At 44.0% G+C, this 72,089-nt stretch overlaps 2 protein-coding genes and 1 pseudogene across 2 annotated transcripts; 2 read left to right on the plus strand and 1 right to left on the minus strand.

Annotated features, from left to right (window-relative positions):
• Positions 1 to 35,068: 35,068 nt before the first annotated feature.
• LOC125516967 lies at positions 35,069 to 42,829 on the minus strand (annotated as a pseudogene).
• Positions 42,830 to 45,581: 2,752 nt separating this feature from the next.
• Positions 45,582 to 55,234, plus strand: LOC125516978 (DUF21 domain-containing protein At4g14240-like). Its single transcript, XM_048682226.1, has 13 exons — positions 45,582 to 46,150; positions 46,990 to 47,066; positions 47,945 to 48,028; positions 48,120 to 48,233; positions 49,675 to 49,761; positions 49,846 to 49,917; positions 50,680 to 50,747; positions 51,385 to 51,472; positions 51,556 to 51,629; positions 51,796 to 52,159; positions 53,378 to 53,424; positions 53,524 to 53,605; positions 54,772 to 55,234. The coding sequence occupies exons 1-13, from the start codon at positions 45,838 to 45,840 to the stop codon at positions 54,898 to 54,900; spliced, it is 1,599 nt and encodes a 532-aa protein (XP_048538183.1). The 5' UTR covers positions 45,582 to 45,837; the 3' UTR covers positions 54,901 to 55,234.
• Positions 55,235 to 55,386: 152 nt separating this feature from the next.
• Positions 55,387 to 56,346, plus strand: LOC125516988. The gene has a single exon (XM_048682233.1). The coding sequence runs from the start codon at positions 55,771 to 55,773 to the stop codon at positions 56,080 to 56,082; it is 312 nt and encodes a 103-aa protein (XP_048538190.1). The 5' UTR covers positions 55,387 to 55,770; the 3' UTR covers positions 56,083 to 56,346.
• Positions 56,347 to 72,089: the final 15,743 nt, after the last annotated feature.

The following is a 72,089-nucleotide window of genomic DNA, read 5'->3' on the forward strand; positions in this document are numbered from 1 at the left end:
ATCAGCTCCTTAATAGTCATATTAAATAAAAAATAGTAAAGATATGTAATCTTTGAAAGGGAAAAAGACCGAGGTCCTGCTTTATTACTTATCATAGTATATACAACGTCAAAGTATGTACATGATGAGAGCCGGTGGCTCAGGTGTAGTATGGCCGAAGTTGAGCAATGTTCCACGGCCGGCGGGTCTCCTCCTCTGACTTACGTGAGTCTTTGTGCTCTCGAACGTCAATTAGGTAATATGACCCGTTGTTCAAGTTCTTGCTAACCACAAAGGATCCTTCCCAAGGCGGGGATAGCTTGTGTGCATCTGACAGATCCTGGATAAGCCGGAGCACCAGGTCACCTTCTTGAAAAGTTCTGGACTTAACCCGGCGGCTGTGATAACAGCGCAGGTCCTGTTGATAAATTGATGATCGAGCCGCTGCTAAGTCTCTTTCCTCATCCAACAAGTCAAGTGCATCCTATCTGGCTTGCTCGTTATTAGCTTCAACATAAGCCGCCACACGGGGCGAGTCATGACGGATGTCACTAGGCAACACTGCTTCCGCTCCATAAACCATGAAGATAGGTGTATAACCTGTAGACCTGTTAGGAGTGTTGTTGATACTCCACAGCACCGAGGGTAACTCCTCTACCCAACAACCCGGCGTCTGCTGCAAAGGAACCATAAGCCGGGGTTTGAGACCTCTTAAGATTTCCTGATTTTCTCCCTCAGCTTGACCATTGGATTGAGGATGGGCTACAGAAGAAACATCAAGCCGGATATGCTCACATTGACAAAACTCCTCCATAGCCCCTTGGGATAGATTAGTGCCATTGTTAGTGATAATGCTGTGTGGAAAACCAAAACGAAAAATCACCTTTTTCATGAACTGAACCGTCGTGGCTGCATCACACTTACTCACTGGCTCTCCCTCAACCCACTTTGTGAATTTGTCAATTGTCACTAAAAGATGTGTCTTTTTATCCATAGACCTTTTGAAAGGTCCAACCATGTCAAGCCCCCGGACCGCAAACGGCCAGGTGATTGGAATCATCCGCAAACTCTTGAGCTGGCACATGTGCTCGTCGTGCGAATTTTTGACATCCATCACGCCTACTGACCAGATCTTCTGCATCGGCATGAGCCGTTAATCAGTAAAAACCGTGATGAAAAGCTTTGGCCACAAGAGATTTTGACCCGGCGTGATGCCCACAATCGCCTTCATGGATCTCACGAAGTATTTCTTGGCCTTCTTCAGGAGAAACACACCGCTGAAACGCTCCGGAGACGCTGCGATGGTATAATTCTCCGTCTGAAATCGTCATTGACTTAGACCGTCGGGTTATCTGTCGGGCCAGGGTCTCATCCGCTGGCAAGTCGCCCCGGGTCATTGATACGTCTCCAACGTACCTATAATTTTTAATTGCTCCATGCTATATTATCTACTATTTTAGACATTATTGGGCTTTATTATCCACTTTTATATTATTTTTGGGACTAACCTATTAACCGGAGGCCCATCCCAAAATTGCTGTTTTTTGCCTGTTTTAGGGTTTCAAAGAAAATGAATATCAAACGGAGTCCAAACGGAATGAAACCTTTGGGAACGTGATTTTCTCAACAGATAAGACCCGTGAGACTTGGACCCTACGCCAAGGCACGTAACAGGAGGCCACGAGGTAGGTGTTGGGGAACGTAGCATAAATTCAAAATTTTCCTACGTGTCACCAAGATCAATCTATGGAGTCATCTAGCAACGAGGGAGGATTGGATCTACATACCCTTGTAGATCGCGCGCGGAAGCCTTCAAGAGAACGGGGTTGATGGAGTCGTACTCGTCGTGATTCAAATCACCGATGATCCTAGCGCCGAACGGACGGCACCTCCGCGTTCAACACACGTACGGAACGGAGACGTCTCCCATGCCTGGATCCAGCAAGGAGGAGGGAGAGGTTGATGGAGATCCAGCAGCACGACGGCGTGGTGGAAGTAGCGGGATTCCAACAGGGCTTCGCTAAGCGCTGGGGAGGAGGAAGATGTGTCACGGGAGGGAGAGGGAGGCGCCAGGCCTTAGATTGGTTTGATCCTCCTTTTCCCCACTATATATAGGGCCAAGGGAGAGGGGGGAGGCGCAGCCCTTGCCCCTTCCTCCAAGGAAGGGTGCGGCCAAGGGTGGGGAGGAGTCTATCCTCCCTAAGGCACCTCGGAGGTGCCTTCCCCTTTTAGGACTCTCCCCTTTTTCTCTTCTCTTGGCGCATGGGCCCCTAGGGGCTGGTGCCCTTGGCTCATATAGGCCAAGGCACACCCCCTACAGCCCATGTGGCCCCCCGGGGCAGGTGGCCCCACCCGGTGGACCCCCGGGACCCTTCCGGTGGTCCCGGTACAATACCGGTGACCCCGAAACTTGTCCCGATGGCCGAAATAGCACTTCCTATATATAATTCTTTACCTCCGGACCATTCCGGAACTCCTCGTGACGTCCGGGATCTCATCCGGGACTCCGAACAACTTTCGGGTTACCGCATACTAATATCTCTATAACCCTAGCGTCACCGAACCTTAAGTGTGTAGACCCTACGGGTTCGGGAAGCATGCAGACATGACCGAGACGTTCTCCGGTCAATAACCAACAGCGGGATCTGGATACCCATGTTGGCTCCCACATGTTCCGCGATGATCTCATCGGATGAACCACGATGTCATGGACTTAATCAATCCCATATACAATTCCCTTTGTCTAGCGGTATTATACTTGCCCGAGATTCGATCGTCGGTATACCGATGCCTTGTTCAATCTCGTTACCGGCAAGTCTCTTTACTCGTTCCGTAACACATCATCCCGTGATCAACTCCTTGATCACATTGTGCACATTATGATGATGTCCTACCGAGTGGGCCCAGAGATACCTCTCCGTTTACACGGAGTGACAAATCCCAGTCTCGATTCGTGCCAACCCAACAGACACTTTCGGAGATACCTGTAGTGCACCTTTATAGTCACCCAGTTACCTTGTGACGTTTGATACACCCAAAGCATTCCTACGGTATCCGGGAGTTGCACAATCTCATGGTCTAAGGAAAAGATACTTGACATTAGAAAAGCTTTAGCATACGAACTACACGATCTTTGTGCTAGGCTTAGGATTGGGTCTTGTCCATCACATCATTCTCCTAATGATGTGATCCCGTTATCAATGACATCCAATGTCCATGGTCAGGAAACCGTAACCATCTATTGATCAACGAGCTAGTCAACTAGAGGCTTACTAGGGACATGGTGTTGTCTATGTATCCACACATGTATCTGAGTTTCCTATCAATACAATTATAGCATGGATAATAAACGATTATCATGAACAAGGAAATATAATAATAACTAATTTATTATTGCCTCTAGGGCATATTTCCAACAGTCTCCCACTTGCACTAGAGTCAATAATCTAGTTCACATCGCCATGTGATTAACACTCACAGGTCACATCGCCATGTAACCAACATCCAAAGAGTTTACTAGAGTCAATAATCTAGTTCACATCACTATGTGATCAACACTCAATGAGTTCTGGGTTTGATCATGTTGCTTGTGAGAGAGGTTTTAGTCAACGGGTCTGAACCTTTCAGATCCGTGTGTGCTTTACAAATCTTTATGTCATCTCCTAGATGCAGCTACCACGCTCTATTTGGAGCTATTCCAAATAACTGTTCTACTTGGAGCTATTCCACATTGTTGCTCCATTATACGTATCCGGCATCTCTACTCAGAGCTATCCGGATAGGTGTTAAGCTTGCATCGACGTAACCCTTTACGACGAACTCTTTTACCACCTCCATAATCGAGAAAATTCCTTAGTCCACTAGTTACTAAGGATAACTTTGACCGCTGTCCTGTGATCCATTCTTGGATCACTCTTGTACCCCTTGACTGACTCATGGCAAGGCACACTTCAGGTGCGGTACACAGCATAGCATACTGTAGAGCCTATGTCTTAAGCATAGGGGACGACCTTCGTCCTTTCTCTCTATTCTGCCGTGGTCGAGCTTTAAGTCTTAACTTCATACCTTACAACTCAGGCAAGAACTCCTTCTTTGACTGATCCATCTTGAACACCTTCAAGATCATGTCAAGGTATGTGCTCATTCGAAAGTACTATTAAGCGTTTTGATCTATCCTTATAGATCTTGATGCTCAATGCTCAAGTAGCTTAATCTAGGCTTTCCATTGAAAAAATACTTTCCAAATAACCCTATATGCTTTCCAGAAATTCTACGTCATTTCTGATCAACAATATGTCAACAACATATACTCATCAGAAATTCTATAGTGCTCCCACTCACTTCTTTGGAAATACAAGTTTCTCATAAACTTTGTATACACCCAAAATCTTTTATCATCTCATCAAAGCATACATTCCAACTCCGAGATGCCTACTCCAGTCCTTAGAAGGATTGCTGGAGCTTTGCATACTTATTAGCATCTCTCAGGATTGACAAAACCTTCCGGTTGTATCACATACAACCTTTCCTCAAGAAAATCGTCGAGGAAACAATGTTTTGACATCCTATCTGCAAGATTTCATAAATAATGCAGTAATCGCTAATATAATTCCAACAAACTCTTAGCATCGCTACGAGTGAGAAAGTCTCATCGTAGTCAACTCCTTGAACTTGTCGGGAAACATCTTAACGACAAGTCGAGCTTTCTTAATGGTGACATTTACCATCATTGTCCGTCTTCCTTTTAAAATCCATCTGTACTCAACAGCCTTACGACCATCAAGTAGTTCTTCCAAAGTCTACACTTTGTTTTCATACATGGATCCTCTCTCGGATTTTATGGCCTCGAGCCATTTATCGGAATCCGGGCCCACCATCGCTTCTCCATAGCTCGTAGGTTCATTGTTGTCTAGCAACATGACTTCCAAGACAGGGTTACGTACCACTCTGAAGTAGTACGCATCCTTGTCATCCTACGATGTTTGGTAGTGACTTGATCTGAAGTTTCATGATCACTATCATAAGCTTCCACTTCAATTGGTGTAGGTGCCACAGGAACAACTTCCTGTGCCCTGCCACACACTAGTTGAAGAGACGGTTCAATAACCTCATCAAGTCTCCACCGTCCTCCCACTCAATTCTTTCGAGAGAAACTTTTCCTCGAGAAAGGACCCGATTCCAGAAACAATCCCTTATTGCTTTCGGATCTGAGACAGGAGGTATACCCAACTGTTTTGGGTGTCCTATGAAGATGCATTTATCCGCTTTGGGTTCGAGCTTATCAACCTGAAACTTTTTCACATAAGCGTCGCAGCCCCAAACTTTTAAGAAATGACAGCTTAGGTTTCTCTAAACCATAGTTCATACGGTGTCATCTCATCGGAATTACGTGGTGCCCATTTTAAAGTGAATGTGGTTGTCTCTAATGCCTAACCCATAAACTATCGTGGTAATTCGATAAGAGGCATCATGGTATGCATCATATCCAATAGGGTGCAGTTATGATGTTCGGACACACCATCACACTATGGTGTTCTAGGCTGTATTAGTTGTGAAACAATTTCCACAATGTCTTAATTTTGTGCCAAACTCGTAATTCAGATATTCATCTCTATGATAATATCATAGATCTTTTATCCTATTGTCACGACGATCTTTCAACTTCACCCTGAAATTACTTGAACCTTTCAATAATTCAGACTCGTGATTCATCAAGTAACTATACTCAACATCTACTCAAATCATCTGTGAAGTAAGAACATAACGATATCCACTACATGCCTCAGCACTCATTGGACTGCACACATCAAAATGTATTACTTCCAACAAGTTGCTTTCTAGTTCCATTTTACTGAAAACGAGGCTTTCAGTCATCTTGCCCATGTGGTATGATTTGCATGTCTCAAGTGATTGAAAATCAAGCGAGTACAAAACGGTCCATTTGCATGGAGTTTCTTCATGCATATATACCAATAGACATGGTTCGCATGTCCCAAACTTTTCAAAAACGAGTGAGCCCAAAGATCCATCAACATGGAGCTTCTTCATGCGTTTTATACGATATGACTTACGTGGCAGTGCCACAAGTAGGTGGTACTATCATTACTATCTTTTGGCATGAACATGTGTATCACTACGATCGAGATTCAATAAACCATTCATTTTAGGTGTAAGACCATTGAAGGTATTATTCAAATAAACAGAGTAACCATTATTCTCCTTAAATGAATAACCGTATTGCGATAGACATAATCCAATCATGTCTATGCTCAACGCAAACACCAATCTCGATGGTAGGGGGAGCATACGATATTTGATCAACCTTGGAAATACTTCCAACACATATCGTCAGCTCACCTTTAGCTAGTCTCCGTTTATTCCGTAGCTTTTATTTCGAGTTACTAACACTTAGCAACCGAACCGATATCTAATACCCTGGTGCTACAAGGAGTACTAGTAAAGTACACATCAACACAATGTATATCCAATATACTTCTATCGACCTTGCCAGCCTTCTAATCTACCAAGTATCTAGGGTAATTCTGCTCCAGTGGCTGTTCCCTTTATTACAGAAGCACTTAGTCTCGGGTTTGGGTTCAACCTTGGGTTTCTTCACTAGAGCAGCAGCTGAATTGCCGTTTTATGAAGTATCCCTTCGTGCCCTTGCCCTTCTTGAAACTAGTGGTTTCACCAACCATCAACAATTGATGCTCCTTCTTGATTTCTACTTTTGTGGTGTCAAACATCACGAACATCTCAAGGATCATCATACATGTCCCCGATATATTATAGTTCATCACGAAGCTCTAGCAGCTTGGTGGTAATGACTTCGGAGAAACATCACTATCTTATCTGGAAGATCAACTCCCACTTGATTCAAATGATTGTTGTACTCAGACAATCCGAGCACAAGCTCAACAATTGAGCTTTTCTCCTTAGTTTGCAGGTTAAGAAAATCGTCGGAGGTCTTATACCTCTTGACGTGGGCACGAGCCTAAAATTCCAATTTCAGCCCTCAAAACATCTCATATGTTTCGTGACGTTTCAAAACGTCTTTGGTGCCTCAACTCTAAACCGTTTAACTGAACTATCATGTAGTTATCAAAATGTGTATGTCAGATGTTCGCAACATCCACAAACAACGTTCGAGATTCAGCACACTGAGCGGTGCATTAAGGACATAAGCCTTCTGAGAAGCAATGAGGGCAATCCTCAGTTTACGGACCTAGTCCGCATAATTGCTACTATCAACTTTCAACTAAATTTTCTCTAGGAACATATCTAAACAGTAGAACTAAAGCGCGAGCTACGACATAATTTGCAAAAACCTTTTGACTATGTTCAGGATAATTAAGTTCATCTTATGAACTCCCACTCAGATAGACATCCCTCTAGTCATCTAAGTGATTACATGATCCGAGTCAACTAGCCCGTGTCCGATCATCACGTGAGACGGACTAGTTAACGTCGGTGAACATCTTCATGTTGATCATATCTTCTATACGACTCATGCTCGACCTTTCGGTCTTCTGTGTTCCGAGGCCATGTCTGTACATGCTAGGCTCGTCAAGTTAACCCTAAGTGTTTTGCATGTGTAAAACTGTCTTACACCCGTTGTATGTGAACGTAAGGATCTATCACACCCGATCATCACGGCGTGCTTCGAAACGACGAACTGTAGCAACGGTGCACAGTTAGGGGAGAACACTTCTTGAAATTGTTGTAAGGGATCATCTTATTTACTACCGTCATTCTAAGTAAACAAGATGCATAAACATAATAAACATCACATGCAATTATATAATAGTGACATGATATGGCCAATATCATATAGCTCCTTTGATCTCCATCTTGGGGCTCCATGATCATCTATTACAAGAACATGATCAATCTCATACATCACATATATCATTCATCACATCCTTTTGGCCATATCACATCACATAGCATACCCTGCAAAAACAAGTTAGACGTCCTCTAATTGTTGTTTGCATGTTTTACGTGGCTGCTATGGGTTTCTAGCAAGAACGTTTCTTACCTACGCAAACCACAACGTGATATGCCAATGCTATTTACCCTTCATAAGGACCCTTTTCATCGAATCCGATCCGACTAAAAGTGGGGAGAGACAGACACCCGCTAGCCACCTTATGCAACTAGTGCATGTCAGTCGGTGGAACCGAGTCTCACGTAAGAGAACGTGTAAGGTCGGCCGGGCCGCTTCATCCACAATGCCACCGAATCAGATTAAGACTAGTAACGAAAGCATATTGAACAAAATCAACGCCCACACTACTTTGTGTTCTACTCGTGCATAGAAACTACGCATAGACCTAGCTCATGATGCCACTGTTGGGAACGTAGCATAAATTCAAAATTTTCCTACGTGTCACCAAGATCAATCTATGGAGTCATCTAGCAACGAGGGAGGATGGATCTACATACCCTTGTAGATCGCGCGCGGAAGCGTTCAAGAGAACGGGGTTGATGGAGTCGTACTCGTCGTGATTCAAATCACCGATGATCCTAGCGCCGAACGGACGGCACCTCCGCGTTCAACACACGTACGGAACGGAGACGTCTCCCATGCCTTGATCCAGCAAGGAGGAGGGAGAGGTTGATGGAGATCCAGCAGCACGACGGCGTGGTGGAAGTAGCGGGATTCCAACAGGGCTTCGCTAAGCGCTGCGGGAGGAGGAAGATGTGTCACGGGAGGGAGAGGGAGGCGCCAGGCCTTAGATTGGTTTGCTCCTCCTTTTCCCCACTATATATAGGGCCAAGGGAGAGGGGGAGGCGCAGCCCTTGCCCCTTCCTCCAAGGAAGGGTGCGGCCAAGGGTGGGGAGGAGTCCATCCTCCCCAAGGCACCTCGGAGGTGCCTTCCCCCTTTTAGGACTCTCCCTTTTTCTCTATCTCTTGGCGCATGGGCCTCTTGGGGCTGGTCCCTTGGCCCATACAGGCCAAGGCGCACACCCCTACAGCCCATGTGGCCCCCCGGGGTAGGTGGCCCCACCCGGTGGACCCCGGACCCTTCCGGTGGTCCCGGTACAATACGGTGACCCCGAAACTTGTCCCGATGGCCGAAATAGCACTTCCTATATATAATTCTTTACCTCCGGACCATTCCGGAACTCCTCGTGACGTCCGGGATCTCATCCGGGACTCCGAACAACTTTCGGGTTACCGCATACTAATATCTCTATAACCCTAGCGTCACCGAACCTTAAGTGTGTAGACCCTACGGGTTCGGGAGACATGCAGACATGACCGAGATGACTCTCGGTCAATAACCAACCAGCGGGATCTGGATACCCATGTTGGCTCCCACATGTTCCACTATGATCTCATCGGATGAACCACGATGTCATGGACTTAATCAATCCCATATACAATTCCCTTTGTCTAGCGGTATTATACTTGCCCGAGATTCGATCGTCGGTATACCGATACCTTGTTCAATCTCGTTACCGGCAAGTCTCTTTACTCGTTCCGTAACACATCATCCCGTGATCAACTCCTTGATCACATTGTGCACATTATGATGATGTCCTACCGAGTGGGCCCAGAGATACCTCTCCGTTTACACGGAGTGACAAATCCCAGTCTCGATTCGTGCCAACCCAACAGACACTTTCGGAGATACCTGTAGTGCACCTTTATAGTCACCCAGTTACGTTGTGACGTTTGATACACCCAAACCATTCCTACGGTATCCGGGAGTTGCACAATCTCATGGTCTAAGGAAAAGATACTTGACATTAGAAAAGCTTTAGCATACGAACTACACGATCTTTGTGCTAGGCTTAGGATTGGGTCTTGTCCATCACATCATTCTCCTAATGATGTGATCCCGTTATCAATGACATCCAATGTCCATGGTCAGGAAACCGTAACCATCTATTGATCAACGAGCTAGTCAAGTAGAGGCTTACTAGGGACATGGTGTTGTCTATGTATCCACACATGTATCTGAGTTTCCTATCAATACAATTATAGCATGGATAATAAACGATTATCATGAACAAGGAAATATAATAATAACTAATTTATTATTGCCTCTAGGGCATATTTCCAATAGTAGGGGGCGCGCCCTACCCTACCAGGCGTGCCCCCACCCTCGTGGGCCCCCTGTTGCTCCACCGACGTACTTCTTCCTCCTATATATATCCACGTACCCCCAAACGATCAGAACAGGAGCAAAAACCCTAATTCCACCGTCGTAACTTTCTGTATCAATGAGATCCCATCTTGGGGCCTATTCCGGAGCTCCATCGGAGGGGGCATCGATCACGGAGGGCTTCTACATCAACACCATAGCCCCTCCAATGAAGTGTGAGTAGTTCATCTCAGACCTATGGGTCCATAGTTAGTAGCTAGATGGCTTCTTCTCTCTTTTTGGATCTCAATAAAATGTTCTCCCCCTCTCTTGTGGAGATCTATTCGATGTAATCTTCTTTTTGCGGTGTGTTTGTTGCGACCGATGAATTGTGGGTTTATGATCAAGTCTATCTATGAACAATATTTGAATCTTCTCTGAATTCTTTTATGTATGATTGGTTATCTTTGCAAGTCTCTTTGAATTATCAGTTTGGTTTGGCCTACTAGATTGATCTTTCTTGCAATGGGAGAAGTTCTTAGCTTTGGGTTCAATCTTGCGATGTCCTTTCCCGGTGACAGTAAGGGCAGCGAGGCACGTATTGTATTGTTGCCATCGAGGATAACAAGATGGGGTTTTCTTCATATTGCATGAGTCTATCCCTCTACATCATGTCATCTTGCTTAAGGCGTTACTCTGTTTTTAACTTAATACTCTAGATGTATGCTGGATAGCGGTCGATGAGTGGAGTAATAGTAGTAGATGCAGGCAGGAGTCGGTCTACTTGTCTCGGACGTGATGCCTATATACATGATCATGCCTAGATATTCTCATAATTATGCTCAATTATGTCAATTGCTCAACAGTAATTTGTTCACCCACCGTAGAATACTTATGCTCTTGAGAGAAGCCACTAGTGAAACCTATGGCCCTCGGGTCTATCTTTATCATATTGTTCTCCTACTACTTTGCTATTTACTTTGCCTTTATTTTACTTTGCATCTTTATCATAAAAATACCAAAAATATTATCTTTATCATATCTATCAGATCTCACTCTCGTAAGTGGCCTCATAGGGATTGACAACCCCTATTTGCGTTGGTTGCGAGGATTTATTTGTTTTGTGCAGGTACGAGGGACTTGCGCATAGCCTCCTACTAGATTGATACCTTGGTTCTCAAAAACTGAGGGAAATACTTACGCTACTCTGCTGCATCATCCCTTCCTCTTCAGGGAAAACCAACGCAGTGCTCAAGAGGTAGCAACAAGGATTTCTGGCGCCGTTGCCGGGGAGGTCTTTGCAAAAGTCAACATACCAAGTACCCATCACATACCCTTATCTCCCGCATTACATTATTTGCCATTTGCCTCTCGTTTTCCTCACCCCCACTTCACCCTTGCCATTTTATTCGCCCTCTCTCTCTATCCTTCCTCTCTATTTGCCTCTTTTGCCCGTTTGCCTCTTTGTTTGCTTGTGTGTTAGTTTATTTGCTTGTCGTTATGGCTAGTCCCTTATCTTCTTTGTTGTCTCCCGAGAATGAAATTCTAAATTTTAAGCAAAGGGATGGTGAAAATATAAAAGATGCTTGGTATAGAATTTGCAATGCTCAAAATAGATCTACTAGGAAGCAATCTACTACCATTCTCCTTCACAATTTTTATGTAGGCATTACTCCTTGACACCGTTATGTTCTTGATACTATTACCGGAGGGAACTTTTTGGGTAGCCATACTTTTGATTCTTATAATGCTATGTTAGATCTATTTGGCTCACCTCCTCTCTTGGTTAATGGAACTATATTAACTTTGGAGCATGTAATGCAAAGGCTTGAGATTATTGAAAATAAGGTTGCTACCGTAGAGTTAATTGAAAATTTGGATAAAAAGATCCACAGTCGAATCTCTCAATATGGATCTAAAGTAGGAGTTACTTTGAAAGATATTAAAGAAAAGGAACCCATAGTTAATGAGAAAATAAATCATGATTCCGTTAGGATCGATAAACTTGAGAATATTATTACCAACAGGGGAACCGCTTTTTATTCCATAAATAATACTCCAAGTCCTTCCGCTAAAGTTTCCAAGCTTATGTACATTCCTAAAAATAAGGGTGAATCTTCTAGTAAGGAAAATGCGGATCTCAAATCTATAAGTGTTCATCCCAATCTTTTTGCTATCATTAAGGAACCATTTGCTACAAATGAATATTTCGATCTTGTGCCTAAAAGTTTGATAATCAATAAAAATAAAGAAATTCCTAAAGATGGTAGATGCCTCATTGAAGAATTGGCAACCAAAGATGGCAATACCTAGATCTATTCTTGCTTGTTATGCCTAGCTAGGGGCGTTAAACGACAGCGCTTGTTGGGAGGCAACCCAATTTTATTTTTATTCCTTGATTTTTTCTACTTTTTAGTAATAAATAAATTATCTAGCCTCTGTTTTGGTTGTGTTTTTTGTGTTTAATTAGTGTTTGTGCCAAGTAGAACCGTTGGGAAGACTTGGGGAAAGTCTTGTTGAACTTGCTGTAAAAAACAGAAACTTTAGCGCTCACGAGAACTGCTGTCATTTTTATTTGGAGAGTTCTATTTATTTAATTGTTTTTTAAGATGATTAATAGATAAATTCCTCACGTACAGCAATTTATTTTAGAATTTTTGGGGTTCCAGATCTTGCGCTAGCTACATATTACTACAGACTGTTCTGTTTTTGACAGATTCTGTTTTCCGTGTGGTGTTTGCTTATTTTGATGAATCTATGGCTAGTAAAATAGTTTATAAACCATAGAGAAGTTGGAATACAGTAGGTATAACACAAATATAAATAAATAATGAGTTCATTACAGTACCTTGAAGTGGTCTTTTGTTTTCTTTCGCTAACGGAGCTCACGAGATTTTCTACTTTAAGTTTTGTGTTGTGAAGTTTTCAAGTTTTGGGTAAAGATTTGATGGATTATGGAACAAGGAGTGGCAAGAGCCTAAGCTTGGGGATGCCCATGGCACCCCCAAGATAATCTAAGTACACCTAAAAGCCAAAGCTTGGGGATGCCCCGGAAGGCATCCCCTCTTTTGTCTACTTCTATCGGTAACTTTACTTGGAGCTATATTTTTTATTCGCCACATGATATGTGTTTTGCTTGGAGCATCTTGTATGATTTGAGTCTTTGCTTGTTAGTTTACCACAATCATCCTTGTTTTACACACCTTTTGAGAGAGCCATACATAATTTGGAATTTGTTAGAATACTCTATGTGCTTCGCTTATATATTTTGAGTTATATAGATTTGCTCTAGTACTTCACTTATATCTTTTAGAGAATGGTGGTGGATTTGTTTTACAGAAACTATTGATCTCTCATGCTTCACTTAGATTATTTTTAGAGTATTAATAGCATGGTAATTTGCTTAAAATCCTAATATGCTAGGTATTCAAGATTAGTAAAATTTTCTTAAGAGTGTTTTCAATACTAAGAGAAGTTTGATGCTTGATAATTGTTTTGAGATATGGAGGTAATAATATCAAAGTCGTGCTAGTTGAGTAGTTGTGAAATTGAGAAATACTTGTGTTGAGGTTTGCAAGTCCCGTAGCATGCACTTATGGTAAACGTTATGCAACAAATTTGAAAAATGAGGTGTTATTTGATTGTCTTCCTTATGAGTGGCGGTCGGGGACGAGCGATGGTCTTTTACTACCAATCTATCCCCCTAGGAGCATGCGCGTAGTACCGAGGTTTTTGATGACTTGTAGATTTTTGCAATAAGTATGTGAGTTCTTTATGACTAATGTTGAGTCCATGGATTATACGCACTCTCACCCTTCCATCCTTGCTAGCCTCTTTGGTACCGTGCATTGCCCTTTCTCACATTGAGAGTTGGCGCAAACTTCGCTGGTGCATCCAAACCCCGTGATATGATACGCTCTTTCACACATAAACTTCCTTATATCTTCCTCAAAATAGCCACCATACCTACCTATTATGGCATTTCCATAGCCATTCCGAGATATATTGACATGCAACTTTCCATCATCCCGTTCATCATGACACATTCATCATTGTCATATTGCTTAGCGTGATCATGTAGTTGACATAGTATTTGTGGCAAAGCCACCGTTCATAATTCTTTCATACATGTCACTCTTGGTCCATTGCATATCCCGGTACACCGCCGGAGGCATTCATATAGAGTTATCTTTTGTTCTAGTATCGAGTTGTAAATAAATAGAAGTGTGATGATCATCATTTTCTAGAGCATTGTCCAAAGTGAGGAATATAAAAAAAGGAGAAAGGCTATAAAAAAGAAAAAAAAGAAAAGGCCATAAAAAGAAAAGGTCATAAAAATGAGAGAAAAAGACAGAAGGGACAATGTTACTATCCTTTGCCACACTTGTGCTTCAAAGTAGCATCATAATCTTCATGATAGAGAGTCTCTTGTTTTGTCACTTTAATATACTAGTGGGAATTTTCATTATAGAACTTGGCTTGTATATTCCAACAATGGTCCTCCTCAAGTGCCCTAGGTCTTCGTGAGCAAGCAAGTTGTATGCACACCCACTAGTTTCTTTTGTTGAGCTTTCATACATTTATAGCTATAGTGCATCCGTTGCATGGCAAATTGGCAATCCCTATTCCTTGCATTAACATCAATCCATGGGCATCTCCATAGCCCATTGATTAGCCTCGTTGATGTGAGACTTTCTCCTCTTTTGTCTTCTCCACATAACCCCCCTCATTATATTCTATTCCACCTACAGTGCTATGTCCATGGCTCACGCTCATATATTGCTTGAAAGTTTATAGGTTTGAGATTACTAAAGTATGAAACAATTGCTTGGCTTGTCATCAGGGTTGTGCATGATGAGAGCATTCTTGTGTGACGAAAATGAAACATGACTAAACCATATGATTTTGTCGGGACGAACTTTCTTTGGCCATGTTATTTTGAGAAGACATAATTGCTTAGTTAGTATGCTTGAAGTATTATTAGTTTTATGTCAATATGAACTTTTGTCTTGAATCTTTCGGATCTGAATATTCATACCACAATTAAGAAGAATTACATTATGCCAAGTAGCACTCTGCATCAAAAATTCTGTTTTTATCATTTACCTACTCGAGGACGAGCAGGAATTAAGCTTGGGGATGCTTGATACGTCTCCAACATATCTATAATTTTTTATTGCTCCATGCTATATTATCTACTGTTTTAGACATTATTGGGCTTTATTATCCACTTTTATATTATTTTTGAGACTAACCTATTAACCGGAGGCCCAGCCTAGAATTGCTGTTTTTTTGCCTGTTTAGGGTTTCGAAGAAAAGGAATATCAAACGGAGTCCAAATGGAATGAAACCTTCGGGAACGTGATTTTCTCAACAGATAAGACCCGGGAGACTTGGACCCTACGCCAAGGCACGTAACAGGAGGCCACGAGGTAGGGGGGCGCCCCCTACCCTACCAGGCGCGCCCCCCACCCTCGTGGGCCCCTTGTTGCTCCACCGACGTACTTCTTCCTCCTATATATATATATATATATATATCCATGTACCCCCAAACGATCAGAACAGGAGCAAAAACCCTAATTCCACCGCCGTAACTTTCTGTATCCACGAGATCCCATCTTGGGGCCTGTTCCGGAGCTCCACCGGAGGGGGCATCGATCACGGAGGGCTTCTACATCAACATCATAGCCCCTCCAATGAAGTGTGAGTAGTTCATCTCAGACCTACGGGTCCATAGTTAGTAGCTAGATGGCTTCTTCTCTCTTTTTGGATCTCAATAAAATGTTCTCCCCCTCTCTTGTGGAGATCTATTCGATGTAATCTTCTTTTTGCGGTGTGTTTGTTGAGACCGATGAATTGTGGGTTTATGATCAAGTCTATCTATGAACAATATTTGAATCTTCTCTGGATTCTTTTATGTATGATTGGTTATCTTTGCAAGTCTCTTCGAATTATCAGTTTGGTTTGGCCTACTAGATTGATCTTTCTTGCAATGGGAGAAGTGCTTAGCTTTGGGTTCAATCTTGCGGTGTCCTTTCCCGGTGACAGTAAGGGCAGCAAGGGGTTTTCTTCATATTGCATGAGTCTATCCCTCTACATCATGTCATCTTGCTTAAGGTGTTACTCTGTTTTTAACTTAATACTCTAGATGCATGCTGGATAGCGGTCGATGAGTGGAGTAATAGTAGTAGATGCAGGCAGGAGTCGGTCTACTTGTCTTGGACGTGATGCCTATATACATGATCATGCCTAGATATTCTCATAATTATGCTCAATTATGTCAATTGCTCAACAGTAATTTGTTCACCCACCGTAGAATACTTCTGCTCTCGAGAGAAGCCACTAGTGAAACCTATGGCCCCCGGGTCTATCTTTATCATATTGTTCTCCTACTACTTTGCTATTTACTTTGCCTTTATTTTACTTTGCATCTTTATCATAAAAATACCAAAAATATTATCTTTATCATATCTATCATATCTCACTCTCGTAAGTGGCCTCATAGGGATTGACAACCCCTATTTGCATTGGTTGCGAGGATTTATTTGTTTTGTGCAGGTACGAGGGATTTGCGCGTGGCCTCCTACTGGATTGATACATTGGTTCTCAAAAACTGAGAGAAATACTTAGGCTACTCTGCTGCATCATCCTTTCCTCTTTGGAGAAAACCAACACAGTGCTCAAGAGGTAGCAGCCATGTAAGCCAAGAACGGGATTGTCCAATCTAGGATGACATGAAGAGCCGCCACCAACCGTGCCTCCGGGTCAGGAACGGCCAGATCTTCTTCTGTAGGTAACTTAACAGACGGGTTATGCAAAACATCCAAAAAGGTGTTAGGGGCACCGGCTTACGCTGAGATCCCAACCGGCTTAAAGCATCAGCCGCTTCGTTCCTCCTACGGTCAATGTGTTCCACCTAATAACCTTTAAAATGTCCTACCACAGCATCAACTTCACGGTGATAAGCCGCCATGAGAGAGTCCTTGGAATCCCACTTTCCTGACACGTGTTGAGCCACCAAATCTGAGTCGCCAAGGCATCGGACCCGGCTTAGGCTCATTTCTTTCGCCATTCGGAGACCATGGAGCAAAGCTTCATATTCTGCTGCGTTGTTAGTACAAGGAAACATCAAACGCAACACATAACAAAACTTGTCACCTCAAGGGGAGGTTAAAACAACTCCAGCCCCCGAGCCTTCCAATTGTCTGGACCCATCAAAGTGAATCGTCCAATAAGTGTTGTCCGGTTTCTCTTCTGGCATCTGCATCTCTGTACAGTCATTAATAAAGTCAACCAGCGCTTGAGACTTGATCGCAGTACGTGGCACATACTTCAACCCATGAGACCCAAGTTCAATGGCCCACTTGGTGACTCGTCCAGTAGCCTCTCTATTCTGGATGATGTCTCCCAAAGGCGCAGAGCTAACCATAGTGATTGGGTGACCCTGAAAGTAATGTTTGAGTTTCCGGCTTGCCATGAATACCCCATACACGAGCTACCGCCAATGTGGATATGTTTGTTTAGATTCAATCAGCACCTCACTGACGTAATAAACCAGCCGTTGAACCGGATGTTCCTTGCCAACCTCCTTGCGCTCCACCACAATTGCCACACTAACAGCTCGTGAGTTAGCAGCTACGTATAACAATAGCGGCTCTTTCTCAACCAGAGCAACAAGAACCGGCGGCTCAGCAAGCTGTTTCTTTAGATCCTCAAAAGCAGAGTTCACAACATCGCTCCAAACGAAATCATCTGTTTTCTTCATCATCTGATACAAAGGCGTCGCCTTCTCCCCTAACCGGCTTATGAACCGGCTCAAAGTAGCAACACAACCCGCCAGCCGTTGAACGTCATTGATGTGTGTTGGTTTGGCCAGGGATGTGATTGCCTTAATTTTCTCCGGGTTAGCTTCAATACCTTGGTTGGACACAAAAAAACCCAAGAGTTTGCCAGTGGGGACTCCAAAAACACACTTGGCCGGGTTAAGCATCATTTTGTAGACCCGGAGGTTATCAAAGGTCTCCTTCAGATTTGTTACCAAGGTTTCCTCTTTCCTGGACTTTACCACTATATCATCCACATAAGCATGAACATTACACCCAATCTGATTGTGAAGGCAATTTTGCATACACCATTGATAAGTTGCCTGGGCGCTCTTAAGCCCAAAGGGCATAGACACATAGCAGAAGGCTCCAAACGGAGTGATGAAAACTGTCTTCTCCTGGTCCTTAACTGCCATCTTGATCTGATGATAACCTGAATAAGCATCCAGAAAACTCAAACGCGCGCAACCCGCCGTGGCATCAATGATCTGATCAATACGGGGGAGAGAAAAAGGGTCAGCTGGACAAGCTTTGTTTAAATCGGTGTAATCCACACACATACGCCAGGTGCCGTTCTTCTTGAGTACAAGCACCGGGTTGGCCAACCACTCTGGGTGAAAAACTTCCACAATGAACCCGGCCGCCAAGGTCCGGGCCACCTCTTCTCCAATGGCCTTGCGCCTTTCCTCGTTGAATCGTCGGAGAAATTGCCTGACCGGCTTAAACTTTGGATCAATATTGAGAGTGTGCTCAGCGAGTTCTCTCGGGACACCCGACATGTCAGAAGGTTTCCATGCAAAGATGTCCCGGTTCTCACGGATGAACTCGATGAGCGCGCTTTCCTATTTTGGATCCAAGTTGGCACTGATGATGAACTGCTTGGATGAGTCGCCGGGCACAAAATCAACCGTCTTGGTGTCATCAGCTGACTTGAATTTCAACACCGGTTCATGCTCCGTTGTTGGCTTCTTTAAAGACGTCATGTCTGCCGGGTCAACATTATCTTTATAAAACTTTAGCTCCTCTGTTGCACAAACAGACTCAACATATGCAGCATCTCCTTCTTCACACTCCAGGGCTATTTTCCGGCTTCCATGTACTGTAATGGTGCCCTTATAACCCGGCATATTGAGCTGCAGATACACATAACACGGCTGAGCCATGAACTTGGCATAAGCCGGCCGTCCAAACAAAGCATGATATGGGCTTTTGATCTTAACCCCCTCAAAAGTTAATTTCTCCGCTCTGGAATCATATTCATCTCCAAAGGCTACTTCTAGTTCAATCTTACCAACTGGGTATGCCGACTTGCCAGGTACCACACCGTGAAAAACAGTGCTGGATTGCTTAAGACTCTTATCAGTCAACCTCATCCGACGAAACGTCTCATAGTAGAGGATGTTGATGCTACTGCCTTCATCCATGAGCACTTTAGTGAATTTATATCCACCAACCCGAGGCGCCACTACCAAGGCCAAGTGACCCGGATTATCAACCCGGGGAGGATAATCCTCTCTGCTCCACACAATAGGTTGTTCTGACCACCATAAGTAACGCGGAATCGCCGACTCAATGGCATTGACAACCCTCTTGTGAAGCTTCTGGTCCCTCTTGCACAAGCTAGTGGTAAATACATGATATTGCCCACTATTCAATTGTTTTGGGTTGCTCTGATATCTGGACTGCTGCTGATTACCTTGGCCGGGTTGTGGATTATAACCTCCCTGGTTACCCGTATGTCCCTGACCGTGAAAGCCGCCTCCACCTGAACCGGCGCCCGGGCCATGAAAGCCGCCTCCACCTGAACCGGCGCCCGGGCCATGAAAGCCGCCTCCACCTGAACCGCCGCCAGGGCCGTGACTTCCATCAAATGCATTTGAATTTTTAAACGCCTTCATGATTGTAGAGTCCTTCCATAGATGGGGGGCTGGCTTCTCCCGGGTGCCGTGTCTTGGACAAGGTTCATTCAATAGTTGCTCAAGGGTGGGACCTGACCCGCCCGACCGAGGAGGTTGCCTACCCTTGCGCCATTGATTGTTGCCCTGCGCATTGGTGTTAGCCACAAATTCGTCAGCCTTATGTTTATTACCTCCTTGATTTGTCGGGTTATGCTGGTGACCCTTGTCGTTGCCGTTCTTCTTTCCCTTCCCTGTCTTTTCTTCATCAGACACAGGGTCCTTGGTACTACCAGAATCAGCATACTTGACGAGAGCCGCCATCAACTGGCCCATGTCATTGCAGTCACGATTAAGCTGCCCCAGCTTCTGCTTGAGAGGTTCAAAACGGCAATTTTTCTCCAACATTAAGACTGTCGAGCCGGCATCCATCTTATCAGATGAATGAACTATCTCTTTGACCCGGCGCACCCAATGGGTTGTGGACTCACCTTCCTCTTGTTTATAATTTGTGGCGACCCGACCCGAATGGATCAAGTCTACTGTGCTCCGGTGTCATCCCTGGATCAGTAATGCTGACACCACACAGTACATCGAAGGATTTATAGCAGAGTGGCAATCACACACTTATTACATCGTTGTCTCAAAGAGAACTCATTACAATAAATATGGCTTAAGGCCATCTAATAACAATAACAGCGGAAGACTCGGAAGATAAATGGGTCCATCAACTCCAACGGCATCACTGAGTATAGAACCACGACCTAAAAGCACCTTACTCGTCGTCTGAAAAGTCTGCAACATGAGAAGTTGCAGCCCGAAAAGGGTCAGCACATGGAATATGCTGGCAATGTAACACATAGAGAGTAATGGAATGAAACAGCTATTATATGCATGTATGGCCGGTGGAAAGCTCTATGGTTACAGTTTTGCGTAAAGCCAATTTTTCCCTACTGCAAAGGAATAAATTTATTTAACTATCATGGTAGTTGTTAAACATCGAGAATGGTTGACAGCATTCCGATCCCAATTAAGTGAACAATTATAACCCAACAACATTAATTAGAAGTAACGTGATGAGATTCACATGATATTCAAGTACTAGATACTCAAGTTGTCCATAACCGCTAATCATGATTAGTTTGTACACTCTGCAGAGGTTTGCGCACTTTTCCCCATAAGACTCGATCGCCTCCGTTTGGTTTCTCGCACTACAGGGTGTTTGAGAAGACGGATGACCAAGACATAGTCTTTCAGAAGCGCTAGCACCTTACGATCGGGTAGACCGGTACACCTACAACCCCTACATCTGCTAGTCCACCCCGTAAGAGTTCGCACAACTTAGTCAACTATGCCAGAGCCCATAGTAGCATGTGGCTGCACACGGAAGTTTCTAGCATGAATTATCTTATGATCCCTTTGAGCCTGGGTGGCGGTCCGAAAAAAAACAGGCAAGTCCTGATAGACATCAGGTGCCTCAATCCACCCAGATGTGTGTTTAAGTTGCCACCTTAGATAAACCATTAATTAACAATACTCACATCTGTCATGGATATCACTCACCCAATCCACGTCTACTAGCATAGCATGGCATAATAAGCAAACTTAGAAGTAACTCCCAAAGGTTTCATAATAATACAGGTAATAGGTACTACCTCATCTACTTCCCATCCCACAATTTAATTAGATCCTAATCATGCAATGTGTGAGGATTGATCTAATGCAATAAAACATGGGTTGTAGAAAAGGTATGATCAAAGTGTTACTTGCCTTGCCGATGATCCGCGAGACCTAGGGAATCGAAGTAACAAGCGGCGCAATCTGGGTGATCTATCACAGACAAACAACAAACACACAATAAGTACTCATCTAATGCACAGGTAAAACTCGAACAAGAGAATGAACCAGAAGGTTCAACTTAAGAACTCCGGTTGCAAAGAAAGAACGAACTGAACAAAGAAATGGAAAACAAACGGCGGAAGAAAACAACTCGGTTCTAGCAAGTTGAAACTAGGTCAAATTTTACCGGGGCAAAAACTTGTTTAAGTTGATTAGACGGAACGGCGGTTTCGAAACGAAACTCCAGGCGCTTGAATCACCTGATTCCGATAAACGAGCGAGAAGAAAGACTAGAACGAAGATCGGATCTGAGATCACGATCGCGGAATAAATCCGACGAAAAGAAAGAGACGAACGGTTAAACAAACGGGCGTCGTTAACCGGGAAAAATCGGTGATCACGTTCGTTGAGACGAACGGTCCGAAAGAAGAAAACCGATCTAGGGTTTCGGAAAAGAAAACCGAAACAAGAACGAAAGAAAACCGGAACGGTTTAGAAGAAAAACTGAACCGAGGGGAGAAAAAGAGACGCGGCGCGGGACAACCTCGGCGAGGCTCCGGCGAACGGCGGCGACGGCGGCTATAGGGCGGCGGCGGCTATAGGGCGGCGGCGGCGGGTGAGGGGCGCGGGGTGGGGCGCGGCTAAGGAGGAGAGGGGCTTGGGATTGATGTGAGGAGAGGGGGGGGGGGTTTGGGGGGTATTTATATAGGGGGGGGGGGATTACTTGGGGGAGGGGGCAAGCAAAAGAGGGAAAACAAAACAAGGAAAGGGGGGGCTAACCGGCCTAGAGTCCCTCTGGGACTTGGCCTAGAGCAAGGGAGGCGGCGGCCTGGCGCTGCGCCTGGCGCGCGCGCTGGCTGGGGAGGCGGCCGGCTGGCTGGGCCTTTGGCCCGGCTGGCCTTGGTCCTTTTTTTTAACTGGATTCGCGCGCAGAAAAACAAAAGAAAACGAAACTAAACAAACTCCAAAATTACTAAAGTAAATTTTCCCCGACTCCTAAAAATGAGTCGAACAAAATGAACTTTTCTCCGGGCCTAAAATGCAATTTTTGAAAACACGCATTTTTCCCTATCCAAATAAAAAGCAAACAAAACTCTGGCAAAACCAAAATTTGACTTATTCATTAAATCTTCATTTTTCCTAACTTTGGGAAAGTCATATTATTCCCTCTCTCATATTTTGATATTGGGAAAATAATTGAAGACGAAATAAATAAATCAAATGATCCTCTTTTCCAAAATTTGAGAAAACTTTCAAATATGGAAATAACGAAATCTCCAACTCTCTCCGAAGGTCCTTGAGTTGCGTGAAATTTCTAGGATCAACCAAAATGCATGAAAATATGATATGCATGATGTTCTAGTGTATAACATTCCAAATTGAAAATTTGGGATGTTACAAACCTACCCCCCTTAAGATGAATCTCGCCCTCGAGATTCGGGTTGGCTAGAAAATAGGTGAGGGTGGTCCTTGAGCAAATCTTCTTCTCTTTCCCAGGTGGCTTCATCCTCTGAGTGGTGGTTCCATTGAACCTTGCAAAACTTGATAACCTTGCTGCGGGTAACTCTGCTGGCATAATCGAGAATCTTGACTGGCTTCTCCTCATATGTTAAGTCATCCTTCAACTGAATCGCTTCGAGTGGCACGGTATCTCTTAGCGGTACCTCCGCCATCTCGGCATGACATTTCTTCAGCTGGGAAACATGGAATACATCATGAACTCCTGACAGTCCCTCTGGTAATTCCAACTTATAAGCGACTTCTCCCATACGTTGCAAGATCTTATACGGTCCAACGAAATGCGGTGCTAACTTTCCCTTAACTCCAAAGCGCTTAACTCCTCGAAGTGGGGATACTCAAAGGTAAACTCTGTCTCCGGTTTCGTAAACTGTCTCCTTGCGTTTAGAATCTGCGTAGCTCTTCTGCCTGGACTGGGCTACCTTGAGCCTATCGCGAATTAACTTAACTTTCTATTCAGACTCCTTAATCAAATCTGGTCCAAAGAATTGACAGTCTCCAACTTCGTCCCATGACAACGGTGTCCTGCACCTCCTTCCGTATAAAGCTTCGAAAGGTGCCATCTTCAAACTGGTTTGGTAACTGTTGTTATAAGAAAACTCCGCATACGGCAAGTTATCGTCCCAACTAGATCCATAATCTAGTGCACAAGCTCTCAGCATATCTTCCAAAATCTGACTGACTCTCTCGGTCTGTCCATCCGTCTGTGGATGAAAAGCTGTGCTGAACTCTAGTCTGGTTCCTAAAGTTTCATGCAACTGATTCCAAAACTTTGAGGTAAATTGGGTTCCTCTATCTGATACGATGCTCCTCGGAACTCCATGCAAACAAATGATCCTAGTCATGTATATCTTCGCCAACTTAGCACTGGTGTAAGTGGTCTTAACTGGAATGAAATGTGCTACCTTTGTCAAACGATCAACTACTACCCATATCGAGCCGTAGCCTGATTTAGTCCTGGGTAGTCCTGTGATAAAATCCATGCCTATCTTATCCCACTTCCATTCGGGTATCGGCAATGGTTGTAACAATCCTGCTGGCTTCTGATGCTCTTCCTTTACTCTCTGACATACATCACAAACTGCTACATATGCTGCAATATCCTTCTTCATTCCGGTCCACCAGAATGTTTCCTTCAAATCCAAATACATCTTGGTATTCCCTGGGTGAATCGAATACGGTGAATCATGTGCCTCTTGCAAAATCAACTTCCTGATCTCCGGGTCATTGGGCACATAAACACGGTCCTCAAACCATAAGGTATCGTGCTCATCCTCACGAAATCCATTTGCTTTTCCTTCGCTCAATTTCTCTTTTATAGCAGCAATCTCCTTGTCAGATTTCTGAGCTTCTCTGATCTTATCCATCAATGTTGACTGAATCTCCAATGCTGCTACAATGCCTCTCGGAACTATTTCCAAACATAGCTCACGAAGGTTTTCTGCTAACTCCTTTGGTACTTCTCCCGTCATTAGAGTATTGACATGGCTCTTACGGCTCAATGCGTCAGCTACCACATTAGCTTTTCCGGGATGGTAATGCAATCTCATGTCATAATCCTTGATGAGCACCAACCATCTCCTTTGTCTGAGGTTCAACTCCTTCTGAGTGAAAATGTACTTCAAACTCTTGTGATCCGTGTACACCTCACAATGATTTCCAATGAGGAAATGTCTCCACGTCTTCAATGCATGCACTACGGCTGCTAACTCCAAATCATGCGTGGCATAATTCAACTCATGAGGCTTCAGTTGCCGTGAAGCATACGAAACAACTCTCCCTTCCTGCATAAGCACTGCTCCAAATCCTCGACGTGAAGCATCGCAATACACCTCATAATCCTTGGTCTGATCTGGCAAAATCAATACTGGTGAGGTAACCAAACGTTTCTTCAACTCCTGGAAACTAGCCTCACACTCCTCAGTCCATTTGAACTTAGTATCCTTCTTCAACAACTCCGTCATAGGCTTCGCAATCTTTGAGAAATTCTCAATAAATCTCCGGTAGTATCCTGCGAGTCCAAGAAAACTCTGGATCTCTCCAACTGTCGTTGGTGCTTCCCATTCGGTTACGGTCTCAACCTTTGTGGGGTCAACTGCGATACCTTCTCCGGATATAACGTGTCCGAGGAATCCAACTTCCTTCAACCAAAACTCACATTTGCTGAATTTGGCATATAACTGATGTTCCCTTAGTTTCTCCAAAACCAAACGCAAATGTTCCTTATGCTCCTCTTCATTCTTTGAATAAACCAGGATGTCATCAATGAACACTATGACGAACTTATCCAAAAACTCCATAAACACTTTGTTCATCAGGTTCATAAAATAGGCAGGTGCGTTAGTCAATCCAAATGACATAACGGTATACTCATACAGTCCATATCTCATGGTGAATGCTGTCTTAGGTATGTCCTGCTCCCGAATCTTCAATTGATGGTACCCTGATCGCAAATTGATCTTGGAAAACACTTTAGCTCCTTGCAACCGATCAAACAGATCGTTGATCATTGGTAGTGGGTACTTGTTCTTGATGGTTACTTCATTCAATCCCCGATAATCTACAACCATCCTTAATGATCCATCCTTCTTTTCCACTAGAAGTACGGGTGATCCCCAAGGCGAAGAACTTGGGCGAATGTAACCTTTATCCAATAACTCCTTAATCTGATTCTTAATTTCTACCAAATCCTTTGCTGGCATCCGGTATGGTCGCTTCGATATTGGGCCTGTACCTGGCAATAACTCAATCAAAAACTCAATGTCCCTATCCGGTGGCATGCCTGGTAATTCCTCAGGAAATACATCAGGAAAATCCTTTACCACTGGTACTTCTTCTTGCACAACTCCTGTTAGGCAGTTTACTTGTGTCCTGTTTGGCACATGCCGGGATACATACTTGATCCTTCTTCCTTCTGGTGTGGTAAGCAAAATTGTCTTACTAGCGCAATCGATGTTTCCTCCATACATCGACAGCCAATCCATACCAAGAATCACATCCAGACCTTGAGATTCCAATACTATTAGGTCTGAGGGAAACACATAGTTACCAATCCTTAATGGTAACCGATCACACCATCGTCTAGCCATAAACTCCGCTCCTGGTGAGCTTACTAACATGGGTGACCTAAGGGCTTGGGTTGGCAGGTTATATTTATCCACAAATCCCCTTGATATGTATGAATGCGATGCACCAGTATCAAAAAGAACGAGTGCGGTAAAAGACTTAACCAAAAACTTACCGATTACTGCATCGGGCTGATCTTCAACCTCCTCCACATTAACGTGGTTCACATGTCCCCTGTTGAAAGGGTTCGGCTTCTTCCCAGAGCTTCCATTGCCATTTCCATTCTGGCCTTCAGGACATTCATTGGCATAATGTCCAGTCTTGGAACACTTGAAACAGGTGACTTGACTCAGGTCTCTCTTGGTTGGGGTCGATGGGGTGGTCTGGTTCTGGCCGTTGCTTCCTCCATTCCCATTACCATTCTTGTGGCCATTATGGTTGTGCGAGCTACCTCCTCCATGGGTGTGCTAAAACTGAAATCCCGGTTTAGGGGTAAAACGGGGCTTCTGCTGGGCTCCAGAGTTATACTTCCCCTGTCCATACTTCCTCTTACGGTTCTCAATCTGCTGTTTCTTCCCTTCAATCATGATGGCACGATCTACCAACTCCTGGTAGTTGTTGAAACTTGCTACCATCAAATGCATGCTTAGTTCATCATTCAGTCCTTCCAGAAACTTCTCCTGCTTAGCTGCATCCGTAGCAACGTCATCTGGGGCATAACGTGCTAACTTGCTGAAATCGTCAACGTACTGGCCAACTGTCCTTCCTCCTTGGCGTAAGTTGCGAAACTCACGCTTCTTCAGGGCCATAGCTCCTGCTGAAACATGGGCAGTGCGGAAAGCTTGCTGAAACTGATCCCATGTGACAGTGTCAACTGGGTAAGTGGCTGTGAAATTCTCCCACCATGCTGCCGCGGGTCCGTCAAGCTGATGTGCGGCAAACTTCACTTTCTCACCATCCGTGCATCCTGCAGTGGTCAACTCCCTTCCTATCTTGCGGAGCCAATCGTCTGCTATTATTGGCTCGGTGCTACTGGAAAACACCGGCGGATTCAGCCTAAGGAAATGGGCTAAGTGGTCAACAGGTGGTGGTGGTGGTGGTGGGTTGTTATTGTTGTTCTGCTGGTTCTGGACTAACATCTGCATCAATTGATTCTGCTGCTGGATCAACTGAGTGAGCTCCGGTGGGAATCTATTGTCACGTCTCGGAGGCATCTGAGGGTTTTAGAAAAGACGAGATTTAAGAATAGAGTGAGGTCTAAAGGGAAAACACTACCCCAATGCACACAAAATCACTCCAATCAATCAAACAAGGGCTTACAAACGGTCTAACTATCGCAAAAGTGCTTGAACTATTGTGTTTACATGGGGGAATACTACTACTATCTGGTGGTCATCTAGAAATTTGAACCGGTGGAAGACTCCATGATATCTGCTCCAGCTTCGTCTTCAAAGTCGGTTCACTTGGATCCGAATCGGTGTCGTCGATGATGATGTAGTTGTCCGGACATGCGACGTACATGTCTTCCTTCCTGGATGCTAACTTCCTCTTGAGTTCTTCAATCTCCTGCTTAAGATCGCCATTGTGTCTCGCTAGAGCTACGATCTCGTCCATGTAGTCCTTGCGTGTAGACTTCAGTTCTCCTTCTAGCTCGATGATCCTTGCCTTTGCATTCTTCAACTCTATCATATCATTGCACATCTGGTTCTCGTGGCGTCGAATGTGCTGGTTTAACTCCTGGATGAATGATGCAATGGATCTATCCTTCTTGGTGCTGACTAACTCCCATTGTTCATCTCGGCGTCCGCAAATCTGGTAGATAGTGTCCTTGAGGTCTTCTTGATAAACTTCTCCAATGCGTCCTATGGTGATATGAGCTGCCATGCTCTTTCCCAGACTCCAGGTTGGTGCATTGAAAACACTATCTATAGGCTTCGTGATTGGCGCGAATGTCCTTCCCGGAACATGAGCTTGAATCTTCCAGCGCTCCTCTTCAGGCAGAGTGGCGTTGAAGGTTCCCGTGAAGCTTGGTAATCCAATGTTCAGGTACTTGGTAACTTCCTTCAGGTGAAATCCAAATGGTGTGCCTTCATCCGGTTGAGCGTACTTAATCTTCGTGTTCGTCATCCTAAAAGAGTAGAAAAGATGAGGAGTTAGAAAATGAGAAGAGAATGGTGACCTATGGCTTTAACTTAGTGGTCGTGTCCTACAGTCAGCGTGTGCTCTGATACCATCTCTGTGGCGACCCGACCCGAATGGATCAAGTCTACTGTGCTCCGGTGTCATCCCTGGATCAGTAATGCTGACACCACACAGTACATCGAAGGATTTATAGCAGAGTGGCAATCACACACTTATTACATCGTTGTCTCAAAGAGAACTCATTACAATAAATATGGCTTAAGTCCATCTAATAACAATAACAGCGGAAGACTCGGAAGATAAATGGGTCCATCAACTCCAACGGCATCACTGAGTATAGAACCACGACCTAAAAGCACCTTACTCGTCGTCTGAAAAGTCTGCAACATGAGAAGTTGCAGCCCGAAAAGGGTCAGCACATGGAATATGCTGGCAATGTAACACATAGAGAGTAATGGAATGAAACAGCTATACTACATGCATATATGGCTGGTGGAAAGCTCTATGGTTACAGTTTTGCGTAAAGCCAGTTTTTCCCTACTGCAAAGGAATAAATTTATTTAACTATCATGGTAGTTGTTAAACATCGAGAATGGTTGACAGCATTCCGATCCCAATTAAGTGAACAATTAAAACCCAACAACATTAATTAGAGTAACATGATGAGATTCACATGATATTCAAGTACTAGATACTCAAGTTGTCCATAACCGGGGACACGGCTAATCATGATTAGTTTGTACACTCTGCAGAGGTTTGCGCACTTTTCCCCACATGACTCGATCGCCTTCGTTTGTTTTCTCGCACTACATGGTGTTTGAGAAACGGATGACCGAGACATAGTCTTTCAGAAGCGCTAGCACCTTACATGTGGGGTAGACCGTACCACCTACAACCCCTACATCTGCTAGTCCACCCCGTAAGAGTTCGCACAACTTAGTCAACTATGCCAGAGCCCATAGTAGCATGTGGCTGCACACGGAAGTTTCTAGCATAAATTGTCTTATGATCCCTTTGAGCCTGGATGGCGGTCCGAAAAAAAAACAGGCAACTCCTGCCTCAACCGAGGGTTCTGGATAAGCCGGAAAAGTTTGATGAGCCGCCTGCTCCGCTGCTAGTTGAACCGCTCGCTCAGCCTCCTGCTGAATCCTCTCCTGATCCACTAAGTTAAGGGCTCCCGCTTGCACCAGCTCATGCCTACGCGGTTGGTTGTGGCGCTGAGTGTTGCTTGACATATCAGCTGAGTCCATATGCCTGCTATAGCTCGGGCTCCGGCTCGGGCGAGGGGTTGAATGGATTCTGTCTCGACTGTAAGAGTATGCATCCTGCTGTGCCAAAGCCGTCTGAAGAAGCTCTCTCACCCTTCGAGTTTCGACTGCTGTTGGAGAATCGCCTTCCATCGGGAGAGCTGCCAAACGAGCCGACGCAGCTATGAGATTTTCCAAGGGATTAGAGAAGTGACCTGGCGGTGTTGGCGCATAATGAGGCAGAGAGGTATTCATGCGAGGTGGTTCCATGGCCCGTGGCTGAACCTGTGCTTTGGGTGTCGTGATCCGATTTGCTTCCGGCGGGTTGCTTTGACCGGCCCTAGGTGTATAGAAAAGGTTCCTTGGATCGAGCGTTAGAGGCAGACGTGATTGAGTTTTCTGATGCCTTCTCCTCATGACCTCGTTTGACGCGTTCAGATCCACCGAGAGCCGGAAAGTCTCTACTTGAAGCTGCTGAGCACGAGCGTCCAAAGCCGCCCGCTCCGTGGCCATCCTGACCTCTTCAGCCGCTAAGTTTTCCTTGGCATGTGCCATCTCTTCGCGCACCCGTGTCACCTCCGCATCATGCTGAACTTTATCCGCCGTTTCCACCACGGCAGTCAACAGGGTCGTCATCTTATCTGTGAGGTCCATTAGTGTCTGAGCCGGGGAGCGCGCGGGGTCTCCTGGCCCAGCCGCTACTGACCCGGTGGTCGTCGCTGTTCAGCCGTGGAATTCTGCCCGGGCTGGGTGCCTGCCATGAAAACTCCAGCTCGATTTGGCGGCTCAAAGGGGTCCGAAATACTGCTGCCATTAGAATAGCCCCCCAGCATGCCATCCTGCAACTGATACAAAGAGTCCGTCTCGCCCGTTGATGATGTAGCGTCAGAACAGATGGCCGTCTCACCGCCATCCACCGATCCTTTCGAGTATTCATCGTCATGGATGCAACCCACGAAGGTGTGCTTCACGACATATTGAACACAGGTGGACCTCACGCGCTGAGCCGTTTCGACGAGGTTGGTGTGGACGTCTGGCTCAGGGCCCGATTCGCCGATCCGGCCGATGAAGACATGAATTCCGCCGAAGGGGACCCGGTACCCGTACTCAATTGAGCCGGCCTCGGGGCCCCAGCCTTCGTCGTCGATGTAGAGCTTGCCGTGACGACTCTTGGTCATCCGGCCCACATCGTATCCCTTGAGCCCTTCGAAGTTGCCCTTCAAGAACTCAAATCCACTGTGCGCTGGCCCCACGGTGGGCGCCAACTGTCGTGGAATTGTCACGGCAGATGTCCTAGCAAAAGGACTTAGTCATAGGGCCATCGCAACTAGGAAGCTTAAAGGGGTTAATTGAGACAAAGGACACGAGAGGTTTTATACTAGTTCGGCCCCTTACGATGAAGGTAAAAGCCTACGTCTAGTTGTGTTGATATTGCTGGATTTTCGATCACCAAGAGGCTAGTTCGCCGGCTTGGTTATCGGTCTCTTGTTTTTTGCCCTAAGTCGCCACCGGGCCGTCCCCTTATATACACGGGTTGACGCCTGGTGGCCTACAGAGTCCCGGCCGGCTCATACAGCGTGTCCGGCTCGGTGACTTCTTTTACATATCTTTTCTTACAAGTCTTTCCTTACATACGGCGGTTTACAAAGTTGGGCCTTAAGCCGCCTCTAGGCTTTAGGCCTTCTATAAGCTTTTAATAAACTATCGCCTTGAATGTTTATTGGGCTTCCTTTGTGACCCGCCATTGGGGCTGACCCGCCCCTCCTGGGCGGGTCATAGCTGATAGCTATATCCCCAACAGAATGTGTGTGATAGGTTTGCCTAAATGACAATCTTGAAGTTTACCTGAATGTGTGTCAGATATGCAATGTCATGTTTGTAGATTGAATGTGTGAACTGCATACATGACTATCTTGTAACATGCAAATCTTTTGTTGTTAAATACGTGTCATTTGAGTGTCTCCATTACATACAATCTATGAAGTTTACCTCTCTAGCTGCTTTTATTCCAGAGAGACTTATTTTTGATAATTCGATAATTGCCTTTGAGTGTCTTCTTGCTAGCCGACTAACATTTACCTAGCATTGCTTGTTGGTTGACTTGAGTGATCACCTAGGAGGGTTAAAGGCCCTATGCAACTAGTGGGAACCAAGCCCGGACTTTGTTTGAAACCCTGACGATAGAAAGTTGAACAGCAATGAAAACCCTAAATGGGTAAAGTAGAAAAATAATTTCAAAAGGAAATAAGAAAAACATTCAAAACAAATGAAGATAGTTCAAAGGAAAATTCAAGTTAGAAAAAACAGGAGGAAACTATTTTGGAGAATAAAATATAGTCAAAAGAATTATTAGTAAAGCCTACAAATAATAGTGCAGAAAAAAGTTAAAAGTCTCAAATAAAATGTTGGAATGTTCATAAATATTCAGGAATGAATTTAGGGAAAGTTTGTCTTTAAAGAAAAATCAAATATAAATTTAGGCTGTAGCCAACCCGGCGTCGGCTACCATGCAGTAGGACGAGATCCACACCGCAGCATAGAGGAGCCCAGCATGCCGGTGGCAGAGTTGGATCTCGAGCAGGTCAAGGGGACCCCAACCGGAACCAGAGTATCCATTCCAACCACGAGGCCCCGTTGGATCCATGAAGAGGGAGGGCGAGGGCGGCCCCGGAGATCTTGCAGGGCAACGCCGTACGGGAGCGATGAGACACGAGGACTGAGGAGGAGGAGAGGAACGGGAGAAGGCAGGGCTTTGCCCGGTGGTGGCAGCGCGGGAGGGTGCCAGACCAAGCTGTGGCAGCGGCGATACGCCCCCCGTGGCGCCCTAGGTAGGCGACGCGGGGCATGTTTTTTCAGCGATCTCGTTCATAAATAAAAAGTTCTAACTATTTGGTGATTTTTTTTTGCGATGAACTATCTTATGAATTGAATGTATATATACATGTTTTTGTGTGCTTGTTCATTTATTTTAGTCCGTACATATTTCATATTGAAATATTCAAAACATCTTATGTTTATGTACTAGGTGAGTATGTTTTTGCCAATGTTTTCTCCGTGGTAGAATATTCCACCAATTAAATCGACCCATGGATGAGGAACTACACATACGATGAATTATCGCATGATGTCTGTACGTTCAGACTGATCTGGTTTTGTGGGCCATAACTTTAGGAATCAGGCCTGTGTCTTGTGGCACAAAAATCGGACGAAAAAAGTATCGTGCGTAAGGTAGTTCCGGCGAATATGAAACCCGTTCCTCATTGATGAAGATGCTAGGACAGTGTTCAACAGTTTGGTGAAGATAACGGTGGGCAATGGCGAAAGAGTGCTGTTTTGGAAAGATAGATGGTTGAATGGCATGACATTTGCTGATGTTGCCCTAGCCATTCTAGCCGTGGTACACGCTAGAGCACAAAATCAGTGAACGGTCTGTCAAGCTATGATTGACAAACATTGTGAACAAGACATCAGCCGAGACCCGTCCTTTATGGCTCTCATGCAACTCATGCACCTCTGGGTGGCTATTACTGCAGTAGAGAGAGATGTTGATTCACCGGACGTGTTTACTTGGCCATGTGATACATCTGGGAGATACGCGACAAAAACGGTGTACCACATATTGTGCCTTGGGCTTACCAGATCACCGACATATAAGTGCATTTGGAGGAGCGGTGCAATACTTAAATGCAATTTTTTTTTTGCATGGCCGGCTGTACAGTATAGGCTGTGGACATCAGACAGGAGGGTGCGGCATGGGCTACAGGACGAAACGGCAGTTTACTACTCTTGTCTACAAGAGGAAGACACAATGGATCATATCATGATGCAATGTGGATACGCCAAGAAGGTTTGGCATTCATGCTTTGCGAGGGTGGGTGTCAATCACAACCAGATCAAGCTTCCACCTTCACATCTTGGTGGCTTCAGGCACGAATGGTAATTCCAACAAGGCATAGAAGAGGGTTCGATACTTTGACCATACTCGTTGCTTGGTCCTTATGGAAACAATGGAATGCACGAGCATTCAGGCGCACGGAATAGCATAGGAGACCACAACAATTGATCTTTCAAATCATGGAGAGATTCAAGATTGACACACCACGGGAGTTGGACGACTACAACTTTTTGTGAGAAAGTAGGCTAGAGGTTTCTTGTGTGGTGTTGGTGTATCTAGCAAGATGTTCACATCCACGTTTAGCATCTTGTAAACTAGATCGAAAACGCGTCTTGGCGCGTGGTGCCCGGCTGAACGTTTTATCCCAGCTTTTAAACAACCGCAATATTGTTGATATTTGGTATAGGATCATTTTCCAAAGTCATGGAAGAAGGCAAGGCAATCACATGTACAAAATGCAAAGCAACCATGAGGGATTTTTTTTTGAAACAGAAGCAAAAGACTTACCTCATTCATTAATAAAGAAGGAGAGTTTTAGAGTACAAATTAATGGCTCCACAACATAGCCCGTTCGTCAATAAAAGGAAAATAACAACTACTCTCGCGGCATGATAATGCTCAAGTGCCTAGCTCCTGCCGTGACCCAAAGTTTGGCTTCATCTTGGATTAGTTTTAGAATGTAGAAGTGGGGCGTTGATTTCTTCCTAAAAACTCTAGCGTTCCTCTCATTCCAGATGGCCCAACCAACAAGCATAGTAAGGGAAGCCATGGCCTTCCGGTTCGCCGTATTGGGCTTCAACATGTTTGTCCACCAATGCTTGATGCTGCGCTCCGCCTGCCATTGATGGATCTCGAGAGCCCCTAGGCCAAGCCACTCCTTTACCAATCTCCATACGCGCAAGGTGAACCTGCACCGAAAGAAGAGGTGCGCGGACGTCTCATTTGCCCTTCTGCAGAGGATGCATAGGCCGCAATTCTCCCAACCTCGCTTCTCCAATCTATCCGCCGTCCATATCCTGTTTTGAATCGCTAGCCAAGAGAAGAACTTGACCTTGGGAGGTGCCCAAACCTTCCAAATAGTCTTGTTCATGGTTGTCGTCGTGGAGCCCAAGAACTAGATCCTATAAGCAGAGGCCGCCGAATACTCACCGTTGGCCTCAAATTTCCAGGATATGTCGTCATCAATGTCCGGTGAAAGCTGGAATTGCTTCAAACGGACCACAAACTCCACAATGTGGTTGATCGTTAGGTTGATGGATGGATCGATTTTGTGCACCCAAGCATTGTCTCGCAGAGCATCTCTCACCACCCACTTCCTACGCTTGGAGGCTGTGAAGATGAGGGGGGCAATATCTTTAGTTTTTTTTCCTCTCAACCATGGTGCCTCCCAGAAGGGCGTCTTCCCTCCATTTCCCACGGTAATGACGGTGGAGGCGTAGAAGAGGTCCATATCCACCTCAGAGCATGGGTTTCCTAATCCCACCCATAGTCTAGTCGGGTCCTTCCACTCCACCCACGGCCATCTCAACCTACCATGAGGGATTTTGTAGTAGAACCATTCATCTTGAAGTTCATGAGGAATGTAAATATATACTTTTCCAAAAGCGAGACCAGACGAATAATCCACATCAAGTTTGATACAATGTACTTCTCATACAGCAAAATCAAGGCACAGCAGCAATGCGAGACAAATAACCTATGTAGTTCCACGGAAGCATATTTTTGGATAGATCCACCTGATCTTCTTGATCGTCTTGACATTCAACCTTTCATAGGGCCATGAGCAAAAGGAAGAAAGCAGAGAGATTTAGTTAGTGGCAATAGGAGGATAAAGAAGTAAACTGTACTATTGGTAGCTACTACAATGTCCAAATCGAATAATCTAACGATCATATCCACTTGTACATATTTGGGCCCTCTGTTCAATATGTACCATATAAATTAGGTGTCGCCCAACCTGGGCGATTGGGGGGAACCCAGCCGCCGGTGGCTCACCACCCCTCCTTGTGCCTGCCCCCGCGTCACCGTTGCCGGATACTGATTTATATGGTTCTTCTATGGCATAAAGTGATGCAATTTATTGCCAAAGTAGGAATGGTTCATAGCAGAACCATATAAATTAGGCGGCAAATGAGTAAGAAGATTAGCCCTCTGTTCTAGCCAAATTAAGGGGCTGGCTAAGGCATGGTGCTGCACAATCTTCATACCAATTTTCCCTGCTACAATGTAATGAAGCTTTGAAACTACATATACCAAGATATTCATCAACCCATTCAGAACATATACCAATGTAACGAAGAGGGAACAGTTAATTTTGATACAGAACATGCACTTGTGAATTGGCAGGTAATATGAAGGTGTTGTATTGGAATTTTACCTTCGCTTTCAGTGACACATATCAGATAATCTTCCCTCAACCCTTTCATGATGTGGTTGCTGCCGGTGCTCTAGGAAGAACACAGTTTTCTTAATACTAATTTTGAAATAAGAAAACCTTATCATTGTGGAATATAAACAGAAGAAAAAGCAAATATATGCAAATTGTTAAGTTTGAGTGAAATTTTAGAAACTGAAATGGCATGTGAAATATATTTTTATCTACATTCTTCATATAAGCATCGTAAAGAGAAATGTAACCATAAACTTGCCCTATTGGATATATCCTATATATTTTCTAAAATAAACTATGTATCAAACAGAAGTCAGAACAAAGGGAATATGCATCAAATATGATTTCACCTACATTCCTCATGTACACTTCACAAAAAAATAGTGTTGGCTTGCTTTTCATAAAAATAGCAGTGGGGTCTTATCCTACTTGTACAGCTAAAAAATATATACGAATTCACCCCACTCAAAGAAGTACACCTTTTTTTAGGAATCAAGTGTAAATCAGCCAAACCTGTAGGTAAAACAGAATTGGAGATTACATAGCAGAAAGAGTTCCATGATAAACATTAGGACATGGATGAAAATTAGACACTGTTACACAACTACTACTATAATTGACCAAAATAGAGAATAGCCTAAGATCCACTTGTCCAGCTCTATGAGAAACACAGAAATGAGAACTTGGAAAGTGAAGTTGTCACCTGCTGCGCCATCTTCAGATGGACCATCCACTTGTGCATCATCATCATCTGCTGGTGGTGGTGAGGATTGAGCTCCAGGAGCCCTGCCATTGCTAAGTTTTTTAGAATCTCCTGCAACAAAAATGGGAAGGTTATTTAACACAAAATATATACAACAGTGCAAGGAGCTTCCAAAAGAAGGATGACATGTGAGATTCAGCAATCCATGTAACCAGAGTAGTTAGCATCATTTGTAGGACTGTTGTATCACATATCACTTTCTGACTCGGTTACATGGGAAGTTAGAAAGTGATATGTGATTACAAAAGAATACATGGAAATAAAAGAATTTTAGTAATAGGTAAATAAAAGCATTTCTCTTTTTGTCTACAATCTACCTGGGTCTAAAAATACAAAAGAAGTTTCGGAGTCCTAATTAAAGTTTCCCCTGATTGAGTAATCCTTAAGAAAAAACTGCAAAAGTAATTGGCTAATAAAAGCATTTTAGTACTATATATATGAACGTACATGTGGTATATCTGTACCAGAAACATAAGAATTAGCTCTCATGTATAAGGGAGCGAGCAGGAGAAACATGGAGAGGCATGAGGGGCAAGAGTGTACCAAGATTCGTCGACCGAGATTAATCGAGCGGGGTAGGGTTTGTACCTTGACTATGTCGAGGTCGCCATAGCCGCACTTCCGGATCCAGGCGAGGTACCGTGAAACTTAGACATGGAGAGAAAGGTGTCTTCTTGACTTCTTGTATTCCTCTCATTTGCTACTCTTTTATAATTGGGTTGAGCCCAATCCAGCACAAGGGGGCCTAATACATTTTGTTGTCTGTAGAAAGTAACAACAGTCGAAATAAATTAATCAGTTCAGAGGAATATGAATAGCTGACATAGTTGATCATTTTTTCGCGCTTAAAATACCGGGAACCTAATACCTTTAAAACATCAGCATCCCAATGAAAAGCACCATGGATATTATTAACCCGAGACAGACATACAACAATTCATTTTTGTAAGGATCTAAATGCAATGACCATTTTTACCCTAACAATGACATAGGTCTAGATTATATATTTATGTAAGTACCCACGGGCGCATAGGGAAATCAGAGTGATTGCTGAAAATGACCAGTCTAATATAGCAAGCATACATCAGAAGGATGGCATAGATATAAATAGGTTCAGTACATAACAGTTGGTCCAAGCAATAACAAGATGCAGTGGAATCAGTTATGCCAAAAGCAATGCAATTTGGACTGAAATTGTTGCCTGGAGTCCTGGAATCTGTCCATGACTCCAGGGTGCTAAGCAGCAAATTCACCTGCTACTACATTCTAGAATATGTATGTAGTTTAGTTAGTACCTTTCTTTTCGATGTAGTGGCCATGGTCGCTGCAGCAGGCACCGCGGCTGTCTCAGCCTCCTCTTCCGTCTCTACGGCCCGCGCTCCTCCTTCCGAGTCCTGAGGAACCGCAACGGTGTAAGCCCCTGAAATTAAAAAAGAAGAGGAACCACAACATCTCATCAGCCTGATTAGTCATGGAAGGAAGCATCACATTTATATACACGACAGGGGCAACCTAATTTGAGAAATATTCTGGGAGCTTATATCAGTCTAAGCGGAAAATTGTTCCAGTAAACCATAGTCTGATGTAATTGTAATAAGATTCAGGAAGAATTAATATTTCAAAGCAAACCAAATACTCACGTCCCCACAAGAAAGCACAAACAGTCCTTGTTCTTTAAGTTGAATCTGAACTTCGCAAGCAAAATGATATACTCCCTCCGTTCCTAAATATTTGTCTTTTTAGAGATCTCAAATGGTTACCACATACAGATGTATATAGACATATTTTAGAGTGTAGATTCACTCATTTTGCTCCGTATGTAGTCACTTGTTGAAATCTCTAGAAAGACAAATATTTAGGAACGGAGGGAGTAGGAAATAAACAATATACGAAGCATGCAACAAAGAGACTTCAATCCAAGCAGGGAACCAAAACTCTTCGAGATATCCATCAATCCACTCCCTGGTCCACATTGGCAGGGGTGGCAAATAACTTCCAAGAAATTAATGCTCGCATCTACTATGGGGTCCCAATGCAGAAACGGAAAACATAATTGTTTTAACTAAAACAAAAAGCTACAGGCAAGCACATAACAAGCACAAAAAGCTACAGGCAACCTACCTAGAGCAGCACAAGAGAAAGAGAGGGAGCCAGAGGTAGGAGAAGGGCTCACTCACCTGAGAGGGAGGTTGTGGTCGACCGCCGTCGTCGGGGTAGGACGTGGGTTCCACGTCGCGCAGCAGCAGCGATTCCTGCGGGCTCTGGTCTGAAATGCATCACAATGTCCAACACCGTCAGACTCAAATTCAGGTTTAGTATGACAAAGAATGGGACGCCAAGACAAATCTGATTCAGGTTCAGTATGACAAAGAACACATCACCAAGTGAAATGTGATTAAGGTTCAGTATGGCAAAGAACACGCCACCATGAGAAATGTGGTTTTTAGTGTCTAGTGAGCAAGTATTATGTGTATTCATCTGTAACTTGATTACATGAATTCAGGTTCAGCATGTCAAGAAAGAGCAGTAGTGCTATGTATTCCTCTGTGATTGGATGACCATGACCAGTATGTCAAAAGCTTCATCTTACCTGTAGACTTCAGATAGTAGTATAAACACTGTGCTTGTAGGACAACAAAGCGAGGAAGCCAGTCATCGACATCGGCGTCGTCTATGATAGGTGGCTCCCCAGGAAGTTGAGTCCATCTCTGCAACGCACAAGAGATCATTTAGAGTCATCAGTCTGTTGAACAACTGTCACACAAACGAAGCTGTTTTTGGGGCAAGCAAACAAAAGTGCACTGGTTTCTTACGTACACTTCTGATATGGAGGTACCCGGAAAGGAATGCATATCTCAAGACTTCGTCAATATTTTCTAACCTGCAATGCTAAACTGTATGAATCACGTCTGACGGAGAAAAAACACTGAATATAAACAGACACTTAGGTTCAGGTGAAAATCCACACAAACGTTGAAGCTGAATATTGAAGGGGTACTTCATCATACCGGGCTTTTAGCTGGGACTCCCTTTCATCGGCATCGGCAATTTCGCTTCGTAATGATTCTACTTCAGCTCTTGTCAATTCAATCTGATAACAGTGAAAACCGTTGGTGTACTTGTAAGACAGGATTCGAGATACATGACAGAAACAGGGGTAGTTAGAAAACATTGTAACCTTGTCGTCATCCTTGTTGCTGGAAGACCACCTAATGCGAGGAATAGACAACAGTTGCAGAAGCGACGAAGCTCCCTTGACTCATTTCGGGGTCCAAGAACACCTGCGTGGACTGCTTATTACAGGACAGGAACAGCAAGCGTGTCAGTACACCCAGAATTAAAGGAAGCGGTCGAATTAAACAAGCCTTTGACAGCCATTGTTCGTTCTGCCATGAGTATCATCACCTTGGTGAGGATCCATGTTGCTCTTACTTGTGGACAGACCATCGGCAGCGTCCATGCCTCCATGGGCTCTTTCTTGGGCGTGAAGTGCTGCTGGAAGACATCTATTCTTCCGTAAACATCATCCAACCAACGGCACAGGTGCTAGAAGAAATTGCATAGTCTGTTTAATGGTACAATGTAGCGTAGAATTAATAAGTGTAAGACAATATCGATAGCGAAGTGGTACGCCACATATTAATTAGACTATCCAGTGCAGGTATTATCTGTTGAATGGGTAGTTTCAGCAAAGGTATTCTGCGCAAATAGGAAGGCTCGTAATATGGTCCAAGCATCAGGTGAAGGCCTCAGATTGCTTCCACGAGCATGTTTGAGTGTTCTAACAATGCTGAAATTCTATTATTAAGACCCGTGCAATAAGCCATTAACTGACAGTTTTATTTATTATTCTATCATAATGGCTAACCATCCAAGAGCTATCACTCCCCCTAATTTTCTGTCTCGGAGAAGATGCACATTGGTCCATCAAAATAAAACACTAAAGCCTGGAACACATTAGTTACATTGGATATGGATGCTACTGCATACTTCTAATCTGAAACCATGAACATTTGACAGGCAAATAAATTGTAATATAACAGATGTATGAGCAGGTATAACTTGGGATATCCAGGAGAACTATTTCTTAGAAGATCAAATGATATTCATGATTCAGTAATATAAGTAAGGTCTCCCAATAAACATACTAAATCTGAATTTTGATGTCAATACAAATGTGACCATCGTACACTAAACAGAAAGGACTATCAGAACCTCCTTGATTCTCCTAATAGCAATGATGGCCTGCTTTTGAATAGTCCCAGGATTAATTAACCATGGAAAACAAAAGCAAGTTCTCCTAACAGAACCTCCTTGGTTCTCCTAAAATCAAAACCAATCGTTGAAACTAATAGGAGGCTAAACTGCCTAAACACACACGCGCGCGAGCGCGCATACATCAGACATCTCTATAGTACCAATTCAGGTAGATCAAGAAAATGAAAAGCCGAATAGCATGGCATATATAGAATTGTAGATTAGTATCTGGTATAACCAGAAAAGTTGAAGAGCATCCAAACACACAAACACCTCATACCAAATTATAATATTCAGCATAGGGCACACACTACAGTATCTCTGAATCCATATCTAAAGACTGCAGTTATTGCTGAATGGCATATATATGAACAAAATGCTAAAACGGACATATATAATCCTTACTGGCATGGATATCAAGGAGGTCGGCCACCTGCCCTCTTTCATCAGTCACATGAGGTAGTTCAGACACATGTCTCGGCACCCCATCAACAATAATCCTGCAATGATATATTCGAGATGTCAGAACCAACGATACAGCATGATCTTTCCCAGATCTCTGTAACACCTTTTTGAAGTAATCATGTTGATTTTTTAGTATTTTAGCATGTCATTTCCACTGTATAAAACATTTCAAGAGCAGATTAGGTAAATGGTAAACCTTGATGTCCAGTTATCCCATGATCCCTCCAGAAATGACCTCATTTCCTCCTTGACTCCATGTAATCAAAGTTGGAATTCCGTTTTCCAGGGGGCTATTGTTGGTGCATTCATCCGAGCCATTAATCCCTGAATGGTAAAAAAGGTGAAAATTCAGTCGGTATCGGCAACGGAGCTACTGGAACCTGTCAGGTTCACTTAACCGTGAGTGCAAGCAGGACCATCAATAATGTTCATACATGTTACATTTTTGGGCACCTCGTTAAAAATGTTCACAGCCCAAAAATGTAAAAACATAATGACCAAGAACTTCAGTCCACCTGCTGATATTTACCTACGGTGAACATGTTGGTTTTTTGATCTTGTACTCCGCCCACTCTGGCTCCGGATCATCTTCGTCTGCAAATGTTATCCCGGACGAAGCCTGCTTGATATACAGCCTACAGATATAAATCGCAGATACATCATTTAGGGACCAGGGTCCAAGGATGGGATCCACACAAAGATAGCTGTGTAAGCCATGGATGGTCAAAACGCTTGCAGAAACAAGTTTAGAGCTTGACTTGACTGAAAATGGAGAGGAATGAACATATTAACTGAAGCATAGCAGAATGGTGGGATAAATACTATATGAATATCAGTGTCATCGGGAGCATTACGATTGCATGAGGATGATGAGGTCACCCTCCCCGTACGTGCTGGCGGACAGCCTCGTGCTGATCTCCTGCTACACCCTCCCGTGCGCATCCAATTGCTGCACAAAGCGCAAGAACACGGACATTTCTTAGGCAAACCATGAACCAAGAAAAAGGGAGGCTTTGGGGATTAAGGGGCGGAGGGCGTACGTACCTAGAAGATGCCGTTCCACTTGCCGGCGTTGTGGTCTAAGGAGGAGTCCGCGCCGGAGAGGCGATCTGTCGGGGCGAGGACGACGGAAACAGCGACGTGGACGGCCGTCTCGGCGGCCGACGCTCGTCCCGGCGATGGCGATGCGTGGCCGTAGCCCCCGGCGTTGGTGGTGACGGCGATGGCACGCGCGCAGAGGTGGCCGCCGGGCCTCTCGTACGGCAGCGCCCAGTCGCCAGCCTTCCTCCTCTCGCTGGCGCTCATGGTCGCCGTGTCCAGGTGATGAGGCTGGGGGCGGCGCCAGGGGGAGCAGCAGCGACGGGAGAGGATGGGGAGGCGGCGCGAGGGGGAGAAGGGAGGGAGGGGACGGAGGCTAGGGTTCTCACCCAATCGGCACCTTCCTTGCCTCATCCGACCATGGGCCAATCAGCGCCCAACACGCACGAAGAGGCAGGACGTGAAAAGACGAGAGTGCCCTCGGCGGGGCGCGTGATTTACGTGCGGTAGTACGAGATCTTTACAGCGGGGGTAACTATTCATTGTTACAGCTCCTTTTTTTTATCCGACGGCCCAGCTCTTCCAGCGGCTTGATCCAACGCACGAAAACGTATCAAGCAAACGGATCGGACGGCCAGAATCGCCTGAGCTCTGAGGACGTCCGGGAGTGACTCGATCTCTTATTTCTCGATACTTTGCTCCTTTCTATAAAACTATGGTATGTCATTAGTGTACTCTTGAAAAAATACAATCACAATTGTGAAGCCCTCTTTCTCATGTCGTTATGCCCCGTGAGTACAAATGCTCGATCTATTCTCAAAAAATGAATCGACACTAGGTTCAAAAAGAAAAAAAGACAACATCGCCAATTCTCCAGTTCACGGTCCAAAACGCCAGAGACGTGCACCGCTTGCCTGCAGCGGGTGCGGGACAGGTGTCCCTGCGCACCTTTCGTCAGTCGTCCGATCGACGGCCACCTCCACGCCTCACGGCACACTGGACGGCTCCCGCGCCCCGCTCCGCTCCACTCCTGGTGATCTTGTCACCTTCCTTGTCCTGATACGGTGCCAGCGCTTGTCGGGCTATGGGGGCTTTGGCTCTGACACATCGGAGCGGCGAGCACGAGCGCGATGGCGGCGGTGGCCGAAGCCGGGAGGGCGGAGGGGGCGAGCCTGGTGTCGGCGGTGCGGGCCGTCGCGGAGACGGCGCGTCCGGCGTCGAGCGCCGCGGTGGCGGCTGGGGTGAGCATGGCGGCGGTGATCCTCAAGGGGAATGACACACCATTCAGGTCGGTCGGGTGGTGGGCATACGCCGGCATCTCCTGCTTCCTGGTGTTCTTCACCGGGATCATGTCGGGGCTTACCCTCAGGCTCAGGTCGCTTGGCCTCGTTGAGCTTGAGATGCTCGAGATCCTCCAGCGCAGCGGCACCCACTCCGAAAAAGAACATTTGCGCTTTCCCGAAAAAGTGAAAAGGAAAATTCTGCTTCATGATTATGGTTTTTTGTTTATTTTTTGTTTATTTCTTGTTTGTTCCTGATTTTTTATTCCCTTTTTTGTTTATGTTTTTTTGGTTCCTGATTTTTTTATTCCCATTTTTTCGGTTCTTTTAGAACTTATTAACATGTGATATAGTGTTGAAGAACTTGACGCGAAAAAGGCAGCGGAAATGGTTTGTGATTATGACAGATGGTTTAAGAGATGAAATGTTTTGGGAAATAAATATATGAAAAAAGGCAAAAAAGAAAACTCACAGGTTGTGACAAGTGTCCAATGCGCCACTTGTAACCATGGAGAAGATGAGAATCAACCTTTGGAAGGGCATCTCCAATGCAAGCCCTCAAAATAGACACCCCGATACGTGGGAGGGAGAGAGATGAGGACATAGTGTGTGGGGTACGTGGTGGCTTTTGGTTCGTCACGTAGATGTTCAGACTCCCGGATAGCTTCGACAGGTTTCCTTCCAATATATCGGGAATCAGACATGTAGATTGGTCCGCGGTCATTTAGGGGACCCTATTGGATGGCAAAAGCGGTTCAGACACTATGATCTTAACATATATAGGCGCTTTGATGGTCCGCTTTGGAGATGTCCTAAATAAATTCGACTGTCACATCAAAAGTTGGATTGAGGTAAGATTTCCTGAATAGCGCTGGCAAGCTGAAGTTATGTGAGCATCTTTGGCAAGCACAACCCTCTAATTAGTGATTTTGGAAAGAAAAAAACAGTGCATTGTTTTTTTAATAGAAACCAAGGCATAGTTTTTTTTTAACAAAACCAAGGCATAGTGTCTACCCGGGTTGGTTTGGGCCGGGCTATGATGCTTTCACGCCGCATGATGTTTTTCTTTATGGATATGGAAGCATCAAGCTAAGTCAATAATTCCTGATGTTCTTTGGGTGACTTTTCTCAACAACAAAAAGAAGAAGGAGAAAAAGAAAGAACTGATGTCTACTCGTCACTAGATTATCTTTGGACTTCCCTAGAAAAGTGAGTATGTATGAGTTGCATTATCATGATCTCATGAATCATGATGCCGTAGAGATCCACGGTAACACAACACATGAACACGTCCGTCTTTGTCTTTTTATTTTTGAAAATTAGGCACGTCTGTCTCAAGCCCAAAGTCGTCCATAACTGAGATACTAGTACTGTGCTTTTTCGGATTTTGTCTAGCTAGCAGCAGTAGTTCGAGGTGCCTTGTTGACAAGAGCAATGGAGTGCTGCGTGTTGGAAAATAGCATGTGTTGGCAAGACAGGTAGCATGTATTCCCCTCATCCGTAACTGTCAACGTCGTTATCAAAAGGCAGCACTAATGCACAAGATAATTTTTTGTACGTAGTAACAGTTGGGCAGACCAATAAGGCAATCACCCCATACGACATCTTTGATCTTACCATCAACATTGATGTCACCAACTCTGATCACTTCCATGTCAAACTATTGCCAAGCACCTGCATATACGATAATTTTTTCCCAATGTTTTCTCCGTGGTAGAATCGGCACATGGAAGGGAACATCACAATCTACAATCACATCATCAAAGTTGGCCATCGTGAAGCCCTCTTTCTCATGCCGTTATGCACCGCGAGCACAAATGCTGAATCTAGTCCCACCAGCGACTCAGCACACGTACTCCAGCCACCGCCAATTTTCCAGTCCACGGTCCAAAACGCCAAAGACGTGTACCGCCCGGCCGCAGCGGGTTCCCGAGCGGCGGGACAGGTGTCCCCGCGCTCCTTTCGTCAGCCGTCCGATCGACGGCCACCCCCACGCCTCGCGGCGCATCGGACGGCTCCCGCGCCCCGCTCCGCTCCGCTCCGCTCCTGGTGATCCTGTCGCCTACCTCTCGCCCACATCCTTATACGGTGCCAGCGCTTGTCGGGCTGTGGGGCTTTGGCTCTGACACATCGGAGCGGCGAGCGCGATGGCGGCGGTGGCCGGAGCCGGGAGGGCGAGGGGGGCGAGCCTGGCGGCGGCCGTGCGGGCCGTCGCGGCGACGGCGCGCCCGGCGTCGAGCGCCGCTGCCGCGGCGGGGGTGAGCGTGGCGGCGGTCGTCCTCGAGGGGAATGACACGCCATTCGGGTCGGTCGGGTGGTGGGCGTACGCCGGCATCTCCTGCTTCCTGGTGCTCTTCGCCGGGATCATGTCGGGGCTCACCCTCGGGCTCATGTCGCTCGGCCTCGTCGAGCTCGAGATCCTCCAGCGCAGCGGCACCGACTCCGAGAAGGCGCAGGCTGGTCCGATCCGAACCCCTAACGTTTTCCTCGCCGTCCCCTCGTTGTGCTCGATCTGTTTTCCGTTTAAGGAGTGATGATTTTACGAGGTATCGCGGTACGTTACATTTTGGGGATTGTGGGTATCGTTACTGAATGGTTGAAAATTGTGGTTTATACGCTGCCGTTTATGTTACGAATCGGAAGGATTTAAGGGCTCCGACCATGTCTGCTCATGTGCTAAACCATCTGCTAGTAAAATTTCCGGTTCTGGCAGTTAAAAAATTCGTCACTAATGATGACATGTTTCTAAAAGTGTTGTGGAAGGGAAGTTGGACTAACTAAAAGGTAGTGAGGAATTGGGGAAATGGGAAAAGGGGGTGTGGATGGGATTTGGCTTTTTGTAGGACTCACATCTTACGTGGGCAGATATGAAATGATCAGAGGATACTTTAGTCAACTGGGAGTTGGAAGTATTATGCAGTAGATATACTATAAAGATGTAATCTAGTGCTTCTTTGATCTGTCACATTTGTTTACAGGGTTGTCATGCAACTATGGCTGCTGTAACTTTTGGTGTTTTTGTTTATCCTTCTGATATGCTGTAAATTGACATAATCTGTCACGAGACATTACAGAACCTCAGACCTTCAGGTGGTAGGAATTTTCACTTGAAACGCCAAAGTGGCGATACTGCCTATCTCGTGTTACTCTTAACTGTCACCTCTTTCAGCAGGTTTCATTTAATGTGTGCCTCTACACTGATGCTACTATCACTTTTCTTCTTTTGAAAATCTGTAATTTAATAATCGGGTTTTGTCACTGTTCGTGTTTTAGTTACTTGTGTGTTTTGCTTGCTGCAGCTACTATCCTTCCAGTTGTTCAAAAGCAGCACCAACTTCTTGTCACCCTGCTACTGTGTAATGCTGTTGCCATGGAGGTACATAATTTGTTGCATTTTTTAACGATTTATCACACTATATTGCACTGTCATCAGTACATTTGTGCAAACATATTGCCTCTCTTCCAAGTTTCTAACTAGGATTCTGATGATCATATACTGGTAAACATGTTAAGATATGGTCTAGTGCAGACAAACGAATCGACAGAGAGAACTTCAATACACCACTTTTCTATCTGAACACATAAATGAGTTTAAAGACAGAGGTGTTGAGCTGAATAATATTATGCTACAGATACCCAGTGATTCCGATCTGCAACTTGGGTGCTCATCAGAATCTGCACACCATTTTACTTTAGTTGTACTATTAAAATTGCGGAGAAGAGGCTTTAGTTCTATGTTAATGCCTTGAAGAAAGTTTGGATGAGATTGACTGTCGTGCTTATTGCATCCTCTGTAGATTTATTCACGAAGTGGACCGTGCTATTGTATTTTTCATTTGCGATAGGATTGATATGCAACTGTCTATATTTCATTTTACGTGATTTTGCAAATTGGAAGTGCATGCTATGAGATAAAACATGCAGTAAGCACAATATAACTGGAGTGTTGACTGCTAAGTGGATTCATAACTCATAAGTCATACCATGTTGTCATATGCATCCTTGTCCTAGGTATATTGTTTTTCAGCTATGCACAAAGGATCTTCTGCATTCATTGTTTCACATTTGCAAACCTTATTACGTAGTTCTTTCTCCTAGTACAGTTGACATGAATGTGCACTACTTGTTCCCACCATCCGCTTTATTCAGAATCATACATCCATTGGTAAATAGAGAATGCATTCTCTGGTACCTTTTGCACAATGCTTTGTTTTAGCCAGTAATTTTTTTCATTTGTGCTCGTGGCCTTTGCAGGCTCTTCCTATATTCCTTGACAGGATTTTTCATCCTGTTGTCGCTGTTGTCTTGTCAGTAACATTTGTTCTTGCTTTTGGAGAGGTACTGCTTTCCAAACATTGTTATTATTTCGTGTTATTAATTCCTCTACAATGCCAGGTATGGTCTAATTAATTTCCTATTTTGGCACCAGGTTATACCACAAGCAATCTGTACTAGGTATGGGTTGGCGGTGGGTGCTAACTTTGTATGGCTTGTACGTATCCTCATGATCATGTGCTATCCTATTGCATACCCTATTGGGAAGGTAAAGAAATTTATATGTCCTTTTCAAGTTTGGTGCCTATGAGTTAATTGCATAGAATCTATGGTTTGGAAATCCCATGAATTAGATTATTACAAGGCTTATGCTCAATTTAGTGGCACAATTGATGGGCAGATTGGTATTTGGATTGCACTATCCTAATTGGAGATTCTGATAGTTAATGTGCAAGTTATTTCTAGTTTTTATGCTTTAGCCCTTGTAGCTCTGTATGTTTGTATGCTTCACAAATATTTAGCCCTGCAACAATTAATTTTATTAATTATTCCCTGTCATATGTTGAAACTTGAAAGCAGTGCTGCTAGATGTATCGAGAAGAACAGCTACTAGTGATTGTAAATATGGTTAATAGTTGGAATCCCATCATGCATCTGGCTACAGAAACTAGTAAAAGCATTGGAATTTAAGGGTTTAGTTTTGGTTCTGTGTTAAGTACATTGCAATTGATGGATTCAAAAGGGTACTTTTATTTCGGATTTTTTAGATATTTGTCCAGATTCTGAAGTCCTCATGTGTTCTTGGGATCGATTCAGTGGTCTTATTTCTTGTTTTTAATCGAAAATTGATATTGGTTCTTCATGAGTGACTTAACTTTTGTGGAACACCAACGATCTTCTGTGTGTTAACATTTAAGATTAAATTATCAATGAAATAACTCCTCTGATAAGGTCTAAGCTGATCACATTGGAACTCACTTATGCGCGGGGATATATATATATATATATATATATATATATATATATATATATATATATATTGGTTGCCATTTTTTCCTGATAAGCCTGTCTTGAATAGCACAGTTTATGAAAATGCTAGCAGGCGATATGTCGGTGAGTCAGTAATTGGGTCCAATTGGAGTCCAAGTTGGGTTCAGATTAGAGTCCAGCTACAATTGTAATCAAGCAGTATTTGTAAAGGTGTGAGGGTTCTGGCACTGCTATGGTACAACACACGATTATTGCTATAGACTCCAACAAGCCCTCGCAGATTGACCCTTTGGTACATTCCATTGAGGATTTATGTCTGACACATCATATGAGCTTAGAGTAGGTTAATCAATGTCCTTCGTTGTAGTTGTATTGAAGCTTCTATTCACATGAGCAATGCATGATTACCGAATGTATCGTTTAAAGTTCCTGTGAGCATTTAATGCCCTATACTACAATTCAGTCCAGAATTTTGATGCAGTTTTGACATGTTGATGGGATCATGGGAGTTTGATTTCTTGCAGATTCGTATTTTCTTAGTATTTAGTAAAAACTAACTTGATTACAAATCTACAATAGGTATGCAAATTTTTGAACTGGAAAATAGTATGTGAATTTTGTGTTGTTGTGTTCTATTCTTTTTCTTATGAGTTTGAATTGTAGTTGATCTGATTTTTAAAGGGGTTATTGAAGTATTTGAAACTTTGATGTTATCCCAGCTCCTAGACTGCGCTCTTGGGCATAATGAATCTGCACTCTTTAGGCGAGCTCAACTGAAAGCTCTTGTTTCTATACACAGCAAAGAGGTACATGATATTAACATGTAACTTTTTACGAAGTTCACACTTTCTATCTAAGATTCTCTCATTTAAATGCTTATACCCTGGCAGGCTGGTAAGGGTGGGGAGCTTACCCACGATGAGACTACAATCATAAGTGGAGCTTTGGACTTGACTGAAAAGGTGCACATCATGTTTATAATTTGTCTTCTATTTCTATATGTAATGCGTAAGCATAATCTGAAGGCGACATTGGTAACTGGAATTCAAATAAACTTGGTGCAAAGTTAGATGTTGCTTGACTTACTATTTTCTATATGTGACTAGTGCCTGCCTTTTTTGGCTTTTGGGGGAGAATAAAAGAAACTGAGCTACGATTCTTGTCTTTAGTCTCTTAACATTTGATGATGTGCTTGTATCTCCAATGATCTTGCCTGTAGAGGACTTTGATCTATTTCATGCTTTATAGCTCTCTTCGTATTTTTGATAAGTTATTTTGGGCGATTCTACCAGAATCGCCCCCCTCCCCAGCTTCTCCCAGAATCGCCACTCCATATGTTTTTTACAATCCTAGCTAATTAGACCTTAACTAGATAGGATTGTAAAAAAAATATGGAGTGGCGATTCTGGGAGAAGCTGGGGAGGGGGGCGATTCTGGGAGAATCGCCGAAAAGAACTGGCCCTTATGGGCTTGTAGCTTCAGAAAACATGTTACTCTTGAGAAGTATTTTATATCTTTTTCACAAGTCTTGAGCAATCCTCTGTGTTGTATTCAGAACTAGGTGCCTCATTTTCATTGCAACTCTTTGAAAGAAACAAAGTGAATGGTGATTTCGATTTAACAGAACAGTGCTGACAGAGAACGGCTTGATTATACTTAGAATGAGAAAGCATGAATTATTGTAACTTCACTTGGCAGAAATCTTATTATATCTGTGTGTGCAGACTGCTCAAGAAGCTATGACACCTATCGAATCAACTTTCTCACTAGACGTGGACTCCAAATTGGATTGGTAAAAATAACAGTCCCACTTAGTACACCAGAACTTTTGCTCATTTTATCAGTTATTGTTCATGCTATATTTTTATTATATTCCATTTTGTTATTCTTTGCTTTCCTTGTACTTTCTTGTTTTTGTTGTCCTTTTTGTGGAGTTTTGCCATTGTGTATATAATCTTGGTTTTGGTGATCGGGTGCTGCCATGTGTTGATGATGTGCACACCAATTCCAATGAACAAAGTTAGTATGCCACACATTAGATCCAGATTCACTTAGTGCTCATTTGCTTCACCTGAAAGGTTGCAGTAAGCAGTTTACAATATCTGGTTGTCATTCTGTACTTCCCCTCCTAGTCGTAAGGTTCAAGTCCATCCTATAACTCCTGATTCTTCTATCTATTTGTGGGCCTGAAGTTAGATGACACAATCTTTTGTATTCTGCATAACACGTGTAATTTAGGCTTCATGATGATGCAACTCTGCGCCTTCATAATGATAGTTGACTTAGGAACAACAAATTTTGTTTAATCATTAATGAAAATAGTGATATGTCCAGAACACTATGTTATGGAATTTTTTCCAGACATACTTATTTTACTTGCAGCAGTTTTTGTAAGGCACATTGCCAATCTTCTTTACTTGCATTTGCAGGGAAGCAATTGGTAAAATTCTTGCCCGGGGCCACAGCCGTGTGCCCGTGTACTCAGGAAACCCTAGAAATGTTATTGGCCTCCTGTTGGTAAGTGCCAATTATGCCATGAAGTATTAGAGTGATTTGTCGTGTATGTTCTTCACTAACTCAACCATTTTGAATTTAACTAGGTGAAAAGTCTTCTGACAGTTCGTGCTGAAACAGAGACACCAGTTAGTGCGGTTTCCATTCGAAGGATTCCGAGGTATACACCTTTTGTATTATATACTTCAGATTTTTTTGGTTTCTGTGTGTGATACAATTGGTCTAGCAGTTGAAGTACAATTGTTCCAGCAGTTTAACTATCTCCTTTGGTGTACGATACCTCTAAGATAATCTGAGAAATCATTGATCAATATTTACCTTTTCAGGGTTCCGGCGGACATGCCTTTGTATGACATATTGAACGAGTTTCAGAAAGGGAGTAGCCATATGGCTGCTGTTGTGAAGGCTAGACCAAAGAATCCTCCAGCCGACACAACTGAACCAAACATGGAAGCAGCTGGGGCAACACAGCTGACTGCACCCTTACTATCCAATGCTGAAGAAAGGGCGGAAAGTGTGGTTGTCGACATTGAAGCACCGCATAGCAGGCAGACTAATGGAAACAAACACCACTCTGTGCAGCAAAACGATAAGCCATCGAATGGAGTGGGTCGGTCATCAGAGGACATAGAGGAAGGCGAGGTCATTGGTATCATCACACTTGAAGATGTATTTGAAGAACTCTTGCAGGTAAGCTGTAAGCTGGCTAATTTGTTCTTTGGAATGTATCATTGTTTTGTTTTTCTGCTGTATCGTGGACGATCGAATATGTGGTTTATTAGTACAAAAAACACAATCTGAATCCAGTATATTGAACGTATGCACCCGAACATTTCATTGTTTTACTCTTGCGTTTTCTGTTGTAGATGTTGTACTGGAAAGCAGGGAGATATAGTATCATGTGACAGTTTTGGTAAATTGTGAGATGATCTAGGAACCATGTCTATCATAATTAATTGATTTTGTAGTCAACACTTGAAGTGCACTTTCATTTTGGCTTGCAACAACCAATCTATGGTATAGCTCTTGTCATTTTTCCTCAGGAAAACGGATACTATTTTCAAGATAAGTTACATGATTCAGTTTAATCATCTAAAATATTTGATGATTTTGGGAATCTCTTTCAAGTTATCACGGCTTCTGTTTATGTACCTTCTGAACTATTGTATTCGTTGTGTATAGCCAAACACTGACAATCATTTGTATTGGTCCTAGATAATTTATACTGAAACATGGGGATTGGGCAACACAAAGTGTTCCACCTATTGGCAAACAGAGTTTAAGAGTGTCTGACAGGAAACATAGAGCATGGATATTTACCTGTATGATTTGGATCAGGAAAAGACAAAACCAAACAGATTTGTTACCTCATCTTCTTGACTCAATATTACGAGTAAAGTCTTTTCGTGACAAGCGGGAAAACCCCGGCCCTCTGCATCACGATGATGCACACATCCCTATTATTATGAGTTACTACCCCTAGATGATTATAAAGTACAACAGCACCCACACACCCCACTGTTTCAGCTAGAATAAGCACGACCAACACTCAACCATGACCAAACTAAGACTCCCATGGTCAGTCGGGCCAATTCATTTGCCCCGGCTCAAGGGAAAAACCCTCTAGAGGATTATGTTGTCTGTAGACACTAGACAGTTCTGTCATGCATATACTCTGCCTCTTGACCATCTACTTATACACAGATTGCTTGGTCTGATTGATTGAATCTTATCAAATTTCTGGAGGTTGCTTCATTCGCTATTTAGCAAAAAAAAAATCCTAGCCTTTGTTATTTGAAATCTATCCTAAGACGATAATCATCCCAATTGGAGGCATTTATGCAGTTCGTAATTTTGATTCAAACATCTTTTGAATCTCTCACCGTTTTGAGTTTTCTGATTTTGCAGGAAGAGATAGTGGATGAAACCGACGAATATGTTGATGTTCATAAAAGGTATTGTCTCATCTTTAGAGGAACTGCTTGCTACAAGCTGCATTCTTCAACTTCTGCTGAGTATATTATATGCACAAAAATGAATTATATTCCTTACAGGATCCGGGTAGCTGCTGCTGCTGCCGCGTCATCAGTTGCAAGGGCTCCATCAGTTAGAAGATTAACTGCTCAAAAGGCTTCCGTAAGTGCCATTTTTTACTTACCATGTGTGGAAGTGTTGATGGGGGTCCTCTCCTCCCTTCTCAATCTACTCTCATTTAGATATTAGTACATGTGCCTTTAAACAAATCCTGATACTAGTACATGGTAAAATATTATTACGTGTAGGAAACTGGTTGAAATATGATTATATGTGCATTTTAACAACAGAAGTACTAAAACGGTATACTTATGAAATAAGAGATGACTATAATCTTGGTCTTCTTGTGCAGTCTTTGATCAATTTTCTTTTGTACAATATGCACCATCCCCATTCTAAACAGCCTCGGAATTGGTCAAGGGGCTAAAGCAGACAGTTTTGGTGTTTAAGGTCTGTTTCAGACGGTTTTTAAGTTTAGGACCAAAGGTGGAGTCGAGGCAAAGTTCAATGCCCAAAGTGGATCCTTTGTCTTTTCGTTGTTTTCACTTTCGAGTTCAGTTTCCTATAGGCTTCTAGCTAGCATCTGAGTTGTGGCGATTCTTTAGGCCCTGTTCGTTTAATCCCCTCGCCACAGGGATTGAATGGGGATTGGGGAGTTTTGAGGGGTTTTTTGACTTGCAAGGGATTTAATCCCCTTCAATCCCTTTCAAACCTCTCCAAACCCTGCCAAACCGAACAAGGCCTTAGGAGTCTACCTCTACAAAATACTGCATCTTCTAAAAGTAAATTATAGCATACAAAGTTAAATTTGATATATAAATTTCTGTTGGCAGTGTTAATCTTCTTCCATTCTTTACCCATATGCTCGTTGGGCATTCTTTTCCTGGTTACACTGAATGTTTGGTGAAAGTTATTTCGTAAGCTTTTGTTATATATGAACTGTTAAGTTGGAATTGCCAAATTTCTGTAGAAGTCAGTCTTACTCGAACTTATATTGTTGCACATAAAACACATTCTTTGCTAAATAGACTGCAATTTAGTCTTATCTTTATAAAAAATATATAACCGTTAGTCTTGCTTCTATGATAATTGCTATTTTTTTTGAACCTTCAAAGACAGTAGGGAAGGTTCCTACTGACATGTATTAACTCATGAATCACAATCCACAATTACATGATGGTGTCTCACCCTATTCCTTCTCTCGATAACTATTCCGATGGTCCATCTTATGCGAAGGTCAAAAGATGTTAAATTCGCTTTCATTGCAGGGAGCGCAGAGCCGGCAAGGGCAGGCTGGACAGCCTGCTGGAATTTTGAAAAAGCCTGCTACTGAAGGTGATTCAAACCCATCAAAACAGGTGAACCTTGTCGAACCTCTGCTGGAAAATAGGAGGTAATTGTAGATGTCTCGCATAAATAGAGCGACGGGACGCATGGAAGCATGTTGTGATGTTGCTATATCCAGTGAGAGTAAATACGAGTTTGCTCGCTGTAAATTTCCACAGTAGCAATTTGAACCTTGTCATGAATGTCACTATGTCAGCGTTGAGATTCATCACTGGGACGGTAGCAACTACTGACATTTGGGAATCATAGACTTGGAACTAGTTCAAATGATAAATTAGATGTGTCCGCAAACTTTCTGAATGTCAAAGCACGTGGAATATTATAAGGTGGAATGCCTACACGGTGTGCCTGACTTCAAATCGACTATTGGCGTAGTCAACAAAATCCCGGCTCATGTACGAGCATTCGACAACATTTTGTTAGCATCAGTTTTTTTTTAAATGGAGTATATGTTTCTCTTTCAAGTGAGCTACTGTTGAATTTTATTTTGGCACTGGAGAGAATATTGCGTGCGATTTTCGTGCTTGTTGGAAAATACGAGCGGTCCGAGTGGAAGTGAAGTCCAGACCGACATGGCCTTGCGTATGCCAAGGCTTCCACCACCCCTTTCCGGATAAAACAACGTTTGTCTTCCTACGCTGCGTAGGTTACGTGTGCTCTACTCTTCCTATATCTCGATCCTTCCTTCCACTCTGGTCTCTTTCTAAGAAAAGAATGAACTTGGCTGCCAAGATACCTGCACAACTAAAGCGCGTCGGGTTTCCATCCGACTCAGTTCCGGGCCTCGCCTTACATATACGCTACCACAATCCACGAAACGGCAGCCGAGCAATCGAGCACAAGGATGCGCTGACGAACCCGGCCGATCGACCCCCCGACCAGCGGCGCCCCCGACGCGCGCGCCTCCGTACGTGGCAGAGATGACGATGTCCGGGCGGTACGTCGCGGCCACGGGCGCCCTCATGGCGTGCGGCCACTGCGGCGGCCTCCGACGCGTCAGGATGGAGGGCGAGTTCGTCTCCTGCGACTCGTGCGGAAAGGTCCTGCAGCAGCGGGGCCGGAAGCAGCGCGCCGTGGAGGTGGAGGCTCGGCGGCGGCGGCGCTGGTTGGGGGGCAGGAAGAGACGGGACGGCCGCGCGGCGGCCGGTGGCGGAGGCATGGTCGTCGGACGGGAGGCATCTGATGCCGAGTCCGACACTGGTTGTGTTTGTTTCGTGGAATCGTCGTCGTAGTGATTGCGTCCTCCTCAACTGATGTTTTAGAGCAGTTTGTGGATTCTGGGCTAGACAGCGTCACTGAACAAGATATCGATGATAATGCTGGGAAAGTTGCAATTTATAGCCTGTTTGGCTGAATTTAATCCTTGGAGGACAGCCAGACAGGTGGGAGTAGATTAGCGTGTGAGTTTTGGTGGGTGCACTGCCTACCTAACCTTTCACTTGTTATAGGCAGGGGCCTCTTGTAAACATCTTTGCTATATTTTTTTTTGACAAAAATGATGTCTTTGTTATCTATGGTCATTAGGACATCTCCAACGGCAACTAGCAAATTTTCTCTCACATCCATCCGTGGTCAGGGGGACCAGTCCACGAACACGGATGCGGGAGGAGGACATCCAGTGCTAGCCTCATACATTTCAAACTTTTTTTATCAAACCGGATGAAATTCATGCAAACATGCCCGGATTTCATACAAACATGACGGATTTCATACAAATACAGCGGATTTCATTACATTTAGAAAAAAAGATCCACCCCTAAACCTATCCTACGGCGTCGGCGCCCGATGTCCAAGTCCGTGTCCTCCTTCATCCGTCGTCTCTGTGAGCACGGACAATAAGACCGATGAAGTGAAGTGCGGTCTTCGGCGAGGAAGAGTAGAACATGGGAGACAGACCTACCCATATGGGACACAAGGCACTGCCGCCTCCCGTTGCCTACTCATCCTTGGAGGAGTTTGCGACCTGTCCGTCGCCAGTGGACATGAGTTATATATAGTGAAGTGGAGTTAGCATTATAAGATGAGACACCCAAACATTTTTACAAGCGATGGAAATGCAGCCAAGGTTTACTGTAGTTGAACGAAACCATCACCGATGGAAGAACGGCTAAAAATGATGATAAGAGCATAGAGATAATGCAACGGTGGAGTCGAGGTAGAGTTGAGAAGCTGATAAAAGAGAATACACAAATCTCCTTCATAAATAAAATAAATTCATACTTATACTCAAGTAGTAATGGCGGCAATGGTAAAAGATGCACGCACTAACAGTTATGGTCTGCTAGACTGTTACTCCTTCTATCTTATAATGTAAGACGTTTTTTGACACTACATTAATGTAAAAAAAGTCCTATATTATGGGACAGAGGGAGTAGTACTTAACTATCTGCTAGACTGTCAGTACTTAACAACTTATGCCTACTGAAGTAGCAGCAACATGGGAGATTTGTTTAGAGCCATCTCGGCATCGCCGCCCTTGCCTTACTGAACTTAGCAGCGGGCTTCTCTTCTCCTTGGTTTACTTCGTGGTTTTGCTGAGTGATATTGGCCAAGTGCTTGCGAGATGTGCTCTGTTGGTGATCACCATTATTATTATTATTATTATTATTATTATTATTATTATTATTATTATTATTATTATTATGTCTGTGTATAATATACTAAATTTAGGTGTGCAATTTGAATTTTGAGCTTGCAGAGCACCAACGGTCTGTCTAATTCTGCTGAACTCGAAACTTGTGTGAGATGTGAGGAATGGCCATAATCTCATTTATCATTTTTTTGTTATCTACTTCCCTGCACCGAATTATATACCCGCTTGAGCTTCTAAGTATTATAGAGAAAGTTACCCTACGTCTGTCACCTGAATGAATTCACGTCAAAAAATTGAATTATCGATGCAACTCTGTGTTTAGATAGGTAGAATCTGCTGTTGCTCTCCAGTTGCAACGGACAGGCACATTTACTAAAGAAGCTATTGCTTCTTATGGTACGTTGCGGAAACTGCCCTCAAAATTGCAAAATATTACTTAAATGCTATTAAGTGATAAAAAAAGTTTCACACAGGGGAATCCCTCGTCTGAGCCTACACATGCATTAGGGGCCTCCTATACCGCGCTCTGCGCGCTGGCCTGTTTCTAAAATTTCCTTTTTCCTTTTTTATTTTTCTTTTCCGTTTAGTTTTTCCCACTTTAAATAATGAGACTTTTGAAATAGAATGTTTAATAATTCATAAAATGTTTGCGATTTTATAAAAAAAATTGCATACTAAAAATGGTTGAAAATTTTAAAACAAATGTTTGGGAAATTGAAAAATGTTAATGAAATTGAAAAAAATCACCAATTCAAAAAAAAACATGAATGGAAAAATATCCTAAAAATTCAAATTGTCATGACTTACAAAATATTTTATTCATTCACAAAATGTTTGATGATTCAAAAAATGATCATGCATTTCAAAAAATGTTCATGAATTTTAAAAATTGCTCTATCAATTTTCAAAACAATGTTCGTCTATTCTAGAAATGTTCGCCGATTCAAGAAAATTGTTAAAAACAATGCTCATTTTTTTAAATGTTTGTGAGTAGTATAAAATGTTCATGAATTCAGAAAATGTTCTTGATTTTAGAAAATGTTTGAATATTTGTTAAAGTGTTCATGAATTTAAAAAATGTTCATGATTTCAAATATGTTCGCTAGTTAAAAAAAATTATTCACAAGTTCACAAAATTGAGAGTGATAGTGTATCTCGGTGATGCAACAAAATGTGATCATGGCCATTGGAGGTTATGATTTTTTTTCTTCCGTTGCAACGCACGGGCCCTTTTGCTAGTATTACCATCTTAATATCGAAAACTATTGCATGAATCAAACATATCATATTCAGCGATCTATATGAAAGTTTTTATTATATCCCCCTTGAATACCTATCATTTATGGACTAGTCTTATAAACCGTGCAAATTGCCATTACTATTTTATACCCTCAAGATTTAAGTGGAGCATGAGAGTGCAACTATTTCTATAAAATATAACCACCGCCGTGCTCTAAAATATATAAGTGAAGCACTAGAGCAACTGACTAGCTTAAAAGATATAAGTGAAGCACATAGAGTATTCTGAAAATCACAAATAAATGTGTGTCCCTCTCAAAAGGTGTGTCCAGCAAACAATGGTTGTGGAAAACTAAAAGCAAACAAAGCAAAAAAACTACTATAGTGCAAGACGCTCCAAGTAAAACTCATATCATGTGTTGAATAAAAATGTAGTTCCCAGTAACATACCGATAGATTGTAGATGAAAGAGGGAACGCCATCCGGGGCATCCCCAAGCTTAAACGCTTGAGTCCTCCTTGAATATTATCTTGGGGTGCCTTGACCATCCCCAAGCTTAGGGTCTAGCCACTCCTTACTCCTTCATCCATCGTGATTTCACCCAAAACTTGAAAACTTCAGCACAAAAACTCAAAAGAAATCTCATGAGATCCGTTAGTATAATAGGCAAATCATAAATTTTAGTTACTGTTATCAACCCATTCATATTTTAATCTTGGATAATACCTATTATATTCCAACTTATCCATGACTTATACCCCCCGATATAATCCATAGCATCATCAAAACAAGTGAACTGCGCAATAAAAATGGTAGCTGTCTAAAACAGAACAGTCTATATATAATGATCTAAACAAATACCATACTTCTAGAACTCTAACAATTCTGAAAAATTAGGACAGCGTGGGAAATTTGAATATCAATCATGTCTTATGTTTCAGTGAATTTTAATACTTCCTAGACTGAGAGCAAAAGTTTCTATTTTTTTCCACAGAATCAGTCAACTATCATCCAAATCATCCCAAAGACTTTACCTGGCACAAACACTAATTAAAACATAAAAACACAATCATAATAGTAGCCATAATTGTGTTAACGCACCAAAACGGAAAGTAAGAGAATTTTTAAGATAACTATTGTGTTGCCTCCCAACAAGTGCTATTATTTTATGCCTCTAGCTAGGCGTAAGGCATTGTTTCAAGTATCATCATCTTCGGATTCAACTCCTCAATTATGCATCCACTCTTCCTAGGAGCCTTAGCATACATGTTTTTAATAATCACACTCCTAGGACAAAGTTGAGGAATTTATTTTCATAAATAGGTTCCTTTATCAAATCAATGAAATTGGGGTGCACACTAATCATTTTAAGATCCTCACTTTCGTTACTAGATGTGGCACCTTTATTCTTAGGAACATAAATAAGCTTGGGATTCTTATTCTTATTAAGAGGAGTTCTTTCTATAGATTTAAAGAAAGAAAAAGCGGATCCAAAATTAGTAATGACTTCTTCCAACTTATCGATTCTAGAAGGACTTTGCTCTTTCTCTCGTTAATTATTGATTCCTTCTCTTTTAGCATCTTTAATGTAGTTCCTACCTTGGAGCCAAATTGAGTAATATGATTATGGACCTTCTTGTCTAGATTTTCAATATTTTCAATAGTAGGCCTTTAATTTTGAATAGCTTCTAGCCTTTGCATCACATGTTCCAAAGTTAATGTCGTTTATATAATAGTGATAGGTAGTGATCCTACTATGGCCCAGTTCTTTTGCAAAATTCTCCTAGAATTTGACCCCTACCCAGATTTTCCCAGAATCTTTGAGCCCCATTTGTTTTACAATCCTTTAGGGTCTAATTAGTTAGGATTGTAAAACAAATGGGGGTCAAAGATTCTATGAAAAGCTAGAGAGGGGCAGATTCTGGGAGAATCCTGCAAAAGAACTGTTGGGTAACGTAGTAATTTCAAAAAAATTCCTACGCACACGCAAGATCATGATGAAGCATAGCAACGAGAGGGGAGAGTGTTGTCTATGTATCCTCGTAAACCGTAAGCGGAAGCGTTATGACAACGCGGTTGATGTAGTCGTACGTCTTCATGATCGACCGATCCTAATACCGAAAGTACGACACGTCCGTGATCTGCACACATTCGGCTCGATGACGTCCCACGAACTCATTATCCAGCAGAGTGTTGAGGGAGAGCTTCGTCAGCACGACGGCGTGATGATGGTGATGATGATGCTACCGGAACAGGGCTTCACCTAAGCACCGCTACGATATGACAGAGGTGGATTATGGTGGAGGGGGCACCGCACATGGCTAAGATATCAATGATCAACTTGTGTGTCTATGGGGTGCCCCCTCCCTCGTATATAAAGGAGTGGAGGAGGGGGAGGGCCGACCCTCCTATGGCGCGCCTTATGGGGAGTCCTACTCCCACCGGGAATAGGATTCCCCCCTTCCCTAGTTGGACTAGGAGTGGAAGGAAGGGGGAGAGGGGGGAAGGAAAGGGGGGGGCACCCAGTTCAGATTGGGCTTGAGGGGGGCGCGCCCCCTCCTAGGCCTCCCTCTCTTCTCTCCCACTATGGCCCAGTAAGGCCCATATACCTCCCGAGGGGTTCCGGTAACCCCCCCGGTGCTCCGGTATATGCCCGAACTCACCCGTAACCTTTCCGATGTCCAAATATAGTCATCCAATATATCGATCTTTATGTCTCGACCATTTCGAGACTCCTTGTCATGTCCGTGATCATATCCGGGACTCCAAACTACCTTTGGTACATCAAAACACATAAACTCATAATATCGATCGGTACCGAACGTTAAGCATGCGGACCCTACGGGTTCGAGAACTATGTAGACATGACCGAGACACGTCTCTGGTCAATAACCAATAGCGGAACCTGGGTGCTCATATTTGTTTGTACATATTCTACGAAGATCTTTATCGGTCAAACCGCATAACAATATGTGTTGTTCCCTTTGTCATCGGTATGTTACTTGCCCGAGATTCGATCATCGGTATCTCAATACCTAGTTCAATCTCGTTACCGGCAAGTCTCTTTACTCATTCCGTAATGCTACATCCCGTAACTAACTCATTAGCTACATTGCTTGCAAGGCTTATAGTGATGTGCATTACCGAGAGGGCCCAGAGATACCTCTCCGATACTCGGAGTGACAAATCCTAATCTCGATCTATGCCAACTCAACATACACCATTGGAGACACCTGTAGAGAGCACATTTATAATCACCCAGTTACGTTGTGATGTTTGGTAGCACACAAAGTGTTCCTCCGGTATTCGGGAGTTGCATGATCTCATAGTCATAAGAACATGTATAAGTTATGGAGAAAGCAATAGCAACAAACTAAACGATCATCGTGCTAAGCTAATGGATGGGTCAAGTCAATCACATCATTCTCTAATGATGTGATCCCGTTAATCAAATGACAACTCATGTCTGTGGTTAGGAAACATAACCATCATTAATTCAACGAGCTAGTCAAGTAGAGGCATACTGGTGACACTCTATTTGTCTATGTATTCACACATGTATTAAGTTTCCGGTTAATACAATTCTAGCATGAATAATAAACATTTATCATGAAATAAGGAAATAAATAATAACTTTATTATTGCCTCTAGGGCATATTTCCTTCAGTCTCCTACTTGCACTAGAGTCAATAATCTTGTTCACACTGTCATGTGATTTAACATCAATAGTTCACATCTCCATGTGACTAATACCCAAAGGGTTTACTAGAGTCAATAATCTAGTTCATATCGCTATGTGATTAACACCCAAAGAGTGATCATGTTTTTCTTGTGAGAGAAGTTTAGTCTATGGGTCTGCAACATTCAGATCCGTATGTATTTTGCAAATTTCTATGTCAACAATGCTCTGCACGGAGCTACTCTAGCTAATTGCTCCCACTTCCAATATGTATCCAGATTAAGACTTAGAGTCATCTGGATAAGTGTAACACCCTCGATGCGACTATAGCTCCCACGTGTCGAGGCACGACTTAGAGACATAATCGCATTGAAGGCATATGTCGCAAGTTAGGAAATCTTCACAACATCCCATGTAATATAAATAATAAAGGGGAGATAACATAGTTGGCTTACACTCGCCACGTCAATCAAGTACATAAATAACATTACATCATCCAAACACTCATGGCCCGACTACGGCGCCAAAATAAAAGAGAACCCAACATGCGACACGGTCCCAATCACCCCCAACTGGGCACCACTACTAATCGTCGGGAAAGGAAACATAGTAACGTTGAGAGTCTTCGTCGAACTCCCACTTGAGCTCATACGCGTCTCCTGGAGCGGAATCATCAGGCCCTGCATCTGGTGTAATAGTAATCTGTGAGCCACAGGGACTCAGCAAACTCGCACCCTCGCGATCAAGACTATTTAAGCTTATAGGTAAAGGCAAGGTAAATATATGAGTGGAGCTGCAGCAAGCGACTAGCAAATATGGTGGCTAACTTATTCGCAAAAGAGAGCGAGAAGAGGAGGCAAAGCGCGAGCGAGAAACTAGAGAGCAACCTGCGCAAACATTACTCCAACACCGTGTCCACTTCCCGGACTCCGCCGAGAAGAGGCCATCACGGTAACACACTCAGTTGATACATTTTAATTAATTAAGGTTCAAGTTATCTACAACCGGACATTAACAAATTCTCATCTGCCCATAACCGCGGGCACGACTTTCGAAAGTTCTAATCCCTGCAGGGGAGTCCCAACTTAGCCCATGACAAGCTCTCACGGTCAACGAAGGAATAGACCTCCTCCCAAGACGTTCCGATCAGACTCGGTATCTCGGTTACTCAAGACACTTCGACAGGTTAAAACAAGACCAGCAACACTGCCCGAATGTGCCGACAAATCCCGATAGGAGCTGCACATATCTCGTTCTCAGGGCACACTCAGATGAGCAAGACGTCGGGTAGGCCAGCCCAGAGTTGCCCCTGGTAGCCCCGGACATCGCTCAGTTGGACCAACACTCAGAGGAGCACTGGCCCGGGGGGGCTAAAATAAGATGACCCTTGAGTCTGCAGAACCCAAGGGAAAGAAAAGGGCTAGGTGGCAAATGGTAAAACCAATGTTGGGCATTGCTGGAAAAGCTTTAATCAAGGCAAACTATCAAGGGGTTCCCATTATAACCCAACCGCGTAAGGAACGCAAAATCCGGGAACATAACACCGATATGACGGAAACTAGGGCGGCAAGAGTGGAACAAAACACTAGGCGAGAGGCCGAGCCTTCCACCCTTTACCAAGTATATAGATGCATTAAAATAACATGGCATTATAATGATATCCCAACAAGTAAATAAATGTTCCAACAAGGAATGGCCTCCAATCTTCACCTGCAACTAGCAACGCTATAAGAGGGGCTGAGCAAAGCGGTAACATAGCCAATCAACGGTTTGCTAGGACATGGTGGGTTAGAGGTTTGACATGGCAATTTGGGAGGCTTGCAAGCAAGTGGTAGGAACCGTAGCAATGGCATAGCAAAATAGCGAGCAAACTAGCATAGCAAAGATAGTAGTGATTTCGAGGGTATGATCATCTTGCCTGCACAGTTGTCATAGTTGACTGGATCCTCGAAAGCAAACTCAACGGTCTCCTCGTTAGCGAAATCGTCTCCCGGCTCTACCCAAACAAGACAAACAAGCAACAAGGATACAATCAACCACGTGCAAACTCAAACAATACAATGCAAAGATGGTATGCTATGCGGGATGCGATGCGGGATGCAAAATGCAAGATATGATAGGAAATGCATGAACCTGGCCTCAACTTGGAATTCTAAGTGTGCCACTGGAAATATGAGATGAAATCGCTTGAAAACGATATAAAGAACGCCGGAATCGGAGTTACGGTTTGGAAATGGCAAGCGATTCAAAAATGACACCGGTCTGCGATTTACAGCAAGTAGGCATCTAAATGCAATGAAATGAACATGCTACAGCAACCAAACATGACAACAAAATACATCGCAGGGATGCACACAAGATGCTTAACAAAAGTCTAGCACTGAGCTACGGCCAATTCATCCATTAACAGGTTCAAACAAGCATGGCAAAAATGCATATGGCAAACAGATCTTAGACTTAGTGAAATTAACACTTGTATGTAATTTCAGATCAGGTAACCCTCTTCGGAGCAACAAAACTACATGCTACAGGATCTGAACATGGCAAAGTAAAGCATGGCATGGAGATACTCAAAGAGCTTAACAAAAGTCCCTTAGTGACCTTGAGCCAAAAAGGACCAGAAAATACAATTGCAAGCATGTGAACATAGCAAAAACATAATCAGTTTTCGGACTTAGTGAAAAACTGACACATGCTGAAATATAACTCAAGTAAGCATGTTTACGAGCTCGATGCACTCACTACAGAGCAAGTCATGGCAAGAAAAGTATACATCCATCAAGAAGGCACAAAATTCAAGCTAGACATGGCAAGAACAATAGCATAGCATGCACGGATCAACTACAACATCACCGGCAAAATTGCAAACAAGTTAACAATCTGCCCAGATTCACAAAGTAGCAAAAGTAGAGCTTGATTGACTCAAGCTAGGGTGCTCCATAATTGCAAACAAAGGCATGTATGGATAGAGCACTACAATATTAACAAAACATCCTTACTGATCATCCTCAAAAGAGGCACGGATCACTAGAAAACAACAAGAACATATGGCATCATGAGATAAACAGCTCCAGGACTTAGTGAAATTACCAAGTCCCTGACAACAGAATTAGCAAGTGCACCACTTTGCAAGCTTGCACAAGTCACCACACACATCACAAAAATACATGGGTTGCACCTCTGGAAAGATGACAAAACCCTTAACAAAACACATGTAGAGCATCAGGGCATAGAATGCACACGTTAATCATGGCAGAAATGACAAAAACCTAAACGGAGTAGCAGATCTGACAATTAACTCAAGTAGCCCTCTTCTAACAGCATTTCGGGCATCAAGATGAACTCAAATGAAAATGATGCAATGGAATGAAATGATGTACTCTCAGAGATGAACATTTTGATATGCTATATGCATAAATCGGAGCTACGGATGCAAAGTTACGGGGTCACGAACATGAGCACTTGGACTGAGAATTTCGGGACTTGGAAAAAATGACCTAGGGTTTCACTGTACACCCCGATCCAGATCTGGATCGCACGGAGCACGAGGTTCGTCGGCCGGAGGAGTCGCTGGAGGGGACGCGGGGCGGCGCCGGGGAGGTCGGAGGAGGCCGGGGCCGACCGGATCCGGCCGCCGGAGTTGGGTCGTCGGCGGTGGCCGGGGTCGGGCGCGGCGCCGGCGGGGCTGACGCGTGTCGGGCGGCGGGAGGACTCGCCGGAGCTGCTCTCTAGTGGCGGCGCCGGCGTCGGTGGAGGAAGGCGGCAGCGGGCGGCGCGGAGGAGGAGGACGCGGGCGCGCGGGCAGGCGGCTCTGGCCCGGGCGGCTCGCGGGGAGGGCCGGCCTCGGGCCCGGCGGGCTTCGGCGGGGATGTGGGGCGGGGAGCCACGTGGCAGGCGGCAATAGGGCGCGGGCGGCGGCGGTGGTTTTTTCCGGCCGGACGGACAATGTCCGGTGCGGCGCGGGGTGAATTTAGGGTTTCGGAGGTAGGAGGAGATCCCCGAAAATCGGGGGGGGGGTGTTTAAATAGGCATAGAGGGAGCTGCTAGGAGAGTCCAAATGAGGTGCGGTTTTCGGCCACGCGATCGTGATCGAACGCTCTAGATGATGGAGCAGAGTTAGGTGGGTTTTGGGCCAAATTGAAGGGCTGTTGGGCTGCAACACACACGAGGCCTTTTCAGTCCCTCGGTTAGCCGTTGGAGTATCAAACGAAGTCCAAATGATACGAAACTTGACAGGCGGTCTACTGGTAGTAAACCAAGGACGCTTGGCAAGTCTCGGTCCAATCCGGAAATGTTTAATCCCCACACACGAAAGAAAGCTAGAAATGACCACCGGAGGAGAACGAAGCGCCGGAATGCAAAACGGACAACGGGAAAAATGCTCGAATGCATGAGATGAACACGTATGCAAATGCAATGCACATGATGACATGATATGAGATGCATGACAACGACAACAACACACGGAGACAAAACCCGAACCCGAGAAAATAAATATAACTTAACGCCGGAAACGGCAAGAGTTGGAGTACAAATTGGGAAAGTTACATCCGGGGTGTTACAACACTCCATCACTACGAAAGGATCTCGTCCCGAGATCTAGGACTGAAAGAACGCCGGGTACTCAGAACGGAGGTGATCCTCGCGTTCCCAGGTAGCTTCACGGTCGGAATGGTGTGACCACTTGACTTTGAGAAATTTGATTGACTTGTTGCGAGTCTTGCGTTCAGTCTCTTCAAGAATAGCAACTGGGTGCTCACGATAAGAGAGATCTTCTTGGAGCTCAATGTCCTCAAAGTTGATGGTGTGGTCAGGAGTCTTGAAGCACTTTCGAAGCTGAGAGACATGGAACACGTCATGAACATTTGCAAAGTTTGAAGGAAGCTCAAGTTGATAGGCGAGGTCGCCTCTCTTGCTGACAATCTTGAAAGGTCCCACGTATCTGGGGGCAAGCTTCCCTTTGATACCGAAGCGACGAGTACCTTTCATAGGAGAGACACGGAGGTAAACATGATCTCCGATTTCGAAAGCCAAATCACGGTGCTTACTATCATAGTAGCTCTTCTGACGGGATTGGGCTGCTTTGAGGTTATCACGAATGACTTTGCACATTTCTTCTGCCTCTGTGATTAAGTCATTACCCAAAAGCTGACGTTCACCGGTTTCAGACCAGTTGAGAGGGGTACGGCACTTCCTGCCATATAGAATTTCAAATGGGGCCTTGCCCGAACTTGCTTGAAAACTGTTGTTGTAGGAGAATTCAGCATAAGGAAGACAATCCTCCCACTTCATGCCAAAAGAGATCACACAAGCCCTGAGCATATGTTCAAGAATCTGGTTGACACGCTCGACTTGACCGCTAGTTTGAGGATGGAAAGCTGTGCTGAAGCGGATGTTGGTGCCCATGGCCTTCTGAAAAGAATCCCAAAACTTCAAGGTAAAGATGCTGCCACGGTCTGAAGAGATCACTTGTGGAATACCATGCAGAGAGACAATACGAGAGGTATAGAGTTCCGCCAATTGAGCTGCAGTGATCGACTCTTTGATAGGCAGAAAGTGAGCCACTTTGGTGAGTTTATCGATGACAACGAATATAGCATCATTGCCACGCTTGGACTTTGGAAACCCAGTCACGAAGTCCATTTCAATGTGGTCAAACTTCCATTCTGGAATGGTAAGAGGTTGGAGGAGACCTGCTGGCCTTTGGTGTTCTGCCTTCACTCTTCTGCAGACATCACATTCATTCACGAATTGAGCGATCTCGTGCTTCATTCGAGTCCACTAATAAGCCTGCTTGAGGTCCTGATACATCTTCGTGCTCCCAGGGTGGATGGAAAGGAGAGAATTGTGAGGCTCGTTCATGATCACTTTACGAAGGTCACCTTTGGGCACAACAATATGATCCTCGAAGAAGAGAGTGTCCTTGTCATCAAGGCGGTAGCACTTGTACTTGGACTGACTCTTGGCAATCCCAATCTTCACCTTTTTCACCATAGCATCAAGAAGCTGGGCTTGGCGAATCTGGTCTTCTAAGGTAGGAGAGACTTGAAGGTTGGCGAGGAAACCTTGAGGAACAACTTGCAGATTAAGTTTGCGGAAAGCTTCACAAAGCTCGGGTTGATAAGGCTTAAGAATCAGACTGTTGCAGTAAGCCTTTCTGCTCAATGCGTCAGCAATCACATTGGCCTTGCCTGGAGTATACTCGATACTCGGATTATACTCTTGAATCATTTCGACCCATCGAGTTTGTCTGAGGTTGAGATTAGGCTGAGTGAAGATGTACTTGAGACTCTTGTGATCAGTGAAAATGTCCACTTTTCTTCCCAATAGAAGATGTCTCCAAGTCAAAAGAGCATGCACAACTGCCGCCAACTCGAGATCATGAGTGGGGTAGTTCTTCTCATTCGGCTTCAACTGGCGAGAGGTATAAGCAACAACTTTCTTCTCTTGCATCAATACTGCGCCAAGACCTTGGAGAGAGGCATCACAAAAGACCTCGTACGGTTTGGATTCATCAGGCGGAGTCAGAACTGGAGCAGTGATCAATTTCTCTTTCAATGTGTTGAAAGCAATATCACACTCCGGAGACCAAACGTACTTGACGTGCTTCTGGAGAAGATTAGAGAGAGGCTTCGCGACCTTGGAAAAGTTTTCAACGAATCTTCGGCAATAGCTTGCGAGACCGAGGAAGCTACGGAGTTGCTTCACGTTCTGAGGAGGTTCCCAATTCATAATTGCAGACACCTTCTCAGGATTCACGGAAATGCCCTTGGCAGAGATGATATGACCAAGATAAAGAACCTCATCAAGCCAAAATTCACACTTGGAGAACTTGGCGTAGAACTTGTGTTCCCTGAGCTTATCGAGAACCAAACGCAAATGCTTGGCATGATCTTCCTTGTTCTTGGAGAAAACCAGAATGTCGTCGAGATAGACCAAAATGAAGTCATTGGTGTAGACGTTGAAGATGAAGTTCATCATGCGAGAGAAAGTCGGAGGAGCGTTGACGAGGCCGAAAGACATGAAAGTGTATTCATATGAACCAAAGCTTGTCCTGAAAGCCGTCTTGGGAATATCTTGCTCACGGATTCGAATCTGATGATAACCCGTACGGAGATCAAGCTTGGAGAATACTTGGGCACCTTTGAGTTGTTCGAACAGCTCATTGATGTTGGGAAGTGGGTATTTGTTCTTGATGGTCTTCTTGTTCACTGGACGGTAATCAACACAAAGTCGGTCCGTTCCATCCTTCTTCTTCACAAAAAGAACACCACAACCCCACGGAGAAGAACTAGGCCGGATGAGACCCATTTTCTCTTGAATATCGAGTTGCTTCTTCAGCTCCTTAAACTCTTCAGGTCCGAGCTTGTAAGGAAGTTTGCACACAGGTTCCGTGCCAGGCTCAAGATCAATAATGAATTCAACTGGCCGGTGCAGAGGCATTCCTGGAAGCTCTTCTGGAAAGATGTCTTGATATTCGCAAACGACTGGAATTTGAGAGATGGCATCCAATTCACCCTTCTCGTTGAGAGAAAACAGACGAATGGTATCATCACAAGCGGCAAAGACAATTACATCCTCAGACGAATGAGTTAATTGAATCTTCCTGGCTGCACAATCAAGCTGAGCCTTGTGCTTAGTAAGCCAATCCATTCTGAGAATAAGATCAATGTCTGAGTTACCAAGCACCGTAGGAGAAAAAAGAAACTTATAATCGCCCAACATGATAGTAACATCCGGAGCCATCATTTTGGTGTTCATGAACAAACCCGGAGAAGAAACCGCTATCGGCTTAGGCAAATCAATAGTATGCACATCATGCATGGATGCAAAAGGCTTCGATAAAAATGATAAAGATGCACCAGTGTCAAAAAGAACTCTTGCGGGAATGTCATTAACAGGAAGGTTACCCATGATCACATCTGGTGATTCCTCTGCCTGAGCTGCATTCAGCAAGTTGACCTTGGCGGACTTGGGGTTATGCTAGACCACAGTTGTACTTGCCGATCTGACAGGAGGAGGAGGAAGACGCCTCTGGTTGAAACACTTGTTGGCATAGTGACCCTTCTGTTGGCACTTGTTGCACGTGACCTCTAAAAGCAGACGGTGATACGGAGCACTCGATCTTGGAGCTTGAGACGAAGTCTTGTTCTGAAAGCCAGGGTTGGGTGGGTGGGAAGAACCACTGCCACCTTTGCTCTTCTGCTGATACGGCTGACGGAACGGAGGAGGAGGAAGCCAATACTTCTGCTGCTTGGCCACTTGAGTAGAGGAAGAAGGAGAAACATCTCTGACTCGCTTCTTGGAAGCATCACACCTCAACTGAGCAGCCTCTTGCTTCAGTGCCATGTTGTAGAACTCATCGTATCTCAAGGACTCAAAGAGGACAAGAGCAAGCTGAATATCTTCTCTGAGACCACCCCTGAACTGATATATCATGCTCTTCTCATCAGGGACGTCCTGCTTGGCAAAGCGGGCGAGCTTCTAAAACAACTTGTTGTAGTCATAGACAGACAAAGAGCCTTGCTTCAGATTGCGGAATTCCTCACGCTTGCTTTCAACCACGCTTTGAGGAATATGATGAGCTCGGAAATCTCGACGGAAATCATCCCAAGTGATAACACGTCCACCTCTGGAGTCCTTGTACTGCTGGAACCATTCCGCAGCTTGATCTTTGAGTTGGAAGGAAGCGAACTTGACAAAGTCCTCAGGCCTGACGTTACTGCACTCGAAATGCTTGCACAGATCCACAAGCCAATCGTCAGCATCGGTTGCCTCAACACAATTGCTGAAAGTCTTTGGCCCATTAGCAAGGAACTGGTTGAGTGTAGCAAAGTGATTTTGATTGCTGCCTTGATTCCCTTGGTTGCGCTCTTGAAGAATTTGCATGATCAACTGTGTGTTTGCATTGGTTGCGGCCATCACAGCTTGCCATGCCTCCGGAGGAGGGGGAGGTGGTGGCGGATCAGGATTCGGAGTCGTGCGCGTTGGAGGAGCCATCCTGAAGAGGTTGACCACCATTAGCACATTGACAGACAATATTGAAGCTGAATCCAACGGAATGAAAATTGCAACATATAGTCTTCACATCCGAACAAAATGAACGAATGCATTCCTCTTGAAATGGTCACATATCCATAAATTGAGAAACCACGTAGAATTAAGGTAGAGAAATAAATCAACAAGGTACGGATCCAGAACGAATAATCGGTAAGAAATCCCAATCTCAAACCAATATCCGTGGAAGAAGAACTAGAGCTACAAGAATTCCCACCTATGAAACTCCCGAACCTTTCCGGTTATGCAATCAGGTGTTGGGGATACAGGGGAAGCATAATATCTCACCCAAACTAGCAAATCCTACATCCAGCTGTATCCATCCTTCAACACATAACCAAGAAACCTTCGGAAACCATCTACCTCAACCTTCGAAAAACATCCGTTATACAAGTTATGGCGATACTCCCGAACTCCCGCCCTAGTACTGGGTGGCATCGAGGTTATCTCACCAACGAACTGCATAAAAGAGATTTTTGATGTCGGCGTACTAAACTCAGGTATTCCAGAACTACAACGATAAAATTATGATGACAACACCTCAGAGCTCAACTCCCCGGGACACTTCCACTAAACCCCTGACAGGAGGCACCAAGACAATGTTCTCATCATAAAACCATCGGAACGATTCCAAGATACCCGCGTGATCCTAAAAAAAATTAGTGAAATTT

The sequence above is a fragment of the Triticum urartu genome, chromosome 1 (genome assembly GCF_003073215.2).
Source record: "Triticum urartu cultivar G1812 chromosome 1, Tu2.1, whole genome shotgun sequence".
Classification (NCBI taxonomy): domain Eukaryota; kingdom Viridiplantae; phylum Streptophyta; class Magnoliopsida; order Poales; family Poaceae; genus Triticum; species Triticum urartu.

Coding starts and splice junctions, on each gene's coding strand:
- LOC125516988 (XM_048682233.1), top strand. CDS start 55,771: ATGACGATGTCCGGGCGGTACGTCGCGGCCACGGGCGCCCTCATGGCG.
- LOC125516978 (XM_048682226.1), top strand. CDS start 45,838: ATGGCGGCGGTGGCCGGAGCCGGGAGGGCGAGGGGGGCGAGCCTGGCG. Junction 49,918..50,679: donor CTTTGGACTTGACTGAAAAG/GTGCACATCATG, acceptor CTGTGTGTGCAG/ACTGCTCAAGAAGCTATGAC. Junction 53,606..54,771: donor TAACTGCTCAAAAGGCTTCC/GTAAGTGCCATT, acceptor CTTTCATTGCAG/GGAGCGCAGAGCCGGCAAGG.